This window comes from Nicotiana tomentosiformis, chromosome 5 (assembly GCF_000390325.3).
Source record: "Nicotiana tomentosiformis chromosome 5, ASM39032v3, whole genome shotgun sequence".
In the NCBI taxonomy this organism is placed as follows: Eukaryota; Viridiplantae; Streptophyta; class Magnoliopsida; order Solanales; family Solanaceae; genus Nicotiana; species Nicotiana tomentosiformis.
In genome coordinates this window covers 115680768-115752564 of record NC_090816.1, presented here as the reverse complement: position 1 = coordinate 115752564, position 71797 = coordinate 115680768, and the positions used below count along the sequence as shown (strand labels likewise).

At 37.5% G+C, this 71797-nt stretch overlaps 6 protein-coding genes and 1 pseudogene across 7 annotated transcripts in view; 4 read left to right on the top strand and 3 right to left on the bottom strand.

Moving 5' to 3' along the window:
- The window catches only part of LOC104089950 (probable pectinesterase/pectinesterase inhibitor 51), a 3374-nt gene extending 507 nt beyond the window's left edge, over nt 1-2867 (top strand). The window contains exons 1-2 of the mRNA XM_009594967.4: nt 1-537; nt 2082-2867. The exon at nt 1-537 is cut by the window's left edge and continues 507 nt beyond it. Of these exons, the coding sequence (XP_009593262.1) occupies nt 1-537; nt 2082-2770 (1226 nt within the window). The 3' untranslated portion in view covers nt 2771-2867. The remainder of the gene's footprint in view (nt 538-2081) is intronic.
- Nucleotides 2868-15348: 12481 nt separating this feature from the next.
- Nucleotides 15349-16077, top strand: LOC138893036 (serine/threonine-protein phosphatase 7 long form homolog). The gene has a single exon (XM_070176805.1). The coding sequence runs from the start codon at nt 15349-15351 to the stop codon at nt 16075-16077; it is 729 nt and encodes a 242-aa protein (XP_070032906.1).
- A 2866-nt stretch (nt 16078-18943) lies between these two features.
- LOC104093645 (PHD finger-containing protein 1-like) lies at nt 18944-24630 on the top strand. Of its 2 annotated transcripts, none has more exons than XM_009599421.4 (6): nt 18944-19090; nt 21430-21515; nt 22528-23250; nt 23534-23752; nt 23824-23948; nt 24046-24630. In XM_009599421.4, the coding sequence occupies exons 1-6, from the start codon at nt 19043-19045 to the stop codon at nt 24429-24431; spliced, it is 1587 nt and encodes a 528-aa protein (XP_009597716.1). In that variant the 5' UTR covers nt 18944-19042; the 3' UTR covers nt 24432-24630. The 2 variants fall into 2 exon arrangements, with proteins under 2 accessions (XP_009597716.1, XP_009597717.1); XM_009599422.4 differs by having other exon boundaries at nt 18963-19090; nt 22494-23250.
- Nucleotides 24631-26033: 1403 nt separating this feature from the next.
- On the bottom strand, nt 26034-26769 carry LOC108944676 (probable serine/threonine-protein kinase WNK11; annotated as a pseudogene).
- Nucleotides 26770-28623: 1854 nt separating this feature from the next.
- Nucleotides 28624-30086, bottom strand: LOC138893035 (uncharacterized). Its single transcript, XM_070176804.1, has 3 exons — nt 30060-30086; nt 29831-29965; nt 28624-29160 (listed from the first exon to the last, which is right to left on the bottom strand). The coding sequence occupies exons 1-3, from the start codon at nt 30084-30086 to the stop codon at nt 28624-28626; spliced, it is 699 nt and encodes a 232-aa protein (XP_070032905.1).
- LOC104093644 (probable Histone-lysine N-methyltransferase ATXR5) lies at nt 30069-34354 on the bottom strand. Its single transcript, XM_009599420.4, has 6 exons — nt 33727-34354; nt 33469-33549; nt 31237-31463; nt 31032-31132; nt 30728-30940; nt 30069-30539 (listed from the first exon to the last, which is right to left on the bottom strand). Exons 1-6 carry the CDS (start codon nt 34124-34126, stop codon nt 30380-30382), a joined length of 1182 nt encoding a protein of 393 aa, XP_009597715.1. The 5' UTR covers nt 34127-34354; the 3' UTR covers nt 30069-30379.
- A 23878-nt stretch (nt 34355-58232) lies between these two features.
- On the top strand, nt 58233-59129 carry LOC138893034 (uncharacterized). Its single transcript, XM_070176803.1, has 3 exons — nt 58233-58281; nt 58474-58716; nt 58885-59129. The coding sequence occupies exons 1-3, from the start codon at nt 58233-58235 to the stop codon at nt 59127-59129; spliced, it is 537 nt and encodes a 178-aa protein (XP_070032904.1).
- The last annotated feature ends 12668 nt before the right edge of the window (nt 59130-71797 follow it).

Here is a 71797-nt window from a genome sequence, read left to right as displayed (position 1 = left end):
ACGCTCGTGCATGGATGAGCGCTGCCTTAGGGTACCAAATTGGTTGTTCCTCCAATTTACTCAAAGTAAATGAAACAATTCAAGTGGCCAAAACGTTAGAGGTAATGAATAAGTTAATTAATTTCACTACAAATGCGTTGTGGATGACGGTGAATTATGATATTCACGGGAATGAAACCGGGTTATGGGGCCCACCCAAAACAGAGCGAGACGGGTTCTGGGAATCCGGGTCCGGATCCGGGTTTGAGTTTAAAGGTGCTGTGCCGTCGGGTTTGAACCCGAATGTGACGGTTTGTAAAGCGGGTGGTTGTGACTATAAGATGGTGCAAGAGGCGGTGAATGCGACGCCGGATAATTTAGGACCCGGGAAGTTTGTGATATGGATCAAAGCCGGGTTGTATGATGAGATAGTTCGGGTCCCGTTGGAGAAGAGGAATGTGGTATTTTTGGGTGATGGCATGGGTAAAACCGTCATTACGGGTTCGTTGAGTGTTGGCCTCGCGCCTGGAATGACGACTTATGAATCTGCCACCGTTGGTAAGTAATTACAGTTAATTTCTATTGCATTTTATCTCTTTTATTTCCTTGTTTAAAATGATGAGTAATTTTTTTAAAGATTTAAGTCGTGTGTATTGAAATGTAAAAAAAAATTATATTGCTAACACAATTTAATTAGCTATAATAGATAATTACTCTATTTTATCTGTAATTGAAGATCAACTTAATCTAATAGCGTAAAATAATTATACGGTAAGAGAGCACAAACTAAAACTCTTCTTATAATTAAGGACGGCCAGAATTATTAGAAGCAACCAAATGGAATTGTAGTTTTTATTTTGTCTCTTTGTTGTTGTCGTACTGTGTTGTTACATTCAACGGTGATAAGCTTTGGCTAAAATATCTCTTCCTTTCATCAGTCATTGTTTTACATAATTTATAGTTTACTAAATGAAATTTAAAACACAAAAGACTTTCTTTATAGAAATGTGGTTGCTTTTAATTTTTCATAAATGAGAAAAACCATACTTAGGAAGATGCTATAATATCAAGAAAGGATTTAAGTTGTAGTATCTATTAAACAAATATTTATACTACAATGTAAGTTGACCTTTTATAGAAGATTGCTTTCTTATCTTTTAAGTGATCTTTTAAGTGAGTTGATGGTGTATTTTTTTTAAAAAAATTCACTGCATAGAATTTCTACTCAAAAAGAAAATAGTATCACCTTCTAATTTTATTAGATACAGTACCTCTAATCATTTATTTAGTGAAGGTACTAAACTTGGTCCAAACTAAATATTGGGGTATTATCACTTTTATCCCGCGTCAGAAATTATTTCCATTCGGTAGCCGAAAAAGTGTATAATTTTTGTATATAACATACATAATGTGTGTGTGGACAGCTTATTGCCTCACTAACATTCACACAAGTGAAACGCAAAGACACAAGACTACTACTCCCTCCGTTTCAAATTAGATGAGGTACTTTCCTTTTAGTCTGTTCCAAAATAAATGACACATTTCTAAATTTGAAAATAATTCAACTTTAACTTCTTCGTTTTACCTATTTTACCCTTAATGAGAAGCTTTTATAACACACAAATGTCATAGCCCCACAAAACTTTTATCCCTTAAGATTTTACGGCCGCAAGTTTCAAAAGTTTTCTTTTTTCTTCTTCTTAAATTTCACGTCGAGTCAAACTAGCTTATCTAAATTTAAACGGAGGGAGTACATTTTTTCGACTATTATTTTGAGAACTACTATACAGTATCATTTTGATTTTGGACTAAAAGCACACTCAGTTTAAAATCATTGTATATTTTATATAGAAATGATTGCAATTTTTTTCTTCTCAAAAGTCATGAAGTATTACACCAATAGCTCATATTACTTGATAATCCTTTGGTGGTTGAGTTCTTTTTATAAGGTAGAAGTAAGCTCTGCGTACACATTACTCTCCTTCTAGTACTATAGGAGTTAGGTCATCGTACACATTACCCTCCCACTTATGGGATTACACTGGGTGTATTGTTGTTGTTGTTGTTGGTTGAAATCTTCTGACGAGCATTTTCTAAAACAGGAGTAAGTGGAGATGGATTCATGGCCAGTGGCCTAACAATCCAAAACACAGCAGGTATTGGAGCTGGACAAGCTGTAGCCGTTCGATCCGATAGCGATCTTTCCATAATCCAAAATTGCGAGTTCCTCGGCAATCAAGACACCCTCTACACCCAATCTTTACGCCAATACTACAAATCATGTCGCGTTCAAGGTAACATAGACTTCATTTTTGGTAACGCAGCTGCATTTTTCCAGGATTGTGACATTCTAGTCGCGCCTCGATTACTCAATCCAGAAAAGGGTGAGAAAAATGCAGTAACAGCACAAGGTAGACTAGACCCCGGACAATCAACTGGATATGTGTTCCAAAATTGTTCAATTAATGGAACTGAAGAATATATGACTTTATACCATAGTAACCCTAAAGTGCATAAAAGTTTTCTTGGAAGGCCATGGAAAGAGTACTCGAGGACGGTTTTTATAAATAGTAATTTGGAGGTTTTGATTAATCCTGAAGGTTGGATGCCTTGGAATGGCGAGTTTGCTTTGGCTACACTTTACTATGGTGAATTTAATAATACTGGTGCTGGGGCTAATATAACGGGGAGAGTGACCTGGAGTAGTCAAATTCCAGCTGAACATGTTAATTCTTACTCAGTTGAGAATTTCATTCAAGGTGATAAGTGGATACTTCCATCTTCTTGTTAATAAAGATATCAACTACTCTTCTCTAGAGATTGGACATGTAAACTACAGATTTATCAAACTTACTGAATACTGAAATTATTTTTAGCATGAGCTCAAAGTGAATTTATGGTACCAACTTCCAAAAACAATCACTGTTTTCCGATGTATAAATTTATCAAACGTATTGAATTATGAAAAATTTAAAGGTGAAAGATCTTCGAATCACCCTAAATGAAAAGTGGACAGAAGAGATGCAAAAATATATTATAAATATGCAAAATATATCATAAATGTAGAATTCTAAAAATAGGTGAATGGGGGAAGTAAAGACCAAAGAACGAAAGACAATTAAGGGCCGTACAAAACCAGAGGTAGCGTTAAGGTGTAAGTTGTTTAGTCGTCTCCAATTTTATTGCTTTACATTGATTAGAAAAGAAAAGAAGTAGGGTCTTTTGACATCAAGACAACTTATGAACGTGTATTTGTCATTTACAAGTTAAAGGTCATATTATGCAATATAAGTCTTCTATAAAAGTATATACCTATTGTGTATCCACTCCGCGCACTTCAGATTATATACGAAACTCAAACTTCTGGTCAGGAGCAATTGAAAAGTTAAAAACTCTTCCTTTCAGTTTAAAGGATTCATTGCACTTGGGAGTAGTGTTAATTAGTTCGTGATGATTATAATAATATTGTTAGATAATACGAAATTTAATTGGTATGTTTAGAGGCACGTAAACACGCAAAGAATTTTCGAGAAAACTTAAACATTGTCGAATGAAGTTCATGAACAAATTCGTGATTTAAGAATATTAAAATATGTTTGTTAAAACCAAGAATGAGTTTAGGATGTCAAGAATGAATCTAACATAAATTTTCGAATTCATTTTTTCAAGATTCGTAAACTACTTTGAAAACCCAATAAGACTTTTAATACTCCTTAGGCTCTCTTTCACTCGTTCATTGTATTAAATTATATTTCAATTTAGTTGTTCATTATACTAAATTACATTTTCACTTTTATTTATCTATTTTAGCAAATCAAGAGAAAGATAATTTTTTTACTATATTACTCTTATCATTGTTATTCTTCAAATTATTTTCTTAGACTTTTTAAATTGCTATCATTATTATGAGTATTGTGATGAAATATATATTTAATTTATTATTTCTGAGGGGAATGCAAAGTCCATTATAATATATGGATAAGTAAAAATGAATTGAAACGGGAACAAGTAGGGAGGGGAAGGGTGTAAAATGCATTGTTTCAAAATGATTGAAACAGGAACTAGTAGTCTGAGCAGTAATCAAGTTGTAACTATTGGAAACTGTGTTTGAGCTTTAGTGAGTGAGAAAGGATGGCGAGCTTGAAATATCTAGACTAAAAACGTCTTTTTCTCTATTTGACAATTTTTATACAAAGTCCAACTGACGCGTATTTGTTGGGCGTATATATAAAGTCCTGGAAACTAGAATTGAAAAAACAAAATACTTATAAGAAGTTAGATACTTTTAATTGTGAGAAGATTATGAAGAAAATCGTGCAGGCTCGGCTAAAGCGGACGATATCACACTATATTAAGCGTATCTATGAATCGTTTAGCCGAACAACTGGTATCATAGTCAATATTTTGATATGACGAGTATGGAGATGATAAAGTGTAGCGTAGGGGCCCAACTTAGTGTCTTTGCCCATCTACAAGCCGATTTACGACCTTTAACCGTGCTTTGAAGATGCATAAAGAGTTTTTGGGCTTAGGTGACCATACTTACTCGGATTATGTGTGTAACACACAATTAATCTTTAAATTAGCTTCTGAATGGTGATGGGTCATGTGAAAATTAGTTCAAGGGGGAGATTGTTAGGTGTATATGAACATAGTCCCACATGAAAATCAGAAAAGAAAAAAGAGCTATTTATAAGGAGTTAGATATTCTTAATGGTGCGAGACCTTTTGGGGAAAGTCTGTACGAGCTTGGCCAATGGGGATTATATTTCTCCTGGATTTGAATGTTCGGAAAGGACTTACGTATTATTGCCACGACCCAAAATCCATTAGTCGTGATGGCACCTAACCCAACCAACTAATAACTATCCAATTTCAATAATATTAATAAGACAATTAAACAAAAGGAATTATCTGAATCTTATACATTTCCCGAGGACTGTTAGTACAAATCATGAGTTTCTAAGAATATAGTTTACAAAAATGGTATGAAATAAACACATCATTTGTTTGAAAAGAATATAAACAGATTTTTATGAATCTAAGGCTACCATGAACAAGAGGCAACTACAATCGGAACGCCGGTACATCTTCAGATCCAACTCCCAACGAACACAGCAACAACATCAACCAACATCTGCACGCAAGGTGCATAAGTGTAGTATGAGTATAATCGACCCCATGTACTCAATAAGTAACAAACATAACCTTAGGTTGAAAGTAGTAATGAGCTTATACCAAGGTCGGATCCCAACTTCAATAACCAACAATAGTTCATAATAATATAAACAAGTAATACTAGAAGTAACTCAACAATCAAATGCTCAACAAAAATATGATTTCTGAAAATAGTTCTACCTTTCAAGTACATCAATGAAAACCCAAATCGTTTACCGGAGTTGCCAAAAATATGAATAAATTTGAAAATAATAATTTTCTCAAAATCTTTTCAATAATAAATAAGATGTTTCATTTTCTTTCCAGATAACCAGTGTAAAACAAATGCATCACTATGCCCATCTGCCAACATGTGTGAGAAATCCTGAATGATGTGATATCGTACAACATGAGAAAAAATACATCTCTATGCTTGTATGTCATGTGTGCATGTCAATACAATGTATCTCAGAGATGAACTCATATGCATACTCTCAGAGTATTAATTCATTCAGTCATCCTCATCACTCAGTCCTCACGGTCACTCAGTCCTTATAGTCACTCAGTCATCACAGTCACTCAATCCTCCCAATCGCTCGGTACTCGCACTCAGTAGGTACCTGCACTCACTAGGGGTGTATACAGACTCCGGAGGGGCTCCTTCAGCCCAAGCGCTATAATCTGCATGGACAACTCACGTGCTATAATAAGCCTATAAGGCCTGCTGCAGGCGGTCAGCCCCGATCCACATAATAATAATAATAATAATAATAATAATAATAATAATAATAATAATAATAATAATAATAATAATAATAATAATAATAATAATAATATATAAAGCCAACATGACTTGCTGCGTCGTGCAACCCGATCCCAAAAATATCCTCACAATCAGGCCCTCAGCCTCCCTCAGTCATCAATCTCTCCAGTCTCTCTCTCATGGGCTCACAATGTCATAAAAAATAGCCCCAAATGATGATATGATGTATTAATAAATAACAATAGAGACTGAGATATGATATGAAATGAATGAACATGACTGAGTATGAATTTACAATTTAAACAAATAAATCGACAGTAGAAATGACCTATGTGGGTCCCAATCTCTATTTTAAAAGACGTTTCTGGGGCGAGCTCCGGGGCGAGGCGTACCAAAAATGCCCCGGGGCGATGGTGTGGAGCGAAAGTATCAAGAGGTGTACGTCCCGTAATTATTTGGGGTGTACGCCCAGGCGTTCGGGGCGTACACCCGGGCATTCAGGACGGGTTTTTTTAGTAAGGAGTAAGCTCTATAGACTTTTTCAAATTAAAATAAAATTTGTTCAATTATTCCTTCATATAATACCCAAATTCTCAAAAGTGAGTTTGGTAATTACTCAAAAGGTTTAAAAAGGAACTCAAAAGTATTAAATTTAAAAGTAAAGACCTTTTTATTGATTTAAGCCCTAATTCATGGTTTTTCCAAATTTTCATCCTGTCCGCTAGTCTGCTAATATCTCCCAAAAGCAACGAATATTTAATTTTTTTTAAAAATACAAAGAGAACTACATTTTTCTTCATAGCAGCAAATTCAAAGTTCAAATTGTAGGTTAATCATCCTTTTTGTTCCTCCATATAGAAACTTTATTCTTTTAGACTCAAATTACTTGTGCTTGTAAGTAACATATAATAGATTATTTTGATTAATTTTTTGTGGGGATGGAGCACACATATATATAGTTTTCTTCAATTTTTATGTAATTTTACCTGTTTATAAATATTAATTATTATTATATTATTTTATAAAATATTAAAAATTAAATACCTATGGGGCTTACGCCCCGCTGAGGCATATGTAAAATGTCTCGCCTTACGCCCACGCCTTTTAAAAAACTGGTCCCAATAATACCAATATTTTCCTCGGCATGATTTTTAATATGATCCTCAGCTCAATTTCTTTAACACATAAAATTACACAGAGAATGCCAAGATTATTTGAGTATAAAATTCCACGGAACCAATTACGTCACGATTTCTATGGTGCACGCCCACACGCCCGTCACCTAGCATGTGCGTTACCTCCAAACAATTCACATAATACGTATATTCAGGGTTCATACCCTCAGCTTTAAGAGTAGAAGAGTTACTTACCTTGAACAAGACGAATCCAATGTCGAGCAAGCTAAACAATGCTCCAAAAATTCCATTCTACGCGTATCAACTTCTAAACAGCTCGAATCTAGTCACAATAAATTTGATTCAGTCCACAAATTATAGGAATTAATTTCATATCAAAATACTAATATTTTCCACAAAATTCGAAATTACACTCCAAAACGTCTCGGAACCCGACAAAAGTTACAAAATATGAACGCACATTCAAGCACGAGTTCAACCCTATAAACTTTACTTAAATACAATATCAGCTCGACCCTCAAATATTCAAATTAAACCAAGAGGGTTTTCATAATTTTTCAACTTAATTCACCAATTAAATGTTAAAAACAACCATGGATTCGGGTAATTTGACCAATGTTAAGTTAAGAACACTTACCCCGTTATTTTTCTTGAAAATCTCCCAAAAATCGCCTCTTTCCGAACTCCAAATCGGTAAAAATAAAAAACTCTGCCCAGTCATTTTTTCTATGCGATCGCGGACCAAGTCCCGCGATCGCGAAGCACAACATTTCCATTCCCAAAATAACCATATATGATCGCGTACAAGGTTATGCGATCGAGAAGACCAAAATACACTGCCCCCCAAAAACTTCTCTATGCGACCGCACCATAACACACGCGAACGCGAACCACGAGCTTCCCAGGCCTACGCGATCGCGGACAGCCCACGCATTCGCATAGAACAATGCTCGCGACCCAGCTGCCTCACCTCTTCTTTGCGAATGCGGCTTTGCCCACGCGTTCGCGATGCATTCTCTTTTCCCAGCTACGTGATCGCGATTCTCCCCACGCGATCGCATAGAACAAAAACTCAGTAGCCCCAATTAACCCTACGCAATCGTGGATCTTTCCACGCGATCGCGTAGAAGGAAACCAGATAGTGTACCAGAAAAAACTTTAGCAAAATTCCAAGTCCAAAATTCGATCCGTTAACCATCCAAAACTCACCCGTGGCCCCCCGGGACCTTATCCAAATATACCAACAAGTCCTAAAATATGATATGAACTTAGTCGAACCCTCAAATCACCTCAAACAACGCTTAAACCACGAATCATACCCCAATTCAAGCCTAATGAACTTTGAAATTTCAAATTTCTACAAACGACGTTGAAACCTATCAAATCAAGTCCGATTGACCTCACATTTGCACACAAGTCATAAATGACATAATGGAGGTATTTCAATTTTAAGAATCGGATTCCGGCCCCAATATCAAAAAGTCAACTCCCTGGTCAAACTTTCAAATTTAAATTTCTATTTTAGCCATTTCAAACTTAATTTAGCTACGGGCTTCCAAATAATTTTTCGGACACGCTCCTAAGTCTAAAATCACCATACGGAGCTATTGGGATCATCAGAATTTGAATATGAGGTTGTTTATACATAGATCAACATCTGATCGACTTTTCCAATTTAAGCTTTCCATTAAAGAGACTAAGTGTCTTATTTCACTCTAAATTCTCTTCGGACCCGAACTAACTAACCTGATAAGTAATACAACAGCTATAAAGTACAAACGGAGCAGTAAATGGAGGAACAAGGTTGTAATACTCAAAATGACCAATCGGATCGTTACAATTATGTTCTCTGGGTGAAAGTATGGATAAATGAATTTAATAAAAAAAATGTTCTCTAGATTCATTGTTGTTTTAAAATGGTACTTGCGAGAACAATCCAATGAATCAAGTATACCCCAATAGTGCATGGGATATTCAAGCTTTTTCTAAATAGCTATACCAGAAGTCCTTAACTGTTCGCTGTGAATCTTGAATCATTTTATTTTTGTATACGGGTGAAATCGGGGATAACGCACACCCCGATCTCCCGGTGAATAAGCTGAAAACTCTTTGTATCGAGGCTCATGAAAAGTGAACGGAGTGCTCGCCATCGGACCTGATAAAATGACGCACTTCAGACTTGGGACGAGTTTTGAGACTTTAAAAACACAATGAACGGTTATAGGCGACATATAGAGGGTCGTGATATCCGCAACTGTGATGACCCAAAATGCCATATTTAAAGTTAATAATTAATTATGTGTTTTAAGACCTCAAAAAGTACTATTTATCATTACTCGACTTGCGTGCACAATCTGTAAAATTTTCAGGAAAGTTTTTATGTGAAAAAATGGATTAAAATGTGAATTAGAGCTTTAAAACTCAACTAAGTTGACTTTGGTCAACATTTTGAGCAAATAGACTCGGGTTAGTATTTTAACAGTTTCGGTAGGTCCGTATCATGATTTGGGACTTGAGTGTATGCCCGGAATCAAATTCCGAGGCCCCTAGCCCGAGATATGGAATTTTGATGAAAAATTAAAAGTTTAAGTTCAAATAGTGACCAGATGTCGAATTATATACAAACGACTCCGGAATAGAATTTTAATGATTCCAACAGCTCCGTATGGTAATTTTGGACTTAGGAGCGTGATCGGAATTTTATTTGGAAGTATGTAATGAAATTAGACTTGAAATGGCTAAAATAGGAATTTAAGTTTGGAAGTTTGACCGGGGAGTTGGCTTTTTGATATTGGAGTCGGAATCCAGTTTCGAAAATTTTTATAGCTCTGTTATGTCATTATTGACTTGCGTGCAGAATTTGAGGTCAATCGGACTTTATTTGATAGGTTCCGGCATAGTTTATAGAAATTGAAAGCTTCAAAATTTATTAGGCTTGAATCTATGTGTGATTCATATTTTTAGTGTTGTTGGATGTGATTTGAAGATTCTATTAAATCTGTATGATGTTTTAGGACTTGTTGGTATAATTGGTTGAGGTCCCGAGGGGCTCGGGCGTGTTTCGAATGGTATTGAGAGTATTTTCCTTCATTTGGCATTGCTGGTAGCTGTTGATTTATGGTATTTTAAACCTTCTTCGCGATCGCGTAGGTTGGTCTAGTCTGTGCATCGCGATCGCGTGTCATTATTTGCGATCGCGTAAGGTTAATTGAGTGATGCTAAAGTTTTGTGCTTCACGGTCGTGTGAAGCGGGATGCGATCGCGTAGCTTTGAGACCTTGTGACTCACGATCGCGTGAAGACGGTCGCGTTCGCGTAGAGTAACGGAGCACGAGTGGAGGTCACGCGTTTGCTCTATGCGATCGCGTGAAGAGGACTGTGATCGCATAGAGTTGGGAACTCTGTGCTTTGCGATCGCGTGAGGATATACACGATCGCGTAGGGTTAATTTAGGCAGTGGTAATTTGTGCTTCGCGATCGCATGTGGATGTTCGCGATCCCGATGAGTAAAAGCCTGGGCAGAATGTTTAAGTTCTGAAAATGAAACTTTCATTTTTAATGATTTGGAGCTCGGATTTAGGCGAGTTTTGGGAGATTTTCATAGAAAATATCGGGGTAAGTGTTCTTAACTCAATTTTGGTTAGATTACCCAAATCTATAACTGTTTTTATCAGTTAATTGGTGATTTAAGTTGAATTTTTTTTAAAAACCCTCTTGGATAGATTTGAGGATTTAAGGGTCGAATTGTTATCGGAATTTGATCATTTTTATATGGTTAGACTCGTGGTTGAATGGGCATTCATATTTCATAACTTTCGCTGGATTCCGAGGTGTGTGCCCCACAAGCCATTTTTGAGTTAATTTCAGATTTTATTGAAAAATGTAGTATTTTTCTTATGAAATTGATTCCTATAATTTTTGTCGACTGTATCGAATTAATTATGACTAGATACGAGTCGATCGGAATCGGAAAATCGAGGAAAATGTGTACTACTTGGTTAAATTGGAGCAAGTCGAGGTAAGTGACTTGTCTAACCTTGTGGGGGGAAATTTTTCCTAGGATTGGTATTGAAGTGATAAATTATAATGTGTTGAAAGTCGTGTACATGAGGTGACGAGTGTGTACACGGGCTAAATGTGAAAGATTATGTTTTTAAATTGTGTAGATCACTGTTGCGCATTTATTAAATTATTTTATCTTGTTATATTCTTCATCATTGATCTGAGATATATACTTTAAATTTGTTTGACCTTTTCCTGCTAATTATTTTACCTGTTTAGTTGAAATTTGGTTTCTTTTATACTGTGCATTATTTGAAGGTTGATTTTCTTTAAATTGAATATTATTAATATGAAGTATTTGACATTTTTAAATTTGATATTGAAGCAACGTATTAAAGAGTTTGAAATATTATTTTCCTGAATTATTTATTCCTGAATATTTTCGTAAGATTTTTGTACTCATTGTGATGGATTCGTGAGCTCTTTATTGTGGAAAAATATTACTGATGATTTATTTTGGCATGAGCCGTGAGCTCTTTATTGTGAAAAAAATATTATTGTTGAATTATTTTGGCAAGTTAAATTATTTGAGCACTTGAGGTGCAAATTGTGATATATTGTGATATGGATACGCATGCGGTGGTATAAGGTTTGGGTATTGAAACGCATGCGGTGAGATAAGAGTGGCTTGATATGCATGGCTAGTAGGGGGAACTACTAGAAGTTATACGGTGTGATAAGGATGGCTAAAGCTCGGGATGCTATTTCGGAAAAAATATTTTCTTTAAAATAAATTGTGAAGGCTCCCGCGGTGAGATAAGGAAATGAGATATTGTGAATTTATTTATGATTTGGAACTACGAGGCGGTACCTCGTGAGTGCCCTTGTTGATATTGATTTATGGTCATAGTTGCCTTTGATTATTTGTTGTGATTTTTATAAAGTTTAAAGAAATTCTGTTTTGATTCCACGAGATATTATTTGCCATTACTTTGTGTAATTAAATAGTGACATGCTACTTGATTCATTTCCATTGTCATTTTATTTTATTATATTATTAAATATTTTACCATGAAATTATTATTTTTCAGTAGGACCTGACCCGACCTCGTCGCTACTCTACCGAGGTTAGGCTTGGCACTTACTGGGTACCGCTGTACTGTACTCATACTACGCTTCTGCACATCTTTTTGTGCAGATCCAGATACTCCTTACCAGCCCCGACATCAGTGAGTTACCTGTACACAGAGACTTTGAGATATATCTGCCAGCGTCCGCAGACTCCGGAGTCCCCTTCTATCATTATTGTATTGCTTCCTTATTTTCTTTAGACCTTGATATATATATATATATAGAGAGAGAGACATTGAAGATAAATTCTTAGAAGCTTGTGACTTATTTCTACCAGGTTTTGGGAGTTGTAAATTATGTAAAGTTTCAGATTTCTATCTTTATTCCGCATTGACAAGGTTACATAGTCTTAGAGACTAGGTGTCATCACGACATCCTACGGAGGGAATTTAGGGTCGTGACAGCAACCGATTGGATATCGCGGCACAGATTTCGCTCGATGACGGTTACAGATCAGTAACTAACAAGAGATAAAGATTTTTACCTTTTTTTAGACTTGTACTAGATATGAAACTCTCCTACTATATAAAGGGAAAGTTTTTTCTTTGATAACATATATTGTAACACGCCAACCAAGACAATACAAATTTATTTCTCTGCTTTCTAGCTATTGCAAAGTTCTTACTCTATTGTTGTTCTTCCTTTATAATTGACTTCGAACCAAGGGTCCGATCAAGGGCAAAACTACTATTCAACCTAAGTTCGAGCCCGACCGTAACATTACAATTGGTTTGATTATTCATTTTATCTTTAACTCGTTTATCTAACATTCTTGATTATTTGTGTTGAATCAATCCACATATCCTTAAAATTGTGTATAAATTTAATTGTAATCCGTTTTAAGGGTAAACAATTTTAAAGATAAAATAAATCTTGAATTTAATATTACATTAACAAAAGTTGGTTTAAAATATTAAACTTTTAATTACATCTATTATTAATTAATTTAAATTAAGTTATTTTTTCCAAAAGAGACCATTTGTTATTTACAATAATAGTTACTCAATTATAACTATCTGATATAATTTCAACCAAAATTATTTTTTCTAAAATACCTAGTAATAATGGATATGTAATAATTTACACATAAAAGTTTATTTAACTGTTCATCTAGATATGTTTATTTAAATTTTTTGACAATTAATATTTCTTTTTTTAAATGAGAAATATCTCATTATGTAATTACCAATTATGCATACAAACATGACTTAAGTAATTCGGTTGTAGATTTCATTCTTGTCGTTTATTACAGGTGTTATTTTACTTATATGATACGTTTAAGAAGAGATTAATAAAAACTACTATTGCAATAAATTTGTAAAAATAACACAAAATATATTTGTAAGACTAACTTTTTTATTTAAATTTTAAGGTTATAAAGTCGATCATTTCCTCTTGTTGTTAACTTGTTATGAGTCTTATGAGTTATGACAAATAAATAAATATTTGAGTTTATTGAATTATTTACTAATTATTACGTTAGGTATTTATACAAACTAATGGAGTACGTAATTAGTAGAAGAGTCTGTTAGTGTTCTGGTTAGTGTTAGTGTTCTGGTTAGTGGACCCACTAAAGGTTGTGCATACATATTCTGAATCCGGAACCTAAATGTGGTCCTTTTAGACTTAAATGACCGAAATGAGTGAAAAATAAATATTGTGACCAAACTATATATAGCGCCCTTTAAAAGAGCGCTATATATGAAGTTGATTAGACTGCCAAGTATAGCGCAGTTTATTAAGGCGCTATATGTATAACGCCTTAATAAATAGCATTATACCCTTTCAAATATTCGTCCCTTCCCCTTCCCCCGTTACAGAACCAAAACAACCCCCCCTCCTCTTTTTAAAATCAAACCAGTGGTCCCCCCATTAACGACCCAAAAAAACTCGAGTGGACCCCACCCGCCCCACAAAAAGTAAAGATTATTGGTCCCATTTTCTAGCTAAGCCTTCTCTCGTTGTGGGTTGCTCTTTTCGGATTCAAATCTCCAACTTCCTAAAAAACATAAATCGAGGTATTCCGATTTAGTTTTTATCAAAACTCATATAAAAAATGCATATTAGTTGTTTTAAATGTGTTCTATGTTGTTTTGTATTTTTTTTCGATTAAACTAGTATGTTATTTTTATCCGGACTAAGATATTAGTGTACTAAAAAAATATGTAAAAATTGAGATATCATTATTATTTGTTCAAAAAAATGTTAATAAGTTACTTTTTCCTGTTGTATATGTATTTTCGCGAATGTTTTATGATTAAATATATTTGTTATTTTTATTTGGCTTAGATTATTTTTTTGCTTAAACACTAGTAATATAGTGCCCTTTTAGCGTAGTCTATATAGTGTCTTTTAGCGTAGTATCCCTGTAGTTATTGAAATTAATCATTTAAGTATCTCTTATACCCAAAATTACATCAAAATAGCTAATAGATCAAATACAAACTCTGTCTAATTCTAGTCAACGATCGTAAAAAAATAACATGAGAAAACAATAATATTTTTCAGATATCTTGGTGCTGCTGGACCTCAAATATCGAGCCTGGAACCCATATGTGAATACTTAATAAATAAATCTTGTATAATTATAAAAATTAATTACTTAATTTACAAACAAACATATAAAATTATAAAACTAACATGTAAAATAATAAAACTAACACATACAAGAATTCAGGATATCTTGGTGCTACTAGGCCTAAAATATCGAGGCTGAAACCCATATGTGAATACTTAATAATTAGATCTTGTATAATTATAAAAATTAATTATTTAATTTACAAACAAACATATAAAATTATAAAACTAACATGTAAGATAATAAAACTAACACATACAAGAATTCAGGATATCTTGGTGCTACTGGGCCTCAAATATCGAGCCTGGAACCCATATGTGAATACTTAATAATTAAATCTTGTATAATTATAAAAATTAATTATTTAATTTACAAACAAACATATAAAATTATAAAACTAACATGTAAAATAATAAAACTAACACATACAAGAATTCAGGATATCTTGGTACTACTAGGCCTCAAATATCGAGTCTGGAACCCATATGTGAATATTTAATAATTAAATCTTGTATAATTATAAAAATTAATTATTTAATTTACAAACAAACATATAAAATTATAAAAACTAACATGTAATTAATGTTGTTTAATTTATAATAGATGACATGGAGGTTCCGTTTATGCATCCCGGACCTTCTAGCGATGAGCTATTGTCGTTACAGGGCGATCATAGGTCCTCCCATATGGGAGGGAGAGTTATTGGCCCAAACTCTCCGCGTCAGGAGAGTGGACGATATGTGGGACTTTCTGAAGGGCAAAGTTCTCCATCCCTGTGTAGTCAGACGCCTCCAGGATACAGGCTTCTATAGGATTTTGGAGATCGGGCGGCTACAACTCGATTGGTCTTTGATCACGGCCCTAATAGAGCGGTGGCAACCGGAGACGCACATATTCTACTTGACCATTGGCGAGGCCACCATCACACTGCACGACGTGGAGGTTATATATGGCCTGCCCGTTGATGGACACCCCGTTTCTCTTCCGCATGCCATGAGAGAGCTGACAGGTGGGCATTACCTGGACATGCTGCAGCAGCTCACTAGTTACAGACCACAGGAGGAGACTGCACTGGCTGGGGCCAGTCGTCTGCAGCTGACGACTATCCGAGACCATTTGGAGGTATTGCACCCTCACATCACAGGCGATACACCGAAGCTGCATATTCACCGGTACACGAGGTTGTTGTTGCTCCTTATGTTTGAAGGGGTCTTGTTCCCGAACACTTCGGGGAACCTAGTCATCTTGAGATTTCTTCATCATCTTGAGCGACTAGATGATTTACCCCAGTACAACTGGGGTGCTGCTGTTCTCGCCTACTTGTACAGGTAGATGTGCCGGGCGACCACGGGCACCCAGCATGACGTTGCTGGATTTTTGTTGCTACTACATGTGAAAACATATTCGAATACTCTATTCATTATAACATACCAAGTAAAAATATATCTTAAATTTACGTCCACTTTGTATGTTAGGTTTGGGCGTGGGAGCGGTTCATGCAGTTGCAGCCACCTCTACCACCATTAGTTCCGGGTGTACCACCTCCGTTTCTCCCTTTATCTAAGAGGTGGGTTCTCCGGCGGGGATATGGACGAGAGTACGAGGCTCGACATAATTTTCCCTTGTGCAGGGATTTGTTGGATTTGCTGGATGGCGCACAGGTAAATGTATACCTAAGTTTACTTGGCCTGGCTTCACATGTGTTGCGTATACTCACATTTTCTGTTGTTAATTAATAGTTCATCTGGACGCCATACATCGACGCGCTGATAGCTGGCTTGCCCGATTATTGCTCGGCCGACCGACTTATTTAGAGCTCTTCTGTCCCGTTGATGTGCCTTGATATTGTAGAGCATCATGACATCGAGCGGATACTTTGCCAGTTTGGCCGTCCGCATCTTTTACCGCCACCGCCCACCTGGCAGACCACACATTTCCAGCGGGGTGATGGTTCCAAAGTAGACCAGACATATGTGGCATGTCTAGAGGCGCAGATCGACATGAGTGCAGTCTATGGATATTACCGACTGGCAATGCAGAAAACCATCAATTGCTGGTTTAAATGCCCAGAGCACGTATTTGAATATATATTCTGGTATTTCCGGACTCCGCTCAAGTTTCCATTCAACAACAGTCCCGGGGTTAAAGTGTTGCAATGCGGCCATGTACTTGGGTAGAGCTGCAAATGATTTATCCCAGTTACCATAAATAATTTCAAACGCACGTTTGCGCCCGAGAAATGCCTTTCTTTTGATAATGGTACGACCATATTCCTAGTGGATGGATGTAATGCACTATTTGATCTTGTACCTTATGGGCGCTTCAATGTGTGGAATCAGGACAAGAGAAATCAAGTCAACATCCAAGTTGAAGTAATTCCCACTGAATGTGTCCATTTCACAAGTGCGGGTGCTAATGTATTTACCCACTTTCCACATACCTGTTTTCTTCTTGCTCGCACGCAGCATCCAATGACAACCCGTAAACCATCTACGACAAACAACCTTGTATATATCCGGAGTTGAATCCCATACCGTCATCTTACGACATTCTTTTACGTTGTACATTTTTATCGCTCTGCTTAGGTGCGTTTTATCAGAAAAAAGCATGACCTTTGCCAGCACCGTTGGTCTAGACTTATCCCATATTGCTGTCCGAATTTCGTCAGTATCCCTTGTGAGGGCATCACATTCGGCATACTTGGCAAATGATCAAGGTAGAGCATCTCCCTTGAATGAAACGATACTTGGGACTCGTACACTCTTGGTCTAACAGGGGGGGAGGGGGGAGCATGCTCCCTCGTCAAATCAAGTCCACCATTATGTTCCTCCTCATCACCAGCCTCATCAGGGAAGTGTGTGTCATCTTCGGACTCATCAACATTGTTGTCATAATCACTGTTCTCTTTCTAACTCTGTGCATCTCCCAAATCCCGATTAAATATGTCGTATTCGGGCAATTGAGTCAGGACATGAGATTCAACTTGCTCATTTTCACTGCACAAATAACAAAATAATGAGTTATTCAAATTGTCAAACACTTTACATATAGCTATATCACTTCACTTACAAGTCGTAATGTGTTGACATCCCATGATGGACATTATCCTGTTGGTGATGACTCCCGGATGGACCACCATGATCTAACACACCAGAACTACGCATATTCCAACTGGGCGTGGGTTCATAACTTGTAAAATTCATATCTGGTCGGTACCTCATGTGGAATATATGAGTGCTAATACAAATTTAATACAACAAAAATAAACATCGTAACATAAAGAAAAATTGAAGTTTACCACTCGTCTTGTGGATTATGTAAAGTTGGAGAGAAATTATTTCCTTGCTCCTCATTCGCCCGTGGAGATAAGTTTAAATCAGGCCAAACTTTTTCATCCGGAACCTATTCGGCAAAAACTGCTCCAGAATAACCACCCGATGACTGAGGGTTAATCCTGCTTTGCGCAACCTCATTATTGCGAATGTGTTCAACCTTCACGTACATTTCCAACATTTTTATCAAAATAAATTCTCGGTATTCATCCGGAGTCCTCAAAAAATCACTTAAAGTTTCATCATCCTCGATGTTAAACTTAGCGTAACAAGCAACCCCTTGCGGAGTGACAGAATACAGATATCTTTCGGTTACTTTAAGGTTCACCGAACATTTGCTCATACTCATTTTGTTACACAACAACGATACCAGTCTATCGTACTCCATTGTAAGTGGCTACTTAACATGACACTATGGAGATAAACTATAACTCACTGAGTTATTCGCCACCACAAACTCACCCCACAATATAATGAAACCCTTACTTTTCGCTATTCAGATATTATGACAAATTGCTTGAGAATTTAACAAGAAGAAAAATTTAAGAGGAGTTGAGAATATTTCTGAATGTATTTTTGTAAAATCCTTAACGCCTTTAAATAAGGCAATGCCCAATTCGGGGGCGAATTTTTTGAGGTATACATTTGAGTTATTGTTATGTAAGTTAAACGCAAAAGAGTTATTGGTGGGCCACAAAATTTGTATAGCGCCGTTTATAAAGGCGCTATATTTGTCAGTCTAATCAACTTAATGTATAACGTTCTTTAAAAAGAGCAAAGAGCGCTATATATATATATATATATATATATATAGCTTGGTCAGAATGTTTTTTTTCGCTCATTTCGATCACTTGAGTCTAAAAAGACCAACGTTCCGGACTCTACATATTCTTATATTGGCTCCACTTCACTTTCTCTCCATATTCTCTCTTTTTTCATTCATACTCTCCGCAAAGGAAGCTATAATGGATTCTTCCAAATGCGGGTCCGGGTCTGGGTCTGGTTCTGCTTCGGTAAAAACTCCTCTCTTTCTTTTCACCTTTTTTCATATGCCTACTGCTTTGATTTCTAAAGCTTTTTGAAGTTTTTAAGGAATCCCTTTTTTCCTATATGTGTTTGTTTAAACTATTTCACTGATAAATTACTTACATTATTTTCGACGAAGAAGGGTTTTGAAGATAAATGCATGCAACTGTGTTTCTTTTTTTTTTTTGGTTGAATATATTTTGATTTTGGGTTGTTGGGTGTTTGAGAGACGGTGGTGAATAGACTCTGTGTATGTGTGTGTGTGTTTGTAAGTTCTGCAGTCTCTACTTCTGTAGTTTCAGATTTCCCATTTGATTATAAACTTTGTGCACCTATTTTCGAAAGTAATGTGCTCCTCATATGCTTTTTTTTTTTTTTTTTTTCAATCTCCACTTTGCAAAGCATGAAAGTTGAATGTTGGAATTAAGGAGTGAAATGGAAAATAATGGAGGATTGTTTCTTTTTTAATTTAAGGGAGAATTTGGGGGCAGGGGCGGAGGGGATTTAAGATTTAAGCTTTGTGAGTTCAACATTTAATGTTCTTTAACATTGAATCTATTATATTTTTAAAATTAAGGTTCATATCTCTTAGGTATAATATCAAAGACCTCCCTCCAGGTTTTGCCTCATCACACTAACCTCCCTTGTGCTTTTCGATATTACGCTTAACTCCCTTATTTTGATTTTTGTAACAATTATATTAATTTATTTTCATTAACAGGAAAAAAAATATATCATCTGACTGATTTGCCTTTCTTCCTAACATTTTGCTCTTTTGAATTTATTTTAATGAACATCTTCTTCAACAACAGAGCTTTCACATAATCTTTGAGATGACTTTCACCACTTCTGTATGGTCACTGCTTTTCATATTCGAATTATTAAATTAAAATGACAGATATAAAAACATTCTGATAGAAGGAACAATAGTTAGATGTCTTTAATACCAATTAGTAGAGATTTCAATTGCCAAACATCACCAGATAGTAGAGTTTCAGTTACCAAACATGAGAAGGAAAAAAAGAAAGTAGTAATTAAAATAAGGAAAAAGAAAAACTTTAACTTTTCAAACATTCGTGACCTCATAGAGGAACATAAACGACGAGATTGTGCACACATCATCGGTGAGTGTCTTCATATGAAGATTAATTGCTTTTACATAGAAGATGATGAGAAGACCTATAAAATAGCTGAAGTGCACTAACATAGTCACGCCTAGCGTAACTTTTTCTGTTCTAAAGGAATTAATTGAAGAAGATATTCATTGAAATAAATTAATCAAAAGAGCAAATGTTAGGAAGAAAGGCAAATCAGTCTGAGCCTATTTTTTCCTATTTATGAAAAATAGATCAAAAATAATTGTTACAAAAAGATCAAAATAAGACAGGTAAATGTAATATAGCAAACCACAAGGGAGATTAGTGTATTGAGGCAAAACCTCTGAAATTAACCCTATCTCTTATTTGTTGCAATTTTAGTGATCTTTTACGCATAAATTATGCACCGCATCAAAAGTACGGGGTTCAGACGAACTCGGTACCAAAAGACTACATCCGCATCTGGGCAGGGGAGGGGAGGATCTTTCATTACATTTATAGTGAGAGTTTTGCTTAATGCTAAGTCTCGTGTCAAAGAAGAATTAGTTTCTTTGTTGATTGTGTAAAGTGGCCTGAATTTTGGTCGGGCCAAACAAAATAAGGCTATAAGGAAAAGCTTATGCTTTGTCTCAAGGATTACTCACCACCATTTTCCTTTTTATTTTTATTTTGTGCTAATTGATTGATTTTTTGAAAGGGGCTAAAATGATCATAAATAGAGGATCTCATTTTCATTTTGGCATATTGGATTCTAAAACAGAGAGTTTCTGTGAGAAAATATTAGGGGAGTACAAACACTTATGGATTCTTTCTCAGTGTATCTATATTTGGGGTTGATTAGAGTTTTTTTTAAAACTAATTTTATGCTCTATTTCTATACAACAACAACAATAAGTATGTCTCAATCCCAAACAAAGTTAGGTTATGCTCTTTTTCTATAATTTATGATATAATTGTATTGCTCCCCTTTGCCTGTCGAGGTAGGCTTATTGGTCGAATCTTGTAAATTCATGTGATAGCCTTTTGACATATTCACAGGACTTCTATTTTGCCATTTTGTTTTGTGCAAGATTTAGGAGCTTCAAGTTTCTTACATTAGAATTGTTTGAGGTCAATAAGATAAATTCACCAATGTGGTTATCGAAAAAGAATTATCTTCATCAGCACTTGTTCATCGATTTTACAACCTTACTGCTCACTTGCATTTTCTTTTTCTTTTTTTTTCTTAGAGAACTGTTTGTCTAACATGTGGGGATGAAGGAGATGCCAAGCTTCTTATTTACTGCTTCAAGTGTCACGATTCTGCTGTACACCAGTATGTTTCATCAGTAAATTAGTATTCAATATTCTTTATATTTCTGGTGGATATAAGCGATTGAAATAGGTTAATATCAGATATCATAGTTTTTCTTGGGCAGTTTACTCATCAGCATTCTTGCCTAGTTTTGTGACTGCAAATGTTTGTTTCATGTTTTTTTTAAAAATTATTTTCCATCTCATTTGAGTGGCTTATTCTATGTTTCTACCTACCAAATTCCACTTGTAGCTCGTAGCTTCAAAGCAGAACCCCATTCTCTCTCTGAACAGATTTCCAGTGATATATGAGCAATTGAAACAGGTTCATTTATGATATTATAGTTTTTCCTGGCCTACTTACATCATCAGCCCAATTGTTGCCTGGTTTTGTCGCTGCAAATGTTTGTTTCTTGTTATTACGTTATTATTTTCCTTTCATTTGAGTAGTTTATTTTGTTTTTGTACCTACCAAATTCTACTAGTAGAAAATCACAGCTTACAAGATTTTGAATGTTGTTGGAAACAAAACGTCTTTCATATCTTTACAATTATTCGTAACTAAATCAGAGTCAAAATGCCTGATGCAACAGAATCACTGTATGAGTGAACAATGCCAGTTGTAGAGTTTATGGATTTCCTTTTTTTTAGCCCTTTGTATACTATAGAATATAACTCGTAGTGTAACATCAATTAAGAACTGATTAAAGGTCTTCGTCCTCTCTTCTAAAGAGGTAATCCTTAGCTCCACGTTCCTATGATCATACTTTTTCTTTTCTCCTTTCTCAGATTCTAGCAAAAATTCCGATGAATGTTTTTGGTCTGAATATTTCCCTTCTGTTATTGCATGCGCATCTAAATGCCCACTATTGGCTTCAATATCACGAATGTGTTTTGGTCTGTATATTTGTCGTGCTGATATTGCAATGTGCATCTAAATGTGCCTATACTTGCTTCAATATTACACCACAGGCTCTGAAAAAGATTATTATCTCTGCAGGAGCATTTCATTTCGTTGTTCTTTACTTTTGCAGCTATTGTCTAGAAAAATTCTCCGTTGATAATGACAGTATCGATTGGATATGTTGGGATTGTGCTCTCACAGTTGCTAAGGTCGAAGGGTTGAGAAAGAGTGAACGGATAACTGTGCAAAAGTTTCGTGCTATTGATGTTCGAATGGAATGGGGAAGAAAGCTTAACAGTTGTAAACTAAAAGCTAAAAGAATAGATAAGGCTAAACATGATGCAATTGGAGCAGTCCAATCAGCTACAACCCATAGTCCTTTTCAGTGTTTGCAAAAGGAGAGGCCTTCATTTCATGAAACTAAAGAAAACAAAGACATTGGAGAACGATGTGGAGATGTATGCTATTCTGAACAGCAAATTGAATCAGTAAAAGCAGGGAACACTCCACTAGTAGGAAAGCGCCAGGAGGCTTATTGTTTAACATTGAACAAAGAGGAAGATGGAATGGTGCAAAGTTCTCAATTTAGAGGTGACTCTTCTCTGCGAGATCCAAAGAGTGCTCAATCGCCTATTGAAATTGGAAAACAGCAAGATATGAGAAAGCGAAGGAGGAGGTTTGTAGTTCTTGATGATGACAGTGATTCTGAGGGAGAGGGTGGGGCAGTTGGTGGATATTTTTCTTCTTCAATCTCTGATGAGCATTATATTCCACTCGACAATTCATATAATGGACCTCAATTAGAATCTGCGAATTATTTGCCTGCGCAGCCAGTTATTGAGCCCCTTTGGAGGTAACACTTTAACTTCCACCGCTTTAGAACTCATACCTCACTTTAGATTTGCCTCCCTATGAAAGGCTTTTTCAGCAATTGCCACAAGCACTTAGATCTTTATTTCCTTTTCTAGGCGATTAGTTCTCTCTGCTATTGCCTCTCCACCCCTCTTCCCCCAACTTCTTGGTGCAACCTTTATCTGTTGTTTTTAAAAGAAGAAAACAAAATATTAGTAGGATTCTTTTTTGAATTCAAAAGACAAAAAAGAATTATTTATTCACAGTCTTTATGTTAACTGTAGGGGATGTTTTCTCTTCAATAGAGAAAGGGAAACCAGTATAAATATCTTAGCTCATATATCAGACAAAGCCTGTGAAAATGCAGCTAAAGCAGCAAAGGGGCTTCCAATGAATCTTGATGTAAAAATTCTGGCCAAGAGTGATGTATGGCCGAAGAGTTTCCTGAGGTCGCCACCAACAGACAACAGTATTGCTCTGTATCTCTTCCCCGAGCTTGAAAGGTAACTTGTTATTGTAATTCACTCATTCAACATTATGATCTGGAACTTTGTCTGATAATACTGTTTTAAAGGGATGAAAATTGTTATGATGCTCTGTTGGAAGAGGCAATTGAAAATGATCTCGCAATGAGCGCCACGATTGATGACTTGGAGATGTTGATATTTTCATCTCGTGAATTGCCACAGAAAGACTGGAGTAAGTGATGAATTTCTACCTCCCAAGTCTTTATTTGCTTCCCACTGAACCAAGATATGAGTAGTATTCAAACACTTAATAAAGCTTCAACTTGCAGGGATTCGTAGAAAATACTATTTGTGGGGCGTGTTTAGAGCCAAGCGACATTCACGTCCAAATATACCGACACTGACTGCTAACTTCATTGCACAAAGTAGCAGCACCCAGAATGCAGCCCAGAGTTTGATGAGTCCGTTGAGCGTATTGGAAGGTGTGAATAGTCGGGAGGACTTGGCAAGTCCCTTGAGCTCCTGTTCTAACAGTATTTCTACAAAAGATTCTCCTGATATGTTGAACGCAAAGAAGCAAGCTGTTGAACAGCAGCATGACAAATGCAGAATACAAACAGCATGTGATATTTATGTCTCTACACAAGGTGAAAAGTTGTCTCTCATTTGCAACAAAGGGGTAATGTTCATAACTGTACAGCCCTCTTTTGTGTAAAAATAGTCTTGTAAACTTCCAAAGTACTGAAGAATTTCCTTATCAACATCATAATAGCCTGAAGTGCACCTTTCTTAGCGTTGAATTTCAAAGTTTACTAGGAAAGCGGCGTTTTGAAATATAAAGTAAAATGATGTATTATAACTGAATTATTCATGATACGCCTATTAGATAATCAAAAATCTGGAATTTAACAATAGTGACTTCTCAATTCATTAATCTTCCCAAAATCTATGGATTATTATGCTGTATATTTCATTGCCTACTTCATTAATCTCAAACGAGAGAGCAGTAGAAGATAATCCGCTTGAAATTCGATAACGTTTAGATTTTAAAGGATTAACTCTTACGAGACGGATAGAACCTCGTCTTTTTACACAATTCATACAACGAAAAGTCCGTGAGAATAGAACAGTTCCTAGAGGGAAACTGAATTAATTAGTTGGGGCAGTGAGTTTGATATACCAAATGCTTAAACAAAAAAAGGTATTATGGGCAATTTACAGCTATGTATTATAGAACCTCTCTAGCATGTAACAATACTATTTAATATATAGTATACTTTCTCACTGCAATCTTGAAACTGCTGAATGTAATAATCAGTAGTCCAAAATAGAAGGACTAGGAATATAATACAGGGGTTAGTCAAAGCATGTACGTAAAACAGTAACAAATTTAACACTACAGTGACATTTTCTGTTTCCTTCTTTGGCCGTAATTGGGAAGAAAAGAACCGCACAAGCACAAGTGAGCAGTAACATGGAAGGTGACAGAAAACAAGAAAACAGCATAATGGGAAGAACATATGCATTGGCACAACTGTGGCACTTATGTATTGCTAGTTGCTACAGAGTAATGATTTAGATGGAATGCAAACAAAGTGTCACTTTGAATATTAATAAGAAAAAGAAGCTACATATAAGATGTAAACCTGCGGACTTAAATAGAGATACTTCTAATGGCGTGATGCCTTTTGAGAAAAATTCTGCGGACTTGCCCAAAGCCGACGCCCGACAGTATTTAGTGTCTTTGGACTGCCATAACCTTACAAACTGGTATGAAACTAGATGGGTATGCAGATGGCAGAGTAGCTCTCATTTTGCAGTCTAGTGATTGGTCAGAATTTTGTGGCCAATTGCACAAAAATATGGTACCCATAAGAATTTTGTGACGATCACCATAACTTGCAAAATTATGGCAACAGTCAGATGTTTGACAAATAAGACTTGCCCAAGAATTTCTGACCAACATACTTCAAAATTCTGACCGGAGACTATTTTTTCAAGATTTTTCTTACAAGGATCAAAATTTAAACAGTGACACCAAATGATCCTATCTGTGTCATTCTCCCCAAGAAGAACTCTGTGGGCTTTAATTAACAATAAATACTCTGATTATGTGACTGGCACACATTTTTTATTTATTTAAATTTTTTATAAACCAAATCTTTTCCTTTCCAATCAAATCGGTGAAACGAATGCTCAGTGTATGAACAACAATAATATTGTGAGCTCTCCTACAGCTAACTTTTGAACATATAATAAATACTGCCTCAAATGTATAATAGACATTATCTTTTTGTGATTGAACAAAATAGCCATGACAGTGAATAAGACTATTTCTCAATGAAGAGAAGGACAACTAGATAAACTTCTCCAAAAGAAGGAAAAAAAGAATACTCCTAACATTTACTGCAAATTAGTTATAAATAACCATTTTGTAGTAACATTTTTTTACCAAACAAAAGAATAAACAGAAAAAGCAAGTAATTAATAATATTACCTGTCCAACATTGCCATTAATGAAGACGTTACTGGAATTGAGATCCCTGTGAATAACACAAGGTTCATGTGTATGCAAATAATCCAAACCCTTGAGAATCTGCTTGGACCACTTCTTTACCGCCTTCATCGACACATGTTTGTGTTTATTCCTATACTCCCTCAAATTCCCGGACGTACAAACCTCCGTTATGAAATTCAAAGTGTTCCGATTCTCGTCCCTCCAAACAGAGTACAATGCGATTATGTTCTTTTGCTTTAAGGTTTTCAATAGCCGGACTTCCGAGTATAACCGGTCAATCACCGGCTGATCGTCCATGAAATTGCGTAATTTGACTTGATTCCATGCTACTTCAATCCCTTCTTCTTGATCAAACGCTCTGTACACTTTTTTCACCGCTCCATAGCCTAAAAGCTCGTCGTATCGCCCCTATCTACTCGTGGGCTCCACCTCCACGAACGGCTCCGAGTCCTGATCCGATGGATCCACGCTCACGCTCTGCACCATGTAGCGCGAACGTTGCGGGGAAAAACGAAGCTGTAATCTTTTGCTTTTCTCAAAAGTAACGAAACGGAACAATAGGCATGGGAAAAAAGACTGTCACAGAAATTGATAACTATACAACAATAACAGTATAATCTCATTAGTGGGTCTAGAGAGCATAGTTTGTTTGTACGCCAACCTTACCCCTATCCTGGGGTAGAGAGGCTGTTTCCGATAGACCATCGGCTCGAACTCACACACTCTTGGTTGGAAGTGGAGGGTGCTTACCACTAGAGCAATCCACTCTTGTCAAGTAATAGAAATACCCCTCAAGATATGAGGCCTTTTTGGAAAAATTGCGCATGCTTGACCCGAAGCAAATAGTATCATACTATGCTAAGAGTGTCCTTGCATTGGCTTAACCCAACGATCACGACTTAACCGTTAAAAAGATGAGAGTAACAGTAAAGATGTCGAGTAAAATTTTGCCAGTGGGAATAAATGTTACAGAAAAATTTAAGGTAACAGAACAAACATCTCCTATCTAAATTATTGTGGAGGTTCAGTGCAGGACAAAGTGAAGAAGTATGGTAGAAGAAAATTAACGCCAAGTATGGCATGTAGAGGGAATGGTACATACTAAGAATTTGTGTAATGAATTCTACAATTTGGTGAAGCTCAAGACACTGGTTGGAATTGCTCCTCTTAAAGACACTTCAACTGAACATTATGGTCTTGCAATTCGTAAAAAAGCCACTACTGCAGAGAGTAAAATCGGAAATGCTTGGGACACACGTTTTAGTAGAAGTTTACGTGACTAGGAATTGTGAATAGTATCAGTGGCCGGAGCCAGAAGTTCATACAATGTAAGGAGATTCAAAAAAGTAAAAGAATGTCACACCTAGTATTTGAACTAGCGATCTAAAGTAATTTTTGAATCCCTATGCCATTACACTATAAACTTTTCTTATGTCAAGGGAATTCAACAGTTTATATATAACAAAAAGGTATTTTGTTTTCGCCCTATTTGCACAGTAAAATTTTCCAAAAGGGATTCAATTTAACAGCCTTGGCTCCACCTACCTAGACTCCTGAATAATTTTGTTAGAAAGCTAGAAGGCCTTCTAATGCAGAGAGGACGACCTCTGCTGTGATGTGACTGACCTCCAGACGAGGCACTGCTAAAACCACCTGAACCACGGGGCCTCTTGGCCTTCCGCTCGAGCCTGCGGGAAATGGTTTATGTGGAGAGCTAGAAGGTTTTCCAATGCAGAGAGTAGAAATGGAAATGTTTGGGACATATGTTTAGAAGTTTACATGACTAGGAATTGAGAAGGATAGTTCAATTTTATGGAAAGATACAAGAGACTCACTTGAACACCGTGGTCTTGCAATTTGTAAGGCAACCAATGCAGAGAGTAGAAATGGAAAATCCTTTGAGCATCTGTTTAGAAGAAATCAGAATCTGATTCTCTTATGGAAGCAGATAAAGTAGACAGATTCTCATTAAAGTTATATTACAACATCCTAATCAGCACATGCACAATAGAACTGATTTGGACTGGGAAATTAATAACAACAACAGTGACAAACCCAGTGAAATCCCACACGCGGGTCTGGGGAGGGTAAAGTGAACGCAGGCCTTATTCCTACATTATGACGGTAGAGAGGCTGTTTCTGAAAGACCATCGGCTCAAGAAAAATGAATAAAGCAATAAACAAACAGTAGCAACAACAAGGTAATAAGACACGGAAGCAAATGGTGCAACGTGCAATAACAAATATCTAAGAATACGACGCTATCAGAAATGAGCCAATCCGGTTGGAAATAATGACACATCGTGTAATAGCAAGGGGCTATGAATAGGGATATACAAGACTAGTACTAATACTACTAGAAAGACTAGACAAAACTCTAGACTGCCTATCAACACACAACCCTAATCCTTGACCTCTCCACCCTCCTATCGAGGGTCATGTTCTTGGTAAGCGGAAGTATAGCCATGTCCATCCTAATCACCTCACCCCAGTATTTCTTAGGCCTTTCTCTACCCCTCCTCTGACATGCCATGGTCAACCTCTCACACCTCCTAACCGGGGCATCAGGGTCTCTCCTCTTCACATATCCAAACCTCCTCAGTCTCGATTCCCGTAACTTATCATCTATAGGAGTCACGCTCACCTTGTCCCGAATATAATTATTTCTAATCTTATCTCTCCTGGTATGCCCACAAATCCATCTCAACATCCTTATTTCCGCTACTTTCAACTTCTGGACATGCGATTTCTTGACTGGCCAATACTCGGCTCCATACAACATGGCCAGTCTAACTACCGCTTTATAGAACTTGCCCTTAAGTCTAGGTGACACATTCTTGTCACACAAAATACCAGAAGCGAGCCTCCATTTCATCCATCCCGCTCCAATACGATGTGCGACATCCTCGTCGATCTCCCCGTTACCCTGTATCACAGACCCAAGATATTTGAAACTCTCTCTTGGGGATGACTTGTGTATCAAGCTTCACTAAACTTCTGCTTCATGTGCCCCAACTCTAAACTTACACTCCAAGTATTCTGTATTTGTCCTGCTCAACTTGAAACCTTTAGATTCCAGGGTTTGTCTCCACACCTCTAACCTAGCATTAACCTCACAAAGCGTCTCGTCAATCAACACTATGTCATTGCAAATAACATACACCATGACACCTCTCCTTAAATGTGTCGCGTCAACACATCCATTGTCACGACAAATAAAAATGGGCTAAGAGTTGATCCTTGATGCTACCCCATCACCACTGGGAAATAGTCCGAGTCTCCTCCCACAGTCCTCACCCGAGTCTCAGCTCCATCGTACATGGACCGGGAAATTAATCCAGAGAGGTAAAGCACCAGTAAAGGTGACCTGCTTTACTTGGATAACCACATGTGAAGCATGATAAGGGACTTCAATACATGCATTAGATGTTACACGTGCAGAAGCTGCGATGAGAACTTAAGATATCAGTTTCTACATTGTCATTCAGTTGTCCATTATAGCATCTGGTCTTGAACATTTTTGGTGTGCAACAATGATGCATAAGAATGTTAATGGCATCCTAGAAAGTTTGACAGAGACAGGATAAGGAAATTACAGGTGCTTTGACATCGATGGACTTTGCTGATCTACGATTCTCATAAGGAAATCTAATTATCATGAGTAACTTGTCAATATTCACCTGGTGCTGCTTTTGTAAATAATCCAATTTTATTAGGAAAAACATCTGTGGCTGTAGAATCAGCAGCATTCAAAAGGTAACCATCTAAAGATGCCTTTACATTAACCAAAAATGGTCAAGAATGGACAATAAAAGAAAGAAGCACCTCTAAAACTCTGTAAAACTGAGCCATTTTTGTGCTTAAAATAAATTTATGAGATTAAGGTCTACAAATGTCAATGTATAACTGAAAGTCACAATGTCACCTAGCAACTTAAATCTCCAAAACTGTCCGGACTCTGACCGGAATTTTCTCCTCTGTGGTGTATCTATCTGCATCTAAATGGCCACCATTCAGCTCTACACCTTGAAAATCAAGAAAAGGAAAAAGCGAAAAAAGGCTTTAACTTGAACTAGTTGTATAGGTATTGAGAAGAAAGAATCTCCTGATCCTAGGCTCACTAGGAAAGCTACATAAGGTAAAATTTAAACAAAATGATGTGTTGGATATTCATGCTCATATCCATTATAATCATAGTACAGCCGCTCTCCCTTAGCTATATCACGAACCGCAACCAAAAGAACGCGGCATTCACCATTTACATTGTATCTCACGCATTTCAGGTTCTGCTTCTTCTTACCCTCCCTGCAAAAATTGGAATAGTCTCAAGAACAGTAGGCTGGTTATTTCAATTCTTATAAGATTTATCGACATGATATGGTGGTTCAGCATATCACAGAAAGAAAAGACTTCAGAAAGCCAAGACATATGGAGGAGAAACGATGGAGACAATGATTGAGCTTAAGGAGGTTAGGTTGAGGCTACTGGCTTACGGTGTATGGTTATTTATGCCATTAATGAACCGAGTAATGTTTCCACGCTTATCAGGGCAGATAACGAGACTTCTTGATGGGTCTCTAGCTAAAAGAAGGGTCATCATGCTATCACAATCGTCCTCCTGCCGATTCCTGATATAATCCACTTCGCCAGTGTATTCTGCTATTATTGTCAGGTCCTTTATAGGCCCATCAGCTTCTACAGTATAGCTGCATTAATAAGACAACGTTTACATTCTATGTGCAAATAGAAAACAAACAGAGAATAAATGCACGAATAAACTAAGTTAACTAGGCGTACCCTTCACGAGAATCAAAAACTACCATGAGAGGAGGCCATTCGCCTCTTTTGCACATAGTTCTGCACTGCTCCAGGGTTTCAGTATCTTCTTTTGAGAGAACCTGATACAAGAGGAAAACATTGCATGCTGAAGTATGATCTAACACATTTATAACATTCAAAAAGTTATAGAATAGACCGACCGACTATAGGACTGAGAGCAAACCTGCATTCCACCACTTTCAAACTTAGCACAGTTAGCAGATCTAGGAGCCATATCAGGCATGTAAGTAAGCTCATCGCTGAATTCCATATTGAGAGCCGTCAGTGCAGAAGCAAGAGATGTCATTTGAACTCGCCTCCGGGGAGGATCTTCTGTTGGAGTAAATGGCAATAGCCTTCTGCGTCTCTTGTGGAAAACTAGTGAGCAGCGCTTCCGACGTTTTCTGCTATCTGTTGACAATGTAAACAGGGAAGGATGGAAAATAAGAAACTAACAATAACTTCTGAATGTATAAGGAAACAATTTCGCTGGCTTGCAATGGATTACAAGGATCTCTTAGCAAAGTATATATACGGACACCTCTGATATTAGAAAACAAATCTGCTTGCAATGAAGTGTAAAATCTCTTCTATACAAGTCATCAATTTACATTCTCCGAAACAGAATGACGAAAAAATGAGCATTATAGCATGAGATCAGGAAAAGAAGAAAAACACAAGGAAGTACAAGTGTAACTCATCTTAGTTTCAAATGTAATATTTGTACATAGATCTTCCTAGACAAGGGACATAAGAACAACTTTGACATTATTTGCTAAAAATGGTCTAGGATTTATAGCAATCTAAATAAAAATGGTCTAGTATAGGATATATATCTAATTGGATAACACTACTTACCGAAGGGGAGCCTTGGCACAATGGTGAAATTTGCCGCCATGTGACCAAGAGGTCACAGTTCAAGCTGCGGGAATAGCATCTTAAAAAAATGCAAGGTAAGACTGCGTACATAAGACCCATTGTGGTTAGGCCTTTACCTGGATCCAGTGCACAGCGGAAGCTTAACGCACCGGGCTGCCCCTTATTTCGGATAACATTACTTAGCAATAAGTCAACTAAGGAGAAAAATGAAGTGCAGCACTGACAAATGGCTCTTTACTGAATTGAAGCATCAGTGAATTGACAAGCATATGTTCATATTTTACCAAGCAATTTCTGAGCTAACCACTGCTAAGTGCTATCACACTATATTATTAACTGAAATATGCAAATCATACTTTTGTCAATAAGGATAGGTTCCTTAATGAATTTGGTAAGTAGTTGCATGAGTGCTTCCCGCAAGCATAATACTTACCTCATACATGAGTGGTTTGATAAAAGCATATATCAATCAACAGCCAACTAAGCCTCAATCCAAACTAGTAGCCGGATGCGGAGAAAACAGAATGCTCTACAGACAAGCATATACCATATTTGTCTGATCAGTGCAGAAAGTTGATAAAAAAACATGCTCATTAAGACAGGTTAAACGTCTTTCATACGTGCACAAGTATAGCTATCACAATGGCAACAGTCACATTTTAGACATTAGAACATCTAAGAAAGTAATCTTTTGTCAATTATACCTTTTCTTTTTCTTGAAACTTTTGCTCTGAAAGCAGTTATGCTGTTGTAATGTGTTAGCTTCATGGGTTATTCAATTCAAAGGGACAAATTAAGAAAAGAACGACAACTTATGGTTCCTTCAGAATAATTCAGAGATTACTCTTTTATTACTTCTTTTGCAAATCGCTTTAGATAATCAAATGACATCAGACAAAAGCTATACTGCAAAGACAGAAAGACAATTATTAACAAAAATTCATATGATCAAAATGATAAGTTTACTGTAAGATTTTGATTCCACCATCAAATTTTGGGATCATCAATGCTGACCTATAGAAACTCATCGATCCACCAACTTGAAACTAAAAATAGAAACAAAGGAGAATATTCGAAAAACTTTAATCGATATCAAAAGAGCAAGTGGGAATCAAACTCTATCAACCAAAACATAAATTACATAAATCGGAAAAGATAGACAAACATTCATTACTATATAAAGGGATGATTTTGCACTCCCCTCTCTAGGTTTAAGAGGGCAAGATTCATGTTCTCCTCCAAACCCTCTTTTTATGAGTAGGCCTTTCTTAGTAGCAAAATAATCGCAGCTCACGTTTAAGTTTGGAGGGTTTAGTTTCCTAAACTAGCTGGATCGGCTATATGAATCCTCTGTCTCCATACTCTAAACACAAACTTAGTATTACAAAAATACATCAACGTCAACCAATCGGCTATAAACAAAACTTAGTATAACAATAGTACATAGACATCAACCAAAATACCAAAATGTTCGATCATGATCTCCAGCGTGTTTACATAACCTATCCCGATATAAAAATTACAACTTTTCAGTTACCTTGAGCAGATGTACATTTTACCATCACTTGACTGCCTTTCTGAATCCCAAAGAAATCAACTATCTTCTTTTGTGAAAAACCTAAAAATCCACAAAAACAAAAATTAACAAATAGTCCATTTTATCACTTGCTTGATCACACAGTTGCACTTATACATGATACATCAAAAATACAATCATGCATACAAACACATTTTTATTTGTTTCATTTTAAAAAAAGTCATCTTTTTACTTTTGTTTTTGTTTTTCAGTTCGTACTTTTGATTATGCGATTTTGATCACCAGAGCAATAAGGACAATGCCAGGGTCCAATTGGAACGCGAACTACAATAGGCCGAAGGCATAACATATGAAACCCTTTGTTACATTTATCACACAGTAACAGCTCCTCCGGCCTTTCCCCTGAGCCACATTGCTCGCACAAATCAGCCTCGCCGTCGTCTTCGCTGTCGTCGTCCGGCGGCAACTGCACGCGCTTCGCCACTCTCATGATCTCTTCCATCGACCTGAATTTCTTCGGCGGCGGCGATACCGATAACCTCGGCCGCGGACGCCGTCGCCGGCGGTAGCTCTCCGATGAGTCAGCTGAAGGACGGAGTTTCCTTTGAGCTACCGGTCTCGATAACGCCCTCGGCGATGCCGAGCTCGGTGGAGCCATTGATAATTAGCGGCGAAATGAGGACACTGTTGGATAAAGATTATTTCTTAGAGGGTGAATTGGGAATGAGAAACGATAGAGTCGTTAATTTTCAATTTCGAATTTCATTTTTTCTGTTTAATTTAGCACACTGTGAGGCCTTTTTTGTTTTCTTTTTATCTTTTGTTGCAGAGAGTGTTGTATAGAAAAGGAGAAGCGAAAATGGAAAAGAAGGAAAGAGACGATACCCACCCACCCACGCAAACCACACACCCTTAGACCCCCCCCCCCCCCCATGGTAGGAAAAGGGTTGCGGGAAATTAGGTGTGACACTGAATGACGTGGTGGAAGGTGATTGATAAGGGCTAATGTGCACCGTCTCAGCGCACGGAATTTAATGTGCGCATTGTGCCGTGTTTCTAGTTTAAAACACTATTTAGCCGTTAAATGGGGCTTTGCTTTAGGCATTAGAGGAAACAACCGGGTAAAAGTGACAGTTTTTGACATTATTTGGAGGCTGAATGTAATTTGAGTAACTTCTTGTGTGTTACTTGTGAAGTTCAGAGAAAATCGAACTGCAAAATGCAAATAGTACATCTAAAAATTCCAAGAGATTTTGGTCACATTTAAATTTTGTTATATTTTCTAATTTCTTTTTTCGTTCTTGATATAGCTTACATCTCATGAATTTAAGGTAGGAACACTAAAGATATTGATTCGATTTATCGTTGTTAGATTATTCTAAATGTTAACAAGATTTATTATGTAATAAAAGAAAATTAACTTCAGATTTTAGTAATACTATTTTTTGGTAAGAAATTGGACTTATAGTTTTAGTAATACTATTTTTTTGGGCAAGAAATTTAAATATCATTTCATTTTTGTTTAGCAAGAGAGATTATGAATTAATTAGTTTTACTTCGAATCAAAAAAAAATTCCGTAACCTTCAAATATTTTATTGATGTAGAGAGAAGTTAATATAAGTACCCGTCGATAATAATTGCAATATCCTCCTTCTCAAATTATAGTATTAACTTGTGTTAATCATGGAAAATTATAGACGGTATAAATTTTAAAAAATATGTAATTATGGACAATACTTTATAACATGATCTTATCTAATAAAACAATTGATACTGGGTCATGATAATATATATAGACACTAAGACAATAGAAGACTAATCCAAGGTCACGACTCTTATGATATTGTCAATGTAGGCCAAAATATGGTAATGTAGTAGGAAATAACAAAAAATGGATTTCAAATATGTGTGAAAATTAACCCTCGCTCATGATAGATAAAATACAAGTTAACTTTGTTTCTATTAAGATAATTTGAATTCAACATACATAATATTAAATTATTAAAATATTATTGATATTGATATGCAACTTTGCACAATTTCTGAACCAGATAGACAAGTAATAAAATACGATTATAACGAATCTCATAAATGTCAACTTTTGACATTTATTTGGGAGGTGAATGTAATTTGAGTAACTTCTTGTATATTACCAGTGAACTTCTGAGAAAATCGCGCGAGTTGCAAAATGCAAAAAGTACATCTAAAATTTCCTTTTTATGGGATAGAAGAAAAGAGATTTTGGTCACATTTAAATTGAGTATATTTTCTATTTTTTCTTTCTTTCTTGTTATATCTTATATGTCGAAGTATATAAAGTTTTGAAATTTCACCATATATTGATCACCTCAGTCATACGATAAGATTGAATAAGGGTGGAGAAAAGACGGGAAGCTAGGTAGGGCTGACGCTGCATCTTACATCTCATGAATTTAAGATAGGAGTCGCACTATAGATATTAATTCGATTCATCTTACATATACGTTGTTAGATTATTTTAAATGTTAGCAAGTTTTATTACATAACAAAAAAAAAATAGACTTTAGATTTTAGTAATACTATTTTTTGGTAAGAAATTTGACTTCTGATTTTTGTAGTACTATTTTTTTGGGTAAGAAATTTATTTGTCATTTCATTTTTGTTTAGCAATAAAGATTATGAATTAATTAGTTTTACTTAGAATCAAATAAAAATCTTGTAACCTCCAAATATTTTATTGATCCGGAGAGAGGTTAATATAAGCACTCATCGATAATAATTTCAATATCCTCCTTCTTAGACTATAATATTAATAATTTTAATATCCTCCTTCTTAGATTATTGATGTGGAGAGAAGTTAGTATAAGCCCCGTCGATCATAAATTACATATCCTCATTCTCAGATTATAGTTTTAACTTATGTTAATCGTGAAAGATTCTATTTTATAAAATAAACGTTGAGCTAGCAAGTATTGATAGACGATAAAGATTTAAAAAACATGTAAATATGGACCATACTTTGTAAAATGATCTTATTCAATAAAGCAATTAACACCAAATCATGTAGTATGGACACTAAGATAGTAGAAGACTAATCCACGGTCACGAACTATTATAATGTCGTCGATGTAGGCCAAAATGTGATAGTGTAGCAAGAAATAACAAAATTCGCATTTCAAATATGTTAGAAAAACAACCCTCGCTCGTAATAGATAAAATAACAAGTTATTTATGTTTCGATTGAGATTTACTGAATTTAACATTCACAATATTAAATTACTAAAAATATTATCAATATTGATATGCAACTGTGCATAGTCTAAACCAGGTAGCAAAGTAATCATATCATATTATATTATAAGTATGAAGACTTAAACTAAAATTTATAAGACCGAAATAACTTTATAAAGTTGAGTGACTATAATACCCTTCCACATATTATTATTTCAAATATTATTTTGTACAAATATGTAAATATATATTATAAGAAAATTAATTAAAAAAAATATTTAATTGAAATAAAGACAAAGTTGGCAACCCTTTGATCTTCATCGTTAAAAAGTAACCTCCTATTAAATGTTAAATAATTCTCCACTTACATGAATGTGGTTAATTGGGAATCTTATTAAATGATGAATTATAACTACATGTTAATTTGTTGTAAACCATAAAGTTTAAACGTCAATTCCCTTCTATTTTTCATTTGTGATTTATTGGTTCGCTTTTATTTTTCAAAAAATTAACTTCTTCTAACCTTCCATCCATGTATCATCAGTTATGTAACGATTCAGCCGGTCGTTTTGAGTATTATAACCCCGTTCTCCTATTTACTACTCAATTTATGCTTTACAGTTGTTATGTGACTTGTCAGGGTGATTGGTTCGGGTACGGTGAGGTTTTGGAATGAACTGGAACACTTAGTTGCAAGGTTTAAATCTTAAGTTAAAATAGTGACCGAATGTCGACTTATGTGTAAACGACCACAGAATAGAGTTTTGATGAGTCCAATAGCTCTATATGGTAATTTTGGATTTAGGAACGTGTCCGAAAAATTATTTGGAAGCCCGTAGCTAAATTAGGCTTGAAATGACGAAAATAGAAATTTAAGTTTGGAAGTTTGACCGGGAGTTGACTTTTTGATATCGGGGCCGAAATCCAATTCTAAAAATTGGAATAGGTCAGTTATGTCATTTATAACTTGTGTGCAGAATTTGAGGTCAGTCGGACTAGATTTGATAGGTTTCGGTGTTGAATGTAGAAGTTGAAAGTTCTTAGTTTCATTAACCTTGAATTGGGATATGATTCGTGATTTTAGCATTTTTAGATATGATTTGAGGTTTCGACTAAGTTCGTATAATATTTTAGGACTTGTTGGTGTATTTAGTTGAAGTCCCGGGGGCCTCGGGTGAGTTTCGTATAGTTAACGGATTAAAATTTGGACTTAAACAACTGCTGAAAATTTTGGCCTTCTAGTGTAACCGCACCTGCGGAATTTAGCTCGCATGTGCGAGCTCGCAGAAGAGAGCTTGGTTGCGCAGAAGCGGAGGCAAGGGGAGTTGGGCAAGACCGCAGAAGCGGACTGCTCCTTCGCAGAAGCGAGTCCGCAGAAGCTGCAGCATGTCCGCAAAACCGGGACCGTATAGGCGGTTAGTTTTCCGCAGAAGCGGAACCCCTGGACAAATTACAAAACATAGGGGTTCCGACATTTTTTTCATTTTTGGACTTTCAAGCACGGTTTTGGGGCGATTTTCAAAGGGAATTCACGGAAAACTTGAGGCAAGTCACTTGTGATCATTGTTAGTCAATAATATTGGATTATCATTGAGTATTTTGACTAGATTACGTATTTTTGAGGTGAAATATGAGGATTTGGGCTTAGGGATTTCAAAATAAGAATTCAAGATTTGGAGGTCGAGTTGATGTCGGAATTTGATAAAATTGGTATAGTTGGACTCGTGGTTGAATGAACGTTCATATTTTGTAACTTTTGTCGGGTTCCAAGACGTGAGCCCTACAGACGATTTTTGGGTGCAATTTTGAATTTTATTGGAAAATTAATATTTTCATATGGAATCAATTCCTATAATTTATATTGACTGAATCAAATTATTTGTGACTAGATTCGAGGTGTTTGGAGACCGATTCGCGAGGCAAAGGCATAGCAGAATAAAGAATTACGCGGTTTGAGGTAAGTAACAGTTCTAAATTTGGTCTCGAGGGTATGAACCCCGGATTATATGTTATGTGATCGGTTTTGAGGTGACGCACATGCTAGGTGACGGGCGTGTGGGCGTGCACCGTAGGAATTATGATTTGGTCAAATTTCATGGAACTGTGTAGTTGAAAAATCTGTTGTTATTTGTACATTCTTCTTGTAGTAGAGAAATTGAACCACAAATCATGTTTAGATTATGTGTTGGCACTATAGGGACCCACAAAGGTCGTGTACATGTTGAATTATCTGCTAAATTATTTTTTTATACTCAGTCACAATTTACTTATTTATTTTATCTCAGTCTCTATTGTTCATTATTGATGAATCATATCATTGTTGTTCGGGCTGTTTTTCATGATTATTGAGAGTCCGAGAGACTGGAGAGATTTATGACTGAGTGAGGCCGATGACTTGATTGTGAGATATTATACTATAGCACGTGAGTTATCCGTGCAGCACATGAGTTGTCCGTGTGGATAGAGATATAATACTATAGCACATGAGTTATCCGTGCAGTACGTGAGTTGTCCGTGCGGATCCAGATATTGATACTATAGCACGTGAGTTGTCTGTGCAGTACGTGAGTTATCCGTGCAGATTCATATATTGATACTATAGCACGTGAGTTATCCGTGCAGATTATAGCGCTTGGACTGAAGGAGCCCCTCCGGAGTCTGTACATACCCCTAGTGAGCGCAGGTACCTACTGAGTGCGAGTGGTGAGTGCTGAGTGAATGGAATGGTTGAGTGACTGTGGTCCTGAGAGGATGCATTTGATTTCATTATTGCTGCACTTCAGCTGTCTTATACCACTGTTTTGAAAATTTCTGAGAGATATTATCTTATGTTTTAGTTGAACTTGACATGAAATTACTGTTTTGGCATTAAATATTGAACTTGAAAGCATGCCTACCTTGTTATGTTGGAAATTACTGTAATTGGACTCAGCTGTGAAGCTCGTCACTATTTTCAGTTCTTTATTTAGTATTGTTACTTGCTGAGTTGGTTGTACTCATACTACACTTAGCACTTTGTGTGTAGATCCAGGTATTTCCGGACATATTGGGTGTTGATTTCTTCGCACAAATGATTATCCAGAGACTTCGAGGTAGCTGCCGGTATTTCGCAGATCTCGTCTCTCCTTCCTTATCTTCTTGATTATTGTATTTGGTCTCAGACTATTATAGACCGTATTTTCCAGACTTGTGATGTATAGATACTCATGTACTCCGTGACACCCCGATAGTTGGGAATTCCGCATTTTATTTTGGGTTTTCTATCCCAGTTTTGCGAACTTTTACTATTAAAACTGCTTTAAATTCATTCTTGCTAAAAGTGTTAGATATATCTAGGAGAAATCAGCTTGCCTAGTACCATGTTGGGCGCCATCACGACATGTTAAAATTTTGGGTCGTAACAAGTTGGTATCAGAGCTTAGGTTACATAGGTCTCACGAGTCATGAGCAGGTTTAGTAAAGTCTTGCGGATCGGTACGCAGACGTTTGTACTTATCTTCGAGAGGCAGCTAAACCCTTAGGAAAACAATTTCACTTTCTTGTACTCTATTGTACGAATTTGTTGATATCAAAAATTAAATTTCTATTATTCTATTCTATCACAGATGGTGAGGACACGTACTACCAGATCGGACGGTCAGCCACCAGTTAGGGCCGCGAGAGGCCGGGGCCGTGGTAGAGGCCGGGGCCAAGGTAGAGGTCGAGGTGTAGCTTGTACAACAGTTGGAGCAGCACCTGTAGCACCACCAGTTTCTCTAGCGTAGGAGCAAATTCCAGATATAGTTGAGCCGGCGGGATCAGCTCAGGCACCAGCTGTGCCTATTGTAATTCCAAGCCTTCAAGAGGCTTGGGCCCAGATATTGACAGTTTGCACTGGCCTTGCTCAGGTGGTTTCGCCTCAAACCGCACCAGCCACTTCTCAGGCCGGGGGAGGTACGCATACCCATGTTTCCCGTACTCCAGAGCAGGTAGTGTAGAGACTTCAGATACCAAGGGGCGCTACTAGCCCAGTCGGCTGCAGGTGCTCAGGCCCCGGTAGTCCCCGTTATGGCAGGTGATGAGCAGAGGAGACTTGAGAGATTTGGGAGGCTTCGACACCCATCATTTAGCAGTGCTGAGTCAGATGATGCTCAGGGTTTTCTGGATAAGTGCCATCAGATACTTTAGACAACGGGTATTCTAGAGACCAGTGGGGTCCCGTTCACTACTTTTCAGTTTTTTGGGGCTCCCTTCAGATGGTAGGAGGATTATGAGAGGCGCATGCCAGTCGGTGCAGTGCCACTTACATGGAAACAGTTCTCTATTCTCTTTTTGGGGAAGTTCGTGCCGCAGTCTCGCAGGGAGGAGCTGCGTAGACAGTTTGAGCAGCTTCGGCAGGATGGCATGTCTATGAACCAATACGAGATGAGATTTTCTAAGTTAGCTCGTCACGCAGTTTGGTTGGTTCCCACTGATAGGGCAAGGATTAGGAGGTTCATTGATGGCCTCACGTATCAGCTGCGGTTGCTTATGACTAGGGAGAGGGTATCTGGTGCCACTTTTGATGAGGTGGTTGACATTGATCAGCAGATAGAGGTGGTCCATAGCTAGGAGCGTGGTGATAGGGAGGCCAAGAGGCCTCGAGGTTCGGGTGATTTTGGTGGGGTACCTTCTGGGGGACAGTCCTACCACAGTAGTCGTCCTTATAGGCCCACTCAAACGACTCATCTAGCTCATCGTGGTGCATCAGCTAGCCACGATTCTTATAGTGCTCACTCAGGCCAGTCTTTATTCAGTGCACTACCAGTGCAGAGTTCTTACCATGCCTCGTCCGCTCAGGCTTCTACAGGTAATTCCTCGGGTTATCAGGAGCAACAGTTCCGTCAGAGGAGGGGTTGTTTCGAGTGCGGAGAATTTGTTCATTTCAAGAGAGATTGTCCTAGGCTGTTGAGTGGGGCTCCACAGCAGAGTTCTCGGCCGACGGCACCAGCACCAACAGTTACACCACTCGCCCAGCCAGCTTGGGGTGGGGCTCAGCCAGTTAGGGGTCGCCTAAGAGGGGGAGAACAATCAGGTGGCGGTCAGGCCTGATTCCATGATTTTCCTGCCAGGCCAGATGCTGTAGCTTCAGATGCACTGATCACATGTATTGTCTCAGTGTGCCACAGGGAAGCTTCTATATTATTTGACCCTAGTTCTACTTATTCGTATGTATCATCGTACTTTACTCATTATCTGAATATGCCCCGTGAGTCCTTAGTTTCACCTGTTCGTGTATCTACGCCGGTGGGCGATACTATTATTGTGGACCATGTGTATCGATCATGTGTGGTAACTATTGGGGTACTGGAGACTAGAGTTGATATATTATTGCTTAGTATGGTTGATTTCAATATAATCTTGATTGGTTGTCTCCATGTCATGCTATTCTGGACTGTTACGCAAAAACCGTAACATTGGCAATGCCGGATTTGCCGAAGGTCGAATGGAGAGGTTCTCTAGATTATGTTCCCAGAAGGGTAATTTCTTATTTGAAGGCCCAACATATGGTTGGGAAGGGATGTTTGTCATATTTGGCCTTTGTGTGCAGATACTCCTACTATTGATTATTATCGGTAGTGCGAGACTTTTCGAATGTATTTCCTGCACACCTGCCGGGTATGCCACCCGACAGGGATATTGATTTCGGTATTGACTTGGTGCCGAGCACTCAGTACATTTCTATTCCTCCGTATCGCATGGCACCAGCTGAATTGAAAGAATTGAAAGAGCAACTTTAGTAACTTCTTGATAAGGGGTTTATTAGGACTATTGTGTCATCTTGGGGTGTACTAGTTCTATTTGTGAAAAAGAAATATGGTACTATGCGGATGTGTATCGACTATAAGCAGTTGAACAAAGTTACAATCAAGAATAAGTATCCTTTGCCGTGTATTGATGATTTATTTGACCATATTCAGGGAGCGGGGGTATTTTGCAAAATTAATTTGAGTTTCGGGTATCACCAGTTAAAAACTCAGGACTCGGATATTCTAAATACGACATTCAGGACCTGCTATGGTCACTATGAATTTCTCATGATGTCTTTTGGGCTGACCAACGCCCCCAACAACATTTATGCACTTGATGAATAGTATATTCCAGCCATATCTTGATTTATTTGTCATAGTATTTATTGATGATATCCTGGTGAACTCATATAGCCAGGAGGAGTATGCACATCACTCGGGTATTGTATTACAGAGGCTGAGAGAGGAGAGACTGTATGCCAAATTCTCTAAGTGTGAGTTCTGGCTTAGTTCGGTGGCATTCTTGGGACACATAGTGTCTAGTGAAGGAATTAAGATGGATCCGAAGAAGATAGAGGTAGTTCAGAGTTGGCCCGGGCCATCTTCAGCTACTGAGATTCGGAATTTTCTCGGTTTGGCCGATTATTATTGTCGCTTCATGGAGGGTTTCTCGTCTATTACGGTGCCTATGACTGAATTGACCCAGACAGGTGCTCCGTTCAGGTGGTCAGATGAGTGTGAAGAGAGCTTTCAGAAGATCAAGACAACTTTGACTATAGCCCTAATATTGGTGTTGCCTACAAGTTCAGGGTCTAATACTATGTATTGTGATGCATCACATATTGGTCTTGGCGTAGTGCTGATGCAAGATGGTAGGGTGATTGCCTATGCGTCCAGACAGTTAAAGGTACATGGGAAGAATTATCTGGTCCACGACCTTGAGTTAGCAGCTATAGTTCATGCCTTGAAGATTTGGCGGCATTATTTGTACGGTGTCCATTGTGAGGTTTATACCGATCACCAGAGTCTACAACACCTGTTTAAATAGAAGGATCTTAATTTGCGGCAGCGGAGGTGGTTTGAGTTGCTTAAGAATTATGATAACACCATTCTCTACCATCCCGGAAAGGCCAATGTGGTGGCCGATGCCTTGAGTGGTAAGGTAGAGAGTTTGGGTAGCTTAGCATACTTACCGATAGCAGAGAGGCCTTTAGCCTTGGATGTTCAGGCCTTGGCCAACCAGTTTGTCAGATTGGATGTTTCCGAGCCAAGCTGAGTTTTGGCTTGTGTGGTTTCTTAATCTTCTCTTTATGATCGTATCAGAGAACGTCAGTATGATGACCCTTATATACTTGTCCTTAAGGACACAGTTCAGCACGGTGATACCAAAGAAGTCACTATTGGGGATGACAGTGTATTACGAATGCATGACAAGCTATGTCTGCCTAATGTAGATGGTTTACGTGAGTTGATTCTCTAGGAGGATCACAGTTCACGGTACTCCATTCATCTAGGTACCGCAAAGATGTATCAGGATTTGAGGCAACACTATTGGTGGAGGTGAATGAAGAAAGATATAGTTGGGTTTGTAGCTCAGTGTTTAAAAATTCAACAGGTGAAGTACGAGCCTCAAAGACCGTGCGAATTGATTCAAAGACTTGAAATTCTGGAGTGGAAGTGGAAGCGTATTACCATGGACTTTGTAGTTGGGCTCCCACGGACTTTGAGAAAGTTGTTTGGGTGATTGTAGATCGGTTGACCAAGTCCACGCATTTTATTCCAGTTCGTACTACTTATTCTTCGGAGCGGTTGGCTGAGATTTATATCCGCGAGGTTGTTCGCCTACACGGTGTGCTAGTGTCCATCATTTCAAATCGGGGCACACAGTTCACATCACAGCTTTGGAGAGCAGTGTAGCGAGAATTAGGTACACAGATTTAGCTGAGTACAACATTTCACCCTCAGACAGACGTACAATCCGAGCGCACTATTCAGATATTGGATGATATGTTACGTGCCTGTTTTATTGATTTTTGGGGTTCTTGGGATCAATTTCTTCTACTGACAGAGTTTGCTTACAATAACAGCTACCAATCGAGCATTCAGATGGCTCTGTATAAGGCTTTATATAGGAGACGGTATCGGTCTCTAGTGGGTTGGTTGGGCCTAGTGAAACTAAACTATTGGGTACTGATTTGGTTCAGGATGCTTTGGAGAAGGTTAAATTGATTCGGGAGCGGTTTCGCACAGCGCAGTCTAGACAGAAGAGGTATGCCGATCGGAAGGTCCGTGATATTGCTTACATGGTTGGGGAGAAGGTTCTACTCAATATTTCACCCATGAAAGGTGTGTTGAGGTTTGGGAAGAAGGGCAAGTTGATCCTTCGGTATATTGGGCCGTTTAAAGTGCCTAAGAAGATTGGAGAGGTGGTTTATGAACTTGCATTGCCGCCTAGTCTATCGAGTGTTCATATAGTGTTTCATGTATCTATGCTCCGGAAGTATGTCGGGGATCCATCTCATGTTTTGGATTTTAGCACAGTGCAGTTGGATGGTAATTTGACTTATGATGTGGAGTCGGTGGCCATTTTAGATTGGCAGGTTCGAAAGTTGAGATCAAAGAACATAGCTTCAATGAAAGTGCAGTGGAGATGCCAGCCAATCAAGGATGCTACTTGGGAGACTGAGCGGGATATGCGGAGCAAATATCCACACTTATTTGAGACTCCAGGTATAATTCTAAATTTATTGGAGGACGAACGTTTGTTTAAGATGGGGACAATGTAACGACCTGGCTGGTCGTTTTAAGTATTACAACCCCATTCAACCATTTACTACTCAATTTATGCTTTACAATTGTTATGTGACTTGCCAGGGTGATTCGTTTCGATCTGGTGAGGTTTTGGAATGAATTGGAACACTTAGTTTCAAGGTTTAAAGCTAAGTTAAAATAGTGACCGGATGTCGACTTATGTGTAAACGACCCCGAAATAGAGTCTTGATGATTCCAATAGCTCCGTATGATAATTTTGGACTTAGTAGCGTGTCCGAAAAATTATTTGAAAGCCCGTAGCTAAATTAGGCTTGAAGTGGCAAAAATAAAAAATTAAGTTTGGAAGTTTGACCGAGGAGTTGACTTTTTGATATCAGGGCCGGAATCCGATTCTGAAAATTGGAATATGTCCGTTATGTGATTTATGACTTGTGTGCAGAATTTGAGGTCAATCGAACTTGATTTGATAGGTTTCGGCGTTAAATATAGAAGTTGAAAGTTCTTAGTTTCATTAAGCTTGAATTGGGGTATGATTCGTGGTTTTAGCGTTGTTTGATATGATTTGAGGCTTCGACTAAGTTCGTATAATATTTTAGGATTTGTTGTTGTTGAAGTCCCGAGGGCCTCGGGTGAGTTTCGGATGGTTAACGGATTGAAATTTAGACTTAAACAGCTGCTGGAAAGTTTGGCCTTCTGGTGTAATCGCACCTGCAGAATTTAGTTCAAAGAAGCGATCTTGGTTGCGCAAAAGCGGAGGCAAGGGGACCTGGGCAATATCGCAGAAGCGGACAACTCCTTCGTAGAAGCGAGTCTGCAGAAGCGGATTCTTGTCCGCAGAAGCGAAGCTGGCGCAAAAGCGGCAGCATGTCCGCAAAAAGCGGGACCGCAAATGCGGTTAGTTTTCCGCAGAAGCGGAACCCCTGGACAGATTACAAAATAGAGGGGTTCCGATATTTTTGTCATTTTGGGACTTTCAAGCACGGTTTTGGGGCGATTTTCAGAGGGAATTCACGGAAAACTTGAGATAAGTCACTTGTGATCATTGTTAGTCAATAATAATGGATTATCATTGAGTATTTCGACTAGATTACATGTTTTTGAGGTGAAATTAGAGGATTTGGGCTTAGGGATTTCAAAGTAAGAATTTAAGATTTGGAGGTCAAGTTGATGTCGGAATTTGGTAAAATTGGTATGGTTGGACTAGTGGTTGAATGGGCGTTCATATTTTGTAACTTCTGTCGGGTTCCGAGACGTGATCCATACGGGCGATTTTTAGGTGCAATTTCGGAATTTATTGGAAAATTAATATTTTTATATTGAATCAATTCCTATAATTTGTATTGACTGAATCGTATTATTGGTGACTAGATTCGAGGTGTTTGGAGACCGATTCGTGAGGCAAAGGCATAGCAGAATAAAGAATTAAGCGGTTTGAGGTAAGTAACAAGTCTAAATTTGGTCCTGAGGGTATGAAACCCCGGATTATATGTTATGTGATCAGTTTTGAGGTGACGCACATGCTAGGTAACGGGCGTGTAGGCGTGCACCGAAGGAATTGTGACTTGATCAAATTTCATGGAACTGTGTAGTTGAAACATCTGTTGTTATTTGTACATTCTACTTGTAGTAGAGAAATTGAATCACAAATCATGTTTAGATTATGTGTTGGCACTATAGGAACCCACAAAGGTCGTGTACATGTTGAATTATCTGCTAAATTATTTTTTTGTGCTCAGTCACAGTTTACTTGTTTATTTTATCTCAGTCTCTATTGTTCATTATTGATGCATCATATTATTGTTGTTTTGGCTGATTTTCATAATTATTGAGATCCCGAGAGACTGGAGAGATTTATGACTGAGTGAGGCCGAGGGCCTGATTGTGAGATATTATACTATAGCACGTGAGTTGTCCGTGCGGATCCAGATATAATACTATAGAACATGAGTTGTCCGTACAGATCTAGATATTGATACTATAGCACGTGAGTTGTCCGTGCGGATCCAGATATTGATACTATAGCACGCGAGTTGTCCGTATGGATTATAGCGCTTGGGCTGAATGAGCCCCTCCGGAGTCTGTACACACCCCTAGTGAGCGCATGTACCTACTAAGTGCGAGTGCTGAGAGCTAGTGAATGGAATGGCCGAGTGACTGTGTTCCTGAGAGGATGCATTTGATTTCATTATTGTTGCACTTCAGTTGTCTTATACCACTATTTTAAAAATTTCCGAGAGATATTATCTTATGTTTCAGTTGGACTTGACATGAAATTATTGTTTTGGCATTAAATGTTGAACTTGAAAGCATGCTTACCTTGTTATGTTGGAAATTACTGTAATTGGACTCAGCTGTGAAGCTCGTCACTACTTTCAATTCTTTATTTAGTATTATTACTTGTTGAGTTGGTTGTACTCATACTACACCCTGCACTTTGTGTGCAGATTCAGGTATTTTCGGACACAGTGGGTATTGATTTCTTCGCCCAGTTGATTATCCGGAGATTTCGAGGTAGCTACCGGTGTTTCGCAGATCTTGTCTCTCATTCCTTATCTTCTTGATTATTGTATTTGGTCTCAGATTATTATAGACCGTATTTTCCAGACTTGTGATGTATAAATGCTCATGTATTCTGTGACACCCCGATAGTTGGGAATTCCACATTTTATTTTGGGTTTTCTATCCCGGTTATGCGAACCTTTACTACTAAAACTGCTTTAAATTCATTCTTGCTAAAAGTGTTAGAAATATTTGGGAGAAATCAGCTTGCCTAGTACCACGTTAGGCGCTATCACGACAGGCTAGGATTTTGGGACGTGACAAGTTAAAAGTTAGCTTTTATAATTTCATAACCGGTTTACTAAAAAGCATATTAGCAAACTTAATTACATTAACCAATGTTCTCTTCATTGTTGTAAAATATTTGGAGAATTTGAGGAGTCGCTTTGAATATTTTGTTTGCCTAATTTCATTCAACATCTTACTCCGTTACTATTTACACTAGATAGGAAGATATGGAAGTCGAGTATCAGGGTTGTAGGTTAGGAGGTAGTTGAGTCGTGCCTTACTTCGTACCATTGTAGGACTAGCCATGTAGGGTTTTTGTCTAAGATAGTTAGTGGCAATGTTGTGATTTACTATTTCACTTTTCAGTGCATGTCTTATTTACTAGCTATCGCTTTTTCTTTGCATCTTTCTTCTAGATTTCGTGGTGTTCCTATTGTTCTTATGATTATTGTGGTGATACTAATATTTACTAATATTGTCTCCCTTTGCTTTGCATCCTTCTTCTGGATTTCATGGTATTTCTATTTATCCTATGATTGTTGTTGTGATACTAATATTGTCTCCTTTTTGTCCTTTTGTCTTCTTTTTTTTTTGAGCCGAGGGTCTTTCGGAAACAACCTCTCTATTCCTTTGGGGTAGGAGTAAGGTCTGCGTACACACTACCCTCCCCACACCCCATTAGTGAGATTTTACTGGGTTGTTGTTATTGTTGTTGTAGTAATCTTTAATTTAAAATTGTGTGATACTTTTTCCTAATTTAGTTTCCCTGCTTCTACAATGCTTTGAGTAAAAAACGAGCGAAAGCATTTAGCTCCAATGCCATGCAGAAACGTGAAACACCAAATATATTTTTCAAAATAAATTGCAAAAGATTTGACTTTTTATGAGCAATCCATACTATTATGTGAAAAGTAAAAATGAATTTCATGTTTTGAAAAGCAAATCCAATTCTTGCGGTGCATCGGAAGGTATCTATTTACATTGATTCGTTCACTAATTTTTTCAAGATATAATACTGAAAGTATCTCAATGAATTGCGAGGATCATTTTAAAGTAAGATAAACTGAACTGCCCTTATCTTTTTTATTTTTAAATACCAGTAAAATATTTAAAATTATTTATCTTTTCATTTTTAATTTTCCAAAATCACTGTGTGCCTCCTAAAAATTGGGCATTTGAGAAAATGCAAAGGCAATTTGGTTCTTGGACTTGAGTAATCTAACACACTTCCTCACTCTCGATTGGAAGCCGAATACACAAATTACTTTTTGCCCATTTAATTTTGTAAATTTTCTTTTCAATTATTCGTTTGTTGTTGAGTGAGCTAAATAAGATCATATTTATATATTTTTTTAAATTTAAACTTTTACTTTTAATTTTATGACTCAAATACAATTTTAGTAATATATATATTTTTAAATTTTGTATTCATTCATATGGGTTACACGCGTAAAAAAAACTAGTAGAATACGATTATAACGAATTTCATTAACGTTAACTTTCATCTCCCAAATATAGGAAAAAAGTATCTGTAAATTCATCGGTTATAATAAATAGTAATCACACTATTATATAACGCCATAAATAACCAACTAAAGCTAACCACTTCAAGCTGGTTCAAGATCAAGGTGCCCTAAAGGGAGTAGTATAATAGACCACAACAAATTGACAAAATGCAAATAGCATATCTAAAATTTCCTTTTTATGAGGTGGAAGAAAAGAGATTTGGCTTACATTTAAATTGTTATAAATTGTAGTTTTTTTTCTCTTTATTGTTATACGTTATTGTATATAAAGTTTTGAAATTTCACCTTGGGTTAATCACTTAACCCTTATGATGAAATTGAACAAAGATGGAGGAAAGGAGGGAAACGAAGTAAGACTAACGCTGCATTTTACATCTTATAGACTTAAGGAGGGAGTCACATCATGAATATTGACTCGATTCACCTTACATATATATTTTTAGATTATTTTAAATATTAATAAAATTTATTACGTAATAAAAAAAATTGAATTTAGATTTTAGTAATACTTACTATTTTTAGGTAAGAAATTTGATGGTCATTTCATTTTTGTTTATCAATAAATGAAAGATTATGACTTAATTAGTTTTACTTATAATCAAACTAAAACCTTTTACCATCCAAATTGCTGGGGAGAAGTTAATATAAGCGCCCGATGGTATTAATTTTAATATCCTCCTTCTTAGATAATAGTATTAACTTATGCTAATCATAAAAGATTTTATTTCATAAAATGAATATCAAGTAAACAACAAGTTTTAATGGAGGATATAGTTTTGAAAATGAAATAAGAGAGTATGTTCTTTCTTATATCTCAAATTATTATTTAAAATACTTTTAAACTGAGCATAATTGTCCCTGTTATTATTTGCTTAAGCGTATTTGATTTAATCCATAGTTAGAAAAAGATATCGAACATAATGTTAGTAACTTAGTGCTTATGTGGCATTGTTTGTTTAGATAGAGAGTTTAAGAATAATTTTTTTTTGAAACTTGCTATCTAACTATAAATGTTTGTGCGATTATAAATTATCTCAGTAAGAATAAAATATATTTTAAAATTAAATTATTTTTAAATATGGAATGATGATATTTTTGAAAAAAAAATGACTAAAAAGGAAAGTGGTCATATAGTTTTAGGCATGAGGAGTATCAAGCTATTGGTTTTGAATTTTTTATCTTATCCATTCGAGAAAATGAAATATTTTTATATTTGAAATTTTTTTTAACTTCAAACTCATATTTTACTCTTAATACTCCATTCGGTCCACTTTAAGTGATTTTTTGGTATTTTTTTGTGGTTCATAATATTTAATTTTTTCAGATATCAAGAAGAAAATAACTTTTTCTTTTCAAAATTGACATTGGAGTAAAAAGCTAAGAAGTAGTTTATTATATTTTCAATGAGTAAACTAAGGTTAATATGATTAATTTTATTGTTAATTAATACTAAAAAGTGAATTTCTTAATATGTGTAAAAATAATAATAAAAAAATTTATTTAAAGGGAATTGAAGGGAATAATATGTTTTTATTATGGACATTCGGTGTCTAATTTAAGTCTGCGCCTAGAGTAGTAATAAGCACATGTGAAAATCAAGAAGAGTGCAATTTATGCCAGTTTGAGGTGTTGAGCACTGGAAATTTTTTCTATTTAAGAAATTAGTATTTTGGACCGAGCAAAAAGAAATGGAATATTCAAAGCTTTTTGCTTAGCTCTTTCCTTCTATTTTCCCAAGTACATCAAACACTTTACCCTTTTCGCAGGTACTTCCTATTACCACTCATATCATAACACATCCACGAATAATCAATCTTCCCTCCTCCGTCAAATGGACTTTCCACCACCGGATTTTTTCACCGGCGCCGGCGACGGAAGGCCATCCCCAACGAGGAGAGAACTACAAGGTCCTCGTCCTACTCCTCTTAAAGTCAACAAAGATTCCTACAAAATCAAGAAACCTCCAGTTGCTCCTCCGCCGCATCCTCCGCCTCATACCGCTGCCGGAGCTCCGTCAACGAGCCAGAACCCGCAAACGGTGATAATCTACGCGGTTTCACCGAAAGTGTATCACACGACCGTTAGTGACTTCATGAGTGTTGTACAAAGACTAACTGGATCTTCAACTTCCTCCATGGAACCCTCCACCTCCGGCGCCAGCTCCGGCGATGGCAACTTATCGCCAGCGGCGAAGTTGGCTTCGATGGAAAAAGCAAGTAGTCCTTCAGCTACTATTCCTCCGGCTTATGCTGCTTCTGATTTGATGGATATTTTGGATATAATTGGGAATTCAAGTGTAGAAATGAGTCATCAGATCCCGGGGATATTGTCGCCGGCGCCGGCAACTTTACCGCCCGTATCGCCACCGGGATTCTTCTCGCCGGTACCATCCGATCCTTTCATGCTGATGATGTTAAGTCCAAGTCCGTCAACGTTGTTTTCTGCTCCGTTGATTTCACCTTCACCAAATGCTTCTGATCTATTCCATCCTTTCTTTGACTTTTAGGTAGACTTTTCTAATTATTTGTCTTTTTAATTTTACTTACCCTTGAAAAATTACTTTTTATCTTTTTTTTTTTTAGTTTCTTCTTTTATCTTTAGGTAGTCTATGATGAGGTTAAATTATTTGTTTGCTCGTTAAGCACATTGTTGTTTATACAATAATGTATTTTGCCACATTAGTGGGATTCAATGACAATTGTATCATAGTTAATTTCCTTTACGTTTCACATTATAGCTTTCTATCGGGAACTAGCTCATTTAGCAAATACAAAGAGCTTTTATATTATATTATCTTCACATTTTAGCTAAGCTTTGTCCCTTTTTCTCACATTGTAGTACCTTTCTGATTCTTATTTTGTATAATATTGATGTGAATGAGCATAGTTGGAATAACATGATTAGTGAGAAACATACACTAAAGTCTAATGGGCTACTCTAACTAAACCAACATCCTTTTGTATATCGATAAAAAAAAAAGTGAATATTCATATTTTGTTTTAACTTATTTGAAGTTGAAATATAATAATTATTAATTTTTTTACAAATAATTATAGAGTTCTTAACAATAATCTTGTTCTAGTTGTGCATATATGTAATAGCCTACATAAATTCATAAATTCGATGGTTGAAGTTGAACTCGAAATGAGGGACATGCCTTAGGAAATTTTCATATCAGAAAGGATAGAGAAAATTAGGGCCATATAAGGGCGAATTTTGGATTATATTATTAGGCGCCTTTTGGGTTAAAGTCCAATGGAAGAAAATCATTAGGCTAAAATTGAGGTGCCCAAAAGTATCAAGTCAAAACGAAAAATATCTTGATACTTGGGCCTCAGTCGTGATAGGTTATATTAGAGCCGGTACCTTCCCTTGTATAGTGGTCGAACGAAACTCAACAAGAACGCTAAGTACCTAAATGGGGTGAGTGTAACAACACACCGGCTGCTAGTGGTTGAATTCCAAAGGGGCTTCCTTGTGAAACTTGCGATAAGCAAATCCCACATCGGAATGAAAATAAAAAGTTAGAAGCCATAATAAAGGCGAGTTCGGGATTCAACTATTAAAGTGCCTTTTGAGTTAAAGCATAAACAGACAAAAGTGTAAAGACCAAAGCCTTGAGGTGACTTAGAAGGGTCGGGCTAAAGCGAACAATATAAAATCTTGGAAGTTGTGCTTGAGCCTTGAAAGGCAGAGCCGATATCTCCCTTAGTATGGTAGTGAAACCTCAACGATGATGCTGAGTCCCTAAGGGGGTGAGTGTAACATTCAACAAACCGCTTGTGTTTTAACTTAAAAGAGGGTTGCTTGAGGAAAAAGTTAAGGGCTATATAAGAGCGAGTTCAAGAATCAAATATTAATCCACCTTTTGGGTTAAACCCGAAAAGGCCAAAACCGTAAGCGCCAAAGCTTTAAGGAAGAATTGAAAAAAACAAACAATACCTTGATTGTTGGATATGACAATATATGCCAAAGAGTTCGTTTACAAATGACAATCGAACAAGACAAGTGAATCATTCTCCTACCACAGTATCGTGCAAAAAAGTGACCCGAGGTAAGAAAGAAATATGAAATTTATAAAATGGCAGAATAGCCTAATAAATATTTGTACTCGTTCGCGTTTGTCATCTCGGTCCCTGTAGTCAAGGAAGTTTCATTGAAACACTTATAGTTGTTCAAAGTCAGTATTTTGAACCCCTCTGACCATTGACCCTGCATATCTGGCAACTTAATTAATTACCGAGTTGTACAAAATGCGTATATTTCACGCGTACAAAGAGCGTGATTATAAAAATTTAGAATAAAAATAATTTTTTTTTAAAAACATAAGTTTCTTTCTCGGTTTTACCCCACTCCCTCTCCTGTTTATTTTTCTCTTTATCCCCCCCTTCCCGTCTGCGCCAAGCCCTTTCCCCATTTAATTTCTTTTTCTTTTTCATCCCTTCTCTTTCTTCCCCAGCCCTTGATTCATTTCTTTTTTGTTCCCTTCTCGTTCTTTCCCCAGTCCCTTTCCTATTTCGTTTTCTTTTCCTTTTCAAAATATCTTTAATAGATTTGATTTCCTTTTACATGATTTAGTTATTTCTTTGTTTGCCATTGTTTTTTGCTTTGTAAATATTTATTTTCAATACAAAATCGTGCAATTTGATTGATAGAAATCTTTATTTTTTATTATTAATGAAATCGAGAAGATGGATGGGAAGTGATGAGTGAAGGAATGGAGATTGTCAAAAATAAGAAATGAGTAACAGAATTAGGTTGCTACTATGGCTAGCCTGATATATTTTGGAGAACAAGAAAAATGGTACATATAAGGCATTTAGGGAGTGTTCATGGTGTTCTCTGGTGGCCAAGATGACAGTGATGGAGAAGGTGATGGTAAAGAAGAAAGAAAATGTAACGACTCGACCGGTTGTTTTGAGAATTTAAACTATGTTCGGCGGCATAAGGTCTTGAACAACTTCATATTATGTGTATTGACTTGCGTGCGTGGTTGAATTTAGTTACCAGATGATCCAGAGTGATTTGGGACACTTGGTCCCTAAAACGGAAGTTTAAGTTTTAGGATTTTGACCTTAGTCGGAACTATGTGAAGACGACTCCGGAATAGAGTTCCGTCGGTTCCGTTAGTTTCGTTGGGTGATTTTGGACTTAGGAGCGTGTCCGGACTGTGAATCTGAGGTCTTTAGCTGATTTAGGCTTGAAATGACGAAAGTTAAATTTTTGGAGATTTGGATCGGAAGTGGACTTTTTGATATCGGGGTCGGAATGTGATTCCGAGAGTTGGAACAACTCCGTTATGTTATTTGGGACTTGCCTGCAAAAGTTGACGTCATTCCGGGTTGGTTTGATAGGTTTCGGCATGAGTTTTAGAAGTTGAAAGTTTTGGAAGTTCTTAAGTTCGATTCGTGGTGCGATTTGTATATTTGGCATTGTTTAATGTGATTTGAGACCCCGAGCGAGTCTGTGTTAGGTTATGGAACTTGTTTGTGTGTTTAAACGGGGTCTCGGGTGCCTCGGGTGTGTTTCGGATGGGCTACGGGTCATTTCCTCCTATTTTGAACTGCTGTTATCTGTCATTTGGTTTCCATCATCGCGTTCGCGTAGTGTTATTTTGGAGGGTGAAATATTTTCTCTTCACATTCGCAGTCACCCTCTCGCGTTCGCGAAGTTCTGCCACCCCCTTCTTCACGTTTGCATTCCCTATCACGCGTTCAAGAAGTGCAAACTAGGCCCTGGGCACTGGTGATCATTTTTCTCTTCGCGTTAGCGTGTCTCTTACGCGTTCACGTAGCTATGCCATTTCACTCTTCGCGTTCGCGTACTACTTCACGCGTTCGCGAAGAGCATTTGTTGGGCCATCAAATTTTTCCTCTCCGCGTTCGCGAACGTGCTGTCGTGTTCGCAAAGCAGAACTGGGTAGTTTTCATTTTCATTCTTCGCGAACGCGATTGCTCTTCCGCGTTCGCGATGCATAAACACGTGGGCAGAATATAAGTTTTCTGTTCCGAGGGTTAGGCCATATTTATCATATATGACTTGTGAAACTCGATTTTAAGCGATTCTTTATGGGTTTTTCAAACAAATCGATTGGGTAAGTGTTCTTCACCTAGAATTTTATATATTCCATGATTTTATCTTTATTTTTATCATTTAATTTGTATTTTGAGTTGGGAAAAATGGTGGTTTTTGAAGAAAATTTTCAAAATGAAAAATCATGATTTGAGGGACGAAATGGTATCGGAATTTGATAATTTTTGTATGGTTGGACTCATATCGGAATGTGTGTTCGGGTTTTGTAAAATTTGTCGGGTTCCAAGGTGCGGGCCCGGGGGTCGACTTTTGGACCGATTTTTAGATTTTGATTAAAATTGAAGCTTTATGATCCGGAATAGTTTCTTATGAGTTTTATTGTGCTTTGAAGTTATTTTGATTAGATTTGAGTCGTCCGGAGGTCATTTCACCCGAGAAGTTTATTTTTGAGTATCAGTCTGTCTTCTTTGAGATAAGTATCTTGCCTAACCTTGTGTGGGGGATTTCCCCTTAGGATTTGAGTTTTCTATGTTGACTGTCGTATGTGTACGCGAGGTGACGAGTGCGTGGTCAGACTTATTTGTGGAAAGTTGGCCTTTTAGGGTTCTTAGGTCCTTATATTCACTAAATATGAAGTTGTTCTTGATATGATTAAGTTTCCATTTACTAGTTTTATCTTTACATGCTTAAATTAAAATTAATTGCTTTTAGGATTGACTCTTACGACCTATTTGACCCTTATCTGACTTAACTGAAGATTTTACCTCTTCTATTGTCATGCTATCTTTTCATATTTGCTTATCTTTATTTGGAATTATTATTAATGGTTCAGACTTAATTGACGTTATGATTATCTTTACGCTGCTTATCCTTAATTGAATTGTTGAATATCCTTCGTAATTTCTCAACCTTAAAAGAAGTTTAGATATCCTACATCTTAGTCGACTTGTCTTTAATTGAAATTATTTGACTCGTGTTAGCTTCCTTGTTGCTGAATTGAATATTGTGGGATCGTTGCTACATATTAGTTTTCCTTGTTGAGCTGTTATCTTTACGCATAGCATTCTTTACTGTGGTTATTCCTTATGAACTAGTTCTACCGTTTCTTTGTGAATTAAAGTTCTTGAGTTGATTTACTTGTCATACTTTGTATTATTGCCATTGTTGCTGTTGTACTTGTTATGGGGTTGCACGAAGTTTCTGCCGTGCTATTGTTACTATTGATATTTGCACATGCGGCGTGACAAGATGTGATATATATATATGTGGGTTGCGCATGTGGCGAAACAAGGTTGAAACATTATTATGCACGTGTGGCGAGACAAGGCAGGCATTTATGTTACTATTGCACACGTGGCGAGACAAGGTGGGCTGTGTCAGAGATTAAATTGTGATGATTTGTGGCCTGGGGGCATTCTTGTTGTTGATATTTGTGTAGTGGTATACGTACTTGTGTGAGCTTTATCTTGGGAAAGCTGTGATAAAATATTCTACATGCTGTCCGTTCTTTTTCATTATGCTTATTTGCTGATATGGACTATGGTAGGACACTTGCACAAGCATACACATAGTTAAGCACTCTTATCGGATAAGAGGTGTTCTTGATATTGTTGAGCATAGATGCTCACCCTTGTTTACTTGCCTTCTATGTGAGAATGGCTCTATTGGCACTTGAGTCGTCAGTGCGGTTATGAGGTCACAGGATGCCAAGTGTTAGGTTTCAGGTATTGAGACCCGTGAGTTGTGATTGTTCTGAGGTTCGGTACCTTGTGGAGTTGTTGACTAAAACCTAATGTAAAAGAGGTTGTAGTCGTTGAGTTATTACTTGTCCTTGCTGTATTTGTGATTCCAGATTTAGGTTGTGCTCCATTCACTTTGTCTGTGTCATTTTCATGATATTCCGTTGATACTTGTTATTTCCTTCCTGGTTGCCATTACTGTATTGTGAGCCATATTGCATAGTCTTTATGTAAACATCATACTTCTGTTGTTCATATACTTATACCTATTCAGTTTATTAGACCAGTGGGTATCTTGATTGTTCCTCGTCACTACTCCACCGAGGTTAGTCTTGATCCTTACTGAGCACCGTTGTGGTGTGCTCATTCTACCCTTCTTCACATTTTTGTGCAGATCCAGGTACTTATTTGTTAGCTAGCTGTGTGGATTGTTGATGTGGAGACTCAAGGTAAACCTGGTGCTGCGTTCGCAGGCCTTGGAGTCACCTTAAAGTTTTTTTTTGCACTGTTTATTCCTATTTCTGTACAGTTGTATTTAGAGGTTTTCTAGCAAACACTTTGTAGAGTTTATGACTTGTACTACCAGTTTTGGGAGTTGTAAGAGATTTCTATTTAAATTGTTAGATGTTATTTAAATAATGTTGTTGTTTCAATTAATGTTAGGCTTACCTAGTTCCTAATACTAGGTGCCATCACGATACCAAACAGAGGGAAAATTGGGTCGTGACAAGTTGGTATCCGAGCTCTAGGTTCATAGGTGCTATGAGTCATAAGCGAGTTTAGTAGAGTCTTACGGATCGGTATGGAGACGTTTGTACTTATCTTCGAGAGGCTACGAAACTATTAGGATAATCTCACTTCTTTCATTCCCATCGTGCGAGCTTATTGATCTTAGAGTTTGAACTTTTATCATTCTATTCTCTCACAGATGGCGAGGACACGAGCTGCAGTTATTGACGACGCTGTTCCCGGAGCAGGTATGGCTAGAGGCAGAGGCATTGGCCAATGAGAAGTAAGTGTCGCGGCCAGAGCACCTACCAGAGCAGCAGTTGAGGAGTCGCCAGTAGTTCCAGTTGGGGAGCAGGTGCCGGAGGCACCTGCTGTTACCCAAGGACTTCGGGAGACCTTAGCACAGTTCTTGAGCATGATTGTTACATTGGCTAAGGCAGGGTTGATTCCAGTTGCACCAGCTACTTCACAGACCGGGGGAGGAACCCAGATTCCCGCCGCCCAGACCCAAGAGCAGCGAGTTCATGTTGGTCAGATTCCAGGTGTCATGGCGACACAGCCTGTGGTTCCAATTCAGCCCTTGGTCAGGGCAACATCATTTGAGGAAGAGCAACTTAGACTTTCAAGGTTCAAGAAATATGACCCTCCTACATTTAGTGGTTTGACTTCAGAGAGTGCACAAGGTTTTCTGGAGGAGTGTCACCGCATTCTTCGTACTATGGGTAATGTGGAGACGAGCGGGGTTGATTTTACTACGTTCCAGCTCAGGGGAGCAGCTTATCATTAGTAGCGGGCATATGAGTTGGGTAGCCCAACCTAGTTAGCTTCACCTACGTGGGTTCAGTTTTCAGAGATATTCCTGAGAGAGTTTGTACCTCAGTCCCTTCGAGATGCATGGCACTCGGAGTTTGAGCGGCTGCGCCAGGGCACTATGTCAGTATCAGAGTATGCTGTGAGATTCAGTGATTTGGCCAGACATGCACCTGCTTTGGTCGCTACAGTTAGAGAGCATATCCGTAGCTTCATTGAGGGACTCAGGCATGATATTCGGTTCACCTTGGAATGGGAGTTAGAGTTAGATGTTTCATTTCAGTAGGTGGTAGGGATCGCTAGCCGCGTAGAGGGCATGTGGAATCAGGAGAGAGAGGACAGGCGGTGCCATGAGAGAGAGGACAAGCAAGTTTAGGAGAGAGAGGTCAGGGAGGCGGGGAGGCCTCGTAGACCGGAGAGATCTATTGGTCCTTATTTTGGAGGCAAGGTACGACATAGTAGAAGTTTTGCGGGTCATCCAGTTCAGTTTGCACTTCAGGTGCTCATGGGTCTCAGAGTACCCATACCGCACAGTTCCCACAGCCACGTCAGCAGAGGTTGCTTTGAGTGTGGAGATACCAGCCACAGGGTGAGAGATTGTTCTAGACTCCGGACAAGTGTGTCACAACAGAGCATTCAGGTGAGTATGGGGGAGCCCAAGAGGGGAAGGCTCGACCCGTTGATGTGTTTCATATAGTAGGCTTGAGGCCGTTGTGCCAGATGATGTCATACATGTATGCTTTTGATTTGTTACAGAGGGGCACCATTCGTATTTTGATTCGGTTCTGCTTATCGGGGCGAGTTCTCCTATTTGTTGTCCCATCTATGGGTGAGTTCATGACTTAGTATTATGTTTAGGTATTTACCCCTGTTGGGAGACTCTATGAGTGGTAGCCCGTGTCTATCATTTGTTTATATTCATTATTGAGAGTTTTGAGGCTAGAAGTGAATTCATGTTATTTATTATGGCAGGTTTAAAGTGATTCATGAGTAATTTGGTTACAATTTGTGATTTGATACTCTACCAGGGTGAGAGTTTAGTAAGTGTTGTGATTTTATTGACATAATTGAGTTAGTGGGAGATTTCAATTGGTATGATGTGTATTCGGCTTGTGATTTTGAGTTGAGGGTGAGACCCTCACGATTCCATGTGATTTGATATATTTGAGCCGGGCTGCGTGCCGCGGTGGAAGGTTATACCAGGATGAGATCCTTGTGATTTGTTCATGTACTTTGATTTTTCCTTTTGAATTGATTCGTAGTATGGTACTGTTAGAGAGTTGTTCCTGTCGGGCTTGTTTGATATTTCCCTTATGTGTTTCTCTTTACATATTCAGTCATTTTTATTCTGTGCTTCTTGAGTTTTAGCTTGCGGGGTGTGTGCCCGGTGGTGTTAGTTGTGACTTATTGATTCGGGTATATAGTTAAGAGGTCTTCATGTTTCTTGCATCATTGTCAGTGTTGTGGAGGTTTGAACAGGTTTCTAACGGATATGAGGCTAATTGCCGGTGCTAGTTTTGATTATGGGCAACTATTATGATCATAAATGTTATTATGGATCTATGTGTGGTGTGTCTTGTTGTGTATTCATACCTTGTGGGTGTAGGCATGAGTTGTTACAGCTGGTTGAGACTGATACCGGTTATGGATTTAGAATCGGGTCTTTTGAAGATAAATGAAAGGTGAGAATTTTGACTCTAAGGCTTATCGGTGTTGATAGAAAGGATAAATTACGGTTGGGATGGTGTCGTCAGGCTTATGTGGATTGGGGTGACGTGGGGTCCCCCGCGAGTATATGTTAGATATGTGCATTCAGTGATTTGAAGACTTCGAGGTGATTCTTGGCACGTTCGAGGACGAACGTTTGTTTAAGAGGGGAAAGATGTAACGACCCGACCGATCGTTTTGAGAATTTAAGATCCGTTCGGCGGCATAAGGTCTTGAACAACTTCATATTATGTGTATTGACTTACGTGTGTGGTTGAATTCAGTTACCGGATGATCTAGAGTGATTTGGGACATTAGTCCCTAAAACATAAACTTAAGTCTTAGGAGTTTGACCGTAGTCGGAACTGTGTGAAGACACTCCGGAATGGAGTTTCGTCGGTTCCTTTAGCTCCGCTGGGTGATTTTTCACTTTGGAGCACGTCCGGACTGTGAATCTGAGGTCTGTAGCTGATTTAGGCTTGAAATGGCGAAAGTCGAATTTTTCGAGATTGGACCGAAGGTGGACTTTTTGATATCAAGGTCAGAATGCGATTCCGAGAGTTGGAACAACCCCGTCATGTTATTTGGGACTTGCCTACAAAATTTGACGTCATTCCGGGTTGGTTTGATAGGTTTCGGCACGAGATTTAGAAGTTAGAAGTTTTGGAAGTTCTTAAGTTCGATTTGTGGTGCGATTTGTATTTTCGGTATTATTTGATGTGATTTGAGACCCCGAGCGAGTCCGTGTTAGGTTATGGAACTTGTTTGTGTGTTTAGACGGGATCACGGGGGGCATCAGGTGTGTTTCGGATGGGCTACAGGTCATTTCCTCTTATTTTGAACTGCTGTTATCTGTCATCTAGTTTCCTTCATGGAGTTCACGTCCTTTCCTTCGCGTCTGCGTAATGTTATTTTGGAGGGTGAAATATTTCCTCTTCGCGTTCGCAGTCACCCTCTCGCGTTCGCGAAGTTCTGTCACCCCCTTCTTCGCGTTCGCATTCCCTGTCATGCGTTCGCGAAGTGCAAACCAGGCCCTGGGCACTGGTGATCATTTTCCTCTTCGCGTTCGCGTGTTTCTTACGCGTTCGCGTAGCTATGCCATTTCACTCTTCGCGTTCGCGTACTACTTCACGCGTTCGCGAAGAGTAATCGTTGGGCTATAAGATTTTTCCTCTCCGCTTTCGCGAACGTGTTGTCGCGTTCACGAAGCACAACTAGGCAGTTTCCATTTTCCTTCTTCGCGAACGCGATTGCTCTTCCGCGTTCGCGATGCATAAACACCTAGGCAGAATATAAGTTCTCTATTCCGAGGGTTAGGCCATTTTTATTATATCTTGACTTGTGGAACTTGGTTTTGAGTGATTCTTTGTGGGCTTTTCAAGCAAATCGATTGGGTAAGTGTTCTTCACCTAGAATTTTATATATTCCATGATTTTATCTTTATTTTTATCATTTAATTTGCATTTTGAGTTGAAGAAAATGGTGGTTTTTGAAGAAAATTTTCAAAATGAAAAATCATGATTTGAGGAACGAAATGGTATCGGAATTTGATAATTTTTGTATGGTTGGACTCATATCGGAATGGGTGTTCGGGTTTTGTAAAATTTGTCGGGTTCTGAGGTGCGAACCCGGGGGTCGACTTTTGGACCGATTTTTAGATTTTGATAAAAATTGATGCTTTATGATCCGAAATAGTTTCTTATAAGTTTTATTGTGCTTTGAAGTTATTTTGATTAGATTAGAGCCGTCTAGAGGTCATTTCACCCGAGAAGTTCATTTTTGAGTATCGGTCTGTCTTCTTTGAGGTAAGTATCTTGCCTAACCTTGTATGGGGGATTTCCCCTTAGGATTTGAGTTTTCTATGTTGACTGTAGTCTGTGTACGCGAGGTGACGAGTGCCCGCTCGGACTTATTTGTGGAAAGTTGGCCTTTTAGGGTTCTTAGGTCCTTATATTCACTGATTATGAAGTTGTTCTTGATATGATTAAGTTCCTATTTACTAGTTTCACCTATACATGCTTAAATTAGAATTATTTGCTTTTAGGATTGACTCTTACGACCTATTTGACCCATATCTGACTTAACTGAAGATTTTACCTCTTCTATTGTCATGCTATCTTTTCATATCTGTTTATCTTTATTTGGAATTATTATTATCTCATTCTATAATGGTTCAGTCTTAACTGAGGTTATGATTATCTTTACGCTGCTTATCCTTAATTGAATTGCTGAATATCCTTCGTAATTTCTCAATCTTAAAAGAAGTTTAGATATCCTACATCTTAGTCGACTTGTCTTTATTTGGAGTTATTTGACTCATGTTAGCTTCCTTGTTGCTGAATTGTATATTGTGGGATCGTTGCTACGTATTAGTTTTCCCTTGTTGAGCCGTTCTCTTTACGCCTAGCATTCTTTACTGTGGTTATTTCTTGTGAACTGGTTCTACCATTTCTTTGTGAATTAAAGTTGTTAAGTTGATTTACTTGTCATACTTTGTATTATTGTCGTTGTTGTACTTGTTGTGGGGTTGCACGGGGTTTCTGCCGTGCTATTGTTACTATTGATATTTGCATATGTGGTGTGACATTGAGCATGTGGTGAAACAAGGATGGAACATTATTATATACGCGTGACGTGAGAAGGCGGGCATTTATGTTACTATTGCACACGTGGCGAGACAAGGTGGGCTGTGTCAGAGATTAAATTGTGATGATTTGTGGCCTAGGGGCATTCTTGTTGTTGATATTTGTGTAGTGGTATACGTACCTCTGTGAGCTTTATTTTGTGAAAGCTGTGAGAAAATATTCTACGTGCTGTTCATTTTTTTTCCTTATGCTTATTTGCTGATATGGACTATGGTAGGACACTTGCACAAGCATACACGTAGTTAAGCACTCTTATCGGATAAGAGATGTTCTTGATATTGTTGAGCATAGATGCTCACCCTTGTTTACTTGCCTTCTATGTGAGAATAGCTCTATTGGCATGTGAGTCATCAATGCGGTTATGAGGTGTTATGAGGGCACATGATGCCAAGTGTTAGGGGTTCAGGTATTGAGACCCATGATTTGTCCGAGGTTCGGTACCTCGTGGAGTTGTTGACTAAAACCTGATGTAAAAGCAGTTGTAGTCGCTGAGTTATTACTTGTCCTTGCTGTATTTGTGATTCCGGATTTAGGTTGTGCTCCATTTACTTTGTCTGTGTCATTTTCATGATATTCCGCTGATACTTGTTGTTTCCTTCCTGGTTGCCATTACTGTATTATGAGCCATATTGCATAGTCTTTATGTAGACATCATACTTCTGTTGTTCATATACTTATACCTGCTCAGTTTATTAAACCAGTGGGTGTCTTGATTGTTCCTCGTCACTACTCCACTGAGGTTAGTCTTGATACTTAGTGGGCACTGCTGTGGTATGCTCATTCTACACTTCTGTACATTTTTGTGCAGATCCAGGTACTTGATTGTTAGCTAGCTATGTGGACTGTTGCTGTGGAGACTCAAGGTAAACCTGCTGCTGCGTTCGCACGTCTTGGAGTCACCTTCATATTTTCGTTTTGCACTGTTTATTCCTATTTCTGGACAGTTGTATTTAGAGGTTTTCTAGCAAACACTCTATAGAGCTTATGACTTGGACTATCGGTTTTGGGAATTGTAAGAGATTTCTATTTAAATTATTAGATGTTATTTAAATAATGTTGTTATTTCTATTAATGTTAGGCTTACCTAATCCCTAAGACTAGGTGCCATTACGCTACCAAACGAAAAAAAAATTGGGTCATGAGAGAAAAATAAAGAAAAAGTTAGAAAAAGAAAAAAGATAGAAGTATTATTTTTTTCCATGTAAAATTAAAAAAAAAGGTGATGTGGCATATTTTATATGACGTGGACTCTAGCATCATGTGATTGAGAGACACGCAACGTCAAAGGGGTTTAAAATACTGACTTTGAATAATTATAAGTGTCCGGATGAAACTTTATTGAGTATAGAGACCGAGATAACAGATGCAAATAAGTAGAAGTGTTTGTTAGGCTATTATGCCTTATAAAATTAATCCCTTAAGTTTGGGGATTGGTCTAAAATATAACCCTTAAATTTGCTCCTGAGTGGTTTGATCATTTAAGTTTGTCAAAAATTAATACTTTTCGTCTCTGCCAAATATTTACCATGCTTTGATTGTAAAATTTAACGGGAAAGGTAAAAAAACAAAGTTTAATTGGAATCATAATTGGAACAAACTTTGCAGTTTATGTTATTTTTGGTATAGTTTTTAAATTTTGTATTTTCTTAGGTTTAGTTTCTGTGTTTTTTGTCTATATTTACTGTCAGTGCAGTTTCTGGTTTTGCGATTTAAAAATTTTATGGGACTTTTCTAATGTTTCTGGACTAATATAATTTTTTATAGCTCATGGACTATTAATCAACATCCATCTCATAATTCGGAAATTAAATTTTCTGGTGTAGAATACTGAGGTCGTGCTATAATTTCATATATTTTGACGCTATTTATCATAGTTGCTTGTTTGGATGCTAATTTGTGCGACAATTGAGCTTAATAGAGTTTATTTTACGTGTAGGAATACCTGGACATGAAGTGGAGAAATATTGCACGAAATGCTACCTCAAAGCTACAAAATGGAGCAATAAAAGGAGACGTGCAAAGCAATGAAAATTCATGGCCATAGACAGTGCAAGGCTTTGTCCAGGGCACTGTCATTGGCGCCTCTGACAGTGCCTCGCGGAAAAATGTTGGCGCCTATGATAGTGGCTCGCGGGCTAATGCTGGCGCCTTTGATAAAGCCCTGCGCCGACGATGCTATTTTATTTCCTCACTATTTTTGGACGTGTCGACTTCGGCCCCAACCTTATAAATACCTTCTAAACTTATTTTTTAGAGGGTGAGACATTATTGGAGAGGCAAAAGGCTATGAGAACACTTGGGAGCAACGAATCACAAGAGCTTTTATAACGACCCGGTCGGTTATTTTGAGAATTTAAGTCCCGTTCGCCGGCATAAGTCCCTGCACAACTTCATATTATATGTATTGACTTGCGTGTGTGGTTGAATTCGGTTACCGGATGATCCTGAGTGATTTGGGACAATTAGTCCCTAAAACGGAAGCTTAACTCTTAGGATTTTTACCGTAGTCGGAACTTTGTGAAGGAAACTCTGGAATGGAGTTCCGTCAGTTGCGATAGCTCCGTATGGTGATTTTGGACTTAGGAGCGTGTCCAAAAAATGATTTGGAAGTCCACAGTAGAATTAGGCTTGAAATGGCGAAAATAGGAAGTTTATGTTGGAAGTTTGACCGGGGAGTTGACTTTTTGATATCGGGGTCGGAATCCAAGTCTAAATATTTTCATAGGTCTGTTATGTCATTTATGTCTTGTGTGCAAAATTTGAGGTCAATCGGACTTGATTTGATAGGTTTCGATGTCGAATGTAGAAGTTAAAATTTTTTAGTTTCATTAAGCTTGAATTGGGGTATGATTCGTGGTTTTAGCGTTGTTTGATGTGAATTGAGGTTTCGACTAAGCCCGTAATAGGTTTTGAGACTTGTTGGTATGCTCGGACGGGGTACCGAGTGGCTCGGGTGAGTTTCAGACCATTTCTAGGCCATTTTTAGTTGCTGGTTTTTGGCCACAGAGGTATGCATCGCGATCACGGACAAACGGTCGTGATCGCGAAGAGCAATTTTGCTGTTTCGACACTGTGAATCGCGATCGCAGAAGACTTTTCGCGATCGCGTAGAGGAAACTCATGTCGCACTGACCCGACTTTGAAAGCTCATATCTCGCAATCTATAAGGAATTTGGATATAATCCAAAATTGAAAGTTGTAGCCCTTTGTGTCTAGGTTTCAGAACGGTAAATCATTTGTCATTTGGAGGTGTGTACAAAAAGTTATGGTGGATACACTATACTCTATCTGGGAAGAGTTTAAAAATCTCTGTTGCATAGGGCTGACTTTGGTAGCTTATATCTTGAAATATATAAGGAACTATGAGCTAAAAACTAATAAAAGTTATAGTCCTTGGAGTCTAGTTTTCAGAAAGTTAAACCATTCATCAGTTGGAGTTTTGTACAAAAGGTTATGACCATTATAATAGAGGTTGTCTGGAAGGGTTGGGGAGTTTGTCCTTCGCGATCGCAAAGGGTTTTCCGCGATCGCGAAGAGTAAATACCTGGGCAGTAGCTATATTTCGAGGTTTCAACCATTTTTAACATATTTGGAGCTATGGAGCTCGGATTGAAGCGATTTTTGAGGCGATTTTTATCATATGGATTGGGGTAAGTGTTCTATATCCTAAAGTATTTATATTTCATGAATCTATAATTATATTCATCGTTTAATTCAGATTTTAATGGAAGAAATTAAGATTTTTGTAAAATCTTCCAAAAACGATAATTTACGATTTGGAGGTCGAGTTGTTATTGGAATTCGATAAAATTGGTATGGTTGAACATGTATCAGAATGGGTGTTCGAATTTCATGAAAATTATGTCGGGTTCCGAGAGGCGGACCCCGCGTTGAATTTTTGGAATAAATTTTTAAGTCGACGTATTATTATCCGGAATTATTTCTGATGAATTTTAATGAAGTTATACAATTAATTTGGATAGATTTGAGTGGTCCAGAGGTCAATTCAAGCAAGAAGGTGATTTTGAAATATCGGCATAACTTCAAAGAGGTAAGTATCTTGCCTAACCTCGAGTGGGGGAATTACCTCTTAGGCATTGAGTATTATGTGGAAATTGTGTAATTGAAAACCATGTACGCGAGGTGACGGGTACATACTTGGTTTATATGTGCAAATTATATCGGTTGAACTTAATAGACGCCCTTATTAAATCCCTTATTTGTCATGCCTCATTCTTTGTTTGCCGAGGTTGTTTTTATATGATAATTTGGTATGCTTGTCACTTGACTTTTCTGTGAACTCTGTGTTTGTTTGAATTGCCATTTTTATGGAAAACACTTTTATTATTAATTTTACCTACAAATAATTAAAACGGAAAATTTAGTTAATAAGATGAATTACTTTTCAGTTCACGTTGTTGAAAATTTGGTATTGAATTATAAAGGCCGTGAATCATATTGAGGCAAAGTGCCAAATTGTGAAATATTATTCGGTTGAGTTGTTTACTCCCGAACATTTTGTTAAGATGTTGTGCACATTATGATCGAGTCGTGGATCCTTATTATGAAAAAATAATGTGTTGTTGATTTCTGTGGCAAGTTGTAATATTTGAGCACTTGAGGTGCAAGTTGTATTATGCTGTGATATTTGGGCACTTGAGGTGCGATTTGTGAAATATTGTGATATTGATACGCATGCGGTGAGATAAGGGTGGCTTGAAACGAGTTGCTAGTAGGGGAACTACTAGAAGTCATGCGGTGATATAAGGTCAGGGTGTTAAAATGCATGCGGTGAGATAAGGGTGGCTTGAAACGCGTGGCTAGTAGGGGAACTACTAGAAGTCATGCAGTGTGATCAGGGTGGCTAAAACGCGGGATGTTATTTCGGGAAAAAAATAATTTCTTTAAAATTAAATGTGAAGGCTCCCTATTTCGGGGAAAAAAATAATTTTTTTAAAATTAAATGTGAAGGCTCCCGCGGTGATATAAGGAAATGAAATATTGTGAATTTATTTATGATTTGGGACTACGAGGTGGTACCTCGGGAGTGGTCCTTTTGTTGATATTTCTCTATCGCTGCACTTGCCTTTGGTTATTTTGCTTTTCCGTAATTTGTAAATTCTTGTGTTTTTCGTGATATATTATTTCACTTAATATTAAGTGTTTTGTAATTCTTGATGTATTGTGTTGACCTTGACTTTTTCGTACAAGACTCTGAGGATTTGTATTTGTGGGTTGTACTTGTTTTTGATGATTGAGTTGTTTTAAATAAAAGAAAAATTCTAGTATGTTTTAATTTAATAAATTTTTTATCCATATGAGTAGTTTATCTGATGTTTCATTTTAATTAAAATGTTATTTTCTCCACCCAAATGATTTCTAAAATAAACTCATTCCTTTGTTGATTTCTTACTTGATTTAAAGATTTTAACCTTACTTTAGTGAAAATAAATTGATCATGCGGATCTTATATACATTGATATTTTTACACGTAAGTTGTCCGTGTGATGGTGATAGAAATATGGGCACGAGGTGCCGTGGAAAGTATGAAAGTGGGCTGAGACCCGTAACTTTAATGATTATGAAATGAGGTGTCACAAAGTGACTTTTACTTAAAAATATATTTATTGGAAAGTATTATATCCAGAAGATTATTATTTGAAAAACATATAGGCGAATGAATTTATATTTGAAGGACTTGATTAATTGGGTGTACTTGTGTTCCTTATTCGTCCGAGCAATAATTATGATGTTCTTGTTGATTTTGTTATTATCATTGCTAGTTATTTTCTAGTATTATTTTGTATACTATATTGCACAGGTTATTAGACTAGTGAGTGTCTTGACTGTACCTCGTCTCTACTCCACTGAGGTTAGTCTTGAGACTTACTGGGTACCGACCGTGGTGTACTTATACTACACCTCTGCACATTTTTGTGCAGAGCCAGGTATTGGAGGTATCGGACCCGGACAAAGTTAGAGTGTGATCGCAAGGGTTCAAGGTAGTGCTTCTTGGTCATCGCAGTCCTTTGGAGGCTAGTCATTTCGTTGTACTGTTAATATTTAATCAAACTGTATTGTATATTTGGTCCTCGTGATCATTCCATGTATTCAGCTAGAGTTCGTGACTCAGTACTACCAGTCTTGGGAGGTTGTATATTCTTATTTGTTCCGCTGTTAGTTTTGATTACTTATTTAATTCAAAAAAAAATTGGCTTCAAAATGTAATTGAAATCGGCTTACCTAGTATTAGAGACTAGGTGCCATCACGACGCCTGTGGCGGAATGTTGGGTCGTGACAGTTTTCTTTTCCGTTCTCCCTTAATCTGCATTTAATGCTTATAATTATTATCATGATCGTTAGCATGACTATGCATAGCTAATTTATTAACTAGGGTTTTGATGAAACCTTTTGTAGGATAAATTCTTGTTATGTTTTTATATAATTGAGCCGTTAGATTTCACTACTTGTTCAACTGCGTATTTGTTGATATTAATTGAATGGCCATAAATTGACTGTGCCTATTTAGTGTGTATTGCCTGAGAGAGGGTATACATTTAGGTAGTTGTTGAACAACATCTGTCACGACTCAAAATCCAACTAGTCGTGATGTCACCTAACCCAACTATCCAATTCCAATGAAATTAATAAGGCAATTAATTAAAATAAAATATTTAAAACCAAAACATTTCCCCAAGAACTGGTAGTATAAATCATGAGCTTCTAAGAATAGAGTATACAAAGCTGGTATGAAGTAATACATCATCTGTTTGAAAAGTACACAAACAGAGATTTATGAATCTAAGGCTACCGTGAACAAGAGGCAGCAACAACAGGAACGCAGGTACATCTTCAGATCCAGCTCCCAACGAACACAACAACATCAACAGTCAACATCTGCACACAAGGTGCAAAAGTGTAGTATGAGTACAACCGACCCCATCGCCACGACCCAAAATCTGCCAGTCGCGATGGCACCTAACCCAACCCGCTAGGTAAGCCAACTAATAACTGTACAATTTTAATAATAGTGATAAGACAATCAAACAAAGAAATTTTCTGAATCTTAAACCTTTCCCAAGGACTAGTAGTACAAATCATGAGCTTCTAAGAATAGAATTTACAAAGCTGATATAAAGTAAATACATCTTCTGTTTGAAAAGTATATAAACAAAGTTTTTATAAATCTAAGGCTACCATAATTAAGAGGCAGCTACAATAGGAACGCAGGTACATCTTCAAATCCGTCCACCATCGAGCCCATGTACTGAGTAAGTAACAAACCTAACCTAAGTTTAAAAGCAGTGACGAGCTGAAACATAGGTCGGGTCCAACAAAAATAACCAATAGCAGTTCATAACAACGTAGAGCATATAAATAAGAAAATAACTCAGCGATAAAATGCTCAGCTTTTTCACAGTTTTTCGAAATTAGTCCCTCTTTTCAAGAATATCAATAAAAACTCAAATCCTTTACCGAAATCGTTGTAAAATATGAGATAGTTTGAAAACTGTAAAGTTTTCCAAAAACGCCTTCCAGCAATAAATTAGATGTTTCATTTTCCTTTCCAGATAGCAAGTGTGAAATACCTCTCTATGCCCACATATCAAAGTGTGTAAAAAAAAGTCATGAATGACGTGATATCGTACAACATGAGAAAAAATGCATCTCTATGCCTGTATGTCATGTGTGCATGCCAATGCTATGTATCTCAGAGATGAATCATGTACGCACACTCTCAGAGTACTCAATCTCACTGTCTCACACATTCCACTCATCATGCTCAACCACTCGGTATTGTATATGGCCCATACGACCTAGGGAAATCCATCCTGGAACATATACAACACTGACTATAAGTCACCTAGTACCGAGAAAAATAGGCAATCCAACCCTGTGGAGAAATCCATCTCCAGGTATCAAGTACTTCGCACAAATCCATGCTCAGGGAAATCCATCCTCAATAACATCATCCGCGCTCACTGGGGGTGTGTACAGACTCCGGAGGGGCTCCTACAGCCCAAGCGCTATCATAAGCCAAATCCAAGCATAAATCAATATAACATGATGCGGCGTGCAGCCCGATCCCATAACTATTACTCATAATCAGGCTCTCAGCAGCACTCAGTCATCAATCTCTCTAGTCTCACTCACGGGCTCACAATATCATGAAACTAGCCCGACAACAATGATATGATGTATCAATAAATAACAACTGTGACTGAGATATGATATGAATGCATAATATGACTGAGTATGAAATATCAATGAAATCAGTGAGATGACAATAAGAAATGACCACTATGGGTCCTAAAAATATCAACATAAAGCCTAAACAGGTTATCTAGAATGATTGACAACTCAGTTACTTAATCACATGGTGAAAACACAAATATCAACAAAATAGGGCCACAAAATAGTGCCATGAAAACAACGGAGTCACAATTCATCGGGTGCACGCTCACACGCCCGTCGCCTAACATGTGCGTCACCTCATCATCAATCACATAGCACGTAATTCAGAGTTTCATACCCTCAACACTAAATTTAGAAGAGTTACTTACCTCGCACAAGCATATTCCAATACCGAGCAAGCCAAGC

Bases quoted from the DNA above. Each gene is read 5' to 3' on its own strand.
- LOC138893036 (XM_070176805.1), top strand. From the start codon at position 15,349: ATGACATGGAGGTTCCGTTTATGCATCCCGGACCTTCTAGCGATGAGC.
- LOC104093645 (XM_009599421.4), top strand. From the start codon at position 19,043: ATGGATTCTTCCAAATGCGGGTCCGGGTCTGGGTCTGGTTCTGCTTCG. The intron at 21,516-22,527 runs GTATGTTTCATC...TTACTTTTGCAG, and splicing joins CACGATTCTGCTGTACACCA to CTATTGTCTAGAAAAATTCT. The intron at 23,753-23,823 runs GTAACTTGTTAT...ACTGTTTTAAAG, and splicing joins CTCTTCCCCGAGCTTGAAAG to GGATGAAAATTGTTATGATG.
- LOC138893035 (XM_070176804.1), bottom strand. From the start codon at position 30,086: ATGGCTCAGTTTTACAGAGTTTTAGAG. The intron at 29,966-30,059 runs GTGCTTCTTTCT...CTGATTCTACAG, and splicing joins AGTTTTACAGAGTTTTAGAG to CCACAGATGTTTTTCCTAAT. The intron at 29,161-29,830 runs GTAATTTCCTTA...TCTGTGATACAG, and splicing joins CCATCGATGTCAAAGCACCT to GGTAACGGGGAGATCGACGA.
- LOC104093644 (XM_009599420.4), bottom strand. From the start codon at position 34,126: ATGGCTCCACCGAGCTCGGCATCGCCGAGGGCGTTATCGAGACCGGTA. The intron at 31,464-33,468 runs GTAACTGAAAAG...CATTGTCAACAG, and splicing joins AAAATGTACATCTGCTCAAG to ATAGCAGAAAACGTCGGAAG. The intron at 30,540-30,727 runs GTAAGCCAGTAG...CAATTTTTGCAG, and splicing joins GGCATAAATAACCATACACC to GGAGGGTAAGAAGAAGCAGA.
- LOC138893034 (XM_070176803.1), top strand. From the start codon at position 58,233: ATGGCGAGGACACGAGCTGCAGTTATTGACGACGCTGTTCCCGGAGCA. The intron at 58,282-58,473 runs GTATGGCTAGAG...TGGCTAAGGCAG, and splicing joins CGACGCTGTTCCCGGAGCAG to GGTTGATTCCAGTTGCACCA. The intron at 58,717-58,884 runs GTTTTCTGGAGG...TTCAGTTTTCAG, and splicing joins GACTTCAGAGAGTGCACAAG to AGATATTCCTGAGAGAGTTT.